This window comes from Herpailurus yagouaroundi, unplaced genomic scaffold, assembly GCF_014898765.1.
Source record: "Herpailurus yagouaroundi ecotype Mexico unplaced genomic scaffold, PumYag 28, whole genome shotgun sequence".
NCBI classification, from domain to species: domain Eukaryota; kingdom Metazoa; phylum Chordata; class Mammalia; order Carnivora; family Felidae; genus Herpailurus; species Herpailurus yagouaroundi.
The window spans coordinates 106,725,354-106,797,442 of record NW_024412376.1 but is presented as its reverse complement, the minus strand read 5'-3'; the positions used below and the strand labels follow the sequence as shown (position 1 = coordinate 106,797,442).

At 41.6% G+C, this 72,089-nt stretch overlaps 1 protein-coding gene across 2 annotated transcripts; it reads right to left on the bottom strand.

Annotated features, from left to right (window-relative positions):
* Window positions 1-39,744: 39,744 nt before the first annotated feature.
* PPEF2 (protein phosphatase with EF-hand domain 2) lies at window positions 39,745-69,837 on the bottom strand. Of its 2 annotated transcripts, none has more exons than XM_040481055.1 (16): window positions 69,625-69,837; window positions 64,534-64,655; window positions 64,320-64,377; window positions 62,949-63,124; window positions 61,533-61,647; window positions 58,536-58,582; window positions 57,135-57,301; window positions 56,618-56,654; window positions 56,376-56,525; window positions 52,449-52,832; window positions 50,513-50,698; window positions 49,265-49,407; window positions 45,298-45,404; window positions 43,791-43,954; window positions 42,979-43,066; window positions 39,745-40,368 (listed from the first exon to the last, which is right to left on the bottom strand). In XM_040481055.1, the coding sequence occupies exons 1-16, from the start codon at window positions 69,677-69,679 to the stop codon at window positions 40,145-40,147; spliced, it is 2,223 nt and encodes a 740-aa protein (XP_040336989.1). In that variant the 5' UTR covers window positions 69,680-69,837; the 3' UTR covers window positions 39,745-40,144. The 2 variants fall into 2 exon arrangements, with proteins under 2 accessions (XP_040336989.1, XP_040336979.1); XM_040481045.1 differs by having other exon boundaries at window positions 64,528-64,655; window positions 69,625-69,834.
* Window positions 69,838-72,089: the final 2,252 nt, after the last annotated feature.

The following is a 72,089-nucleotide window of genomic DNA, read 5'->3' as shown; positions in this document are numbered from 1 at the left end:
TGGCATGGAGTGTGTCAGATAGCCCTGGTGCCTCACTGCATCCTTAGACCCTATGTGGTGTCCCCAAAGCACTTCCTGTTGACTCTTCTGGTATGACTAGAATGAAGTGCCAGGTTCAGCCTTGACAATAACAAGGGTTTAGGGAGTGAATCCATGAAACAGGAAATACCCAGCTATCCGTTCCAACTTTCCCGCTATTTAACTCTTGTATCTTCATGTATCAGAAACAGGAGAGGGATCTGTGTTTTATTATACTATGTACCGTATATATTTTTTTAAAGTTTATTTATTTATTCTGAAAGAGAGAGAATCCATGCGAGCGAGTGGGGGAAGGGCAGAAAGAGAGGGAGAGAGAGAATCCCAAGCAGACCCCATGCTCTCAGTGCAAAGCCTGACTCTGGGGCTCAATCCCATGAACCGGAAATCATGACCTGAGCTGAAATCAAGGGTCAGATTTTTACATGACTGAGCCACTCAGGCACCCCTGTCATATTTCTAAAAAAGAGAATATAATCATGTTTTTTTTTGTACAAACATGGAAGGAACAAGTGTAAAGAATTATATTTAACTCATTAATTAATATGGGAACTGGAAAGATATTACAACAGTTTAAGAAGTCAACACAAAGGACCCAACATCTATACTCAGAAACAGAATGCGGAAATGAATTTACGAATAGTGCAAAACTGGCAAAACTGGTCAATTTCCACCAGGTGATAACCAGTTGCATCTCACCAGACAAGTGGCACTTAAAAAAATTTTTTTATGTTTATTTATTTTGAGAGAGAGAGAGAGAGAGCAAGCAGGGGGAGGCAGAGAGAGAAAGTTAGAGAAATCCCAAGCTCTGACAGTGTGGAGCCCAATGTGGAGCTCAAACCTACGAACCGCGAGATCATGACCTGAGCTGAAACCAAGAGTCAGACACTCAACCGACTGAGCCACCCAGGCACTCCTGCATTTCTGTACATGGGATTTAATTACATTACTATCAGTTTTGTACAAGTCAGCTTCTGTTTCTCCAGAGTGCTCAAATAGTCAAAGACAAAGGTAGAGACAACCACGTCAATGCACTAAGTACCCAGAGAACTCCCAGACTGCAAAGTCTTTCACAATTTTTCTTTATGGTGCCTTTGTTCTTAGGATGTTTTCTTTGAGACGAGCTTTATGTGCTAATGGCTACCAATTCAGTGTGATCTGGGGGCACTGAGAAGACCCTTTTTAATCACCCAATTCTTAGCCTACCTGCATGCAAGGTACCTGAAATTCCACCCTGGGAGCTTTGGTCTTTGAATGGGCCTTGATTTATGCTACTCAGAATCCCCACAGAGAGCAATATTTATCAGGGGCCCTGGAAATGCATTAGAGCACTTTCATGGGTCTTAACATGTTTGACTCTCATAACAACCATTTTATAAGTGATGAGACTTGGAGGCTTATTCAAGGTGACACAGACCTAGTGCATGATGAGTGACACTTGGGGACTTGCACTCAGTTCTTCTGGTTTCAGAAAATGTCCAATCCTGCTGTGATAATGGGCCTTAAATGGCCAGTGCTTCTGGGAGTGGATCTACTGAGGGCAGACAGAGGCACTGGAAGAGGATTCATACTTGCTCACAAAGTCCTTGGACACAACCATTGAAAATGGAAAGTTCAGTCAGCATTCATGCCTCCCATATTTGCTGAGCACCTACCTTGTGTCAGGCACTGGGGTCATAGCACTGAACAAGGCAAATAGAGTCCCTGTGCTTGGGGAATTAAGCTCTAGTAGGGAAGACAAACAACAAACAGCCAAATGCACTACGAATTATTCAGTCAGGGCTTCCACAAAGACCTGCAGGAAGTGGCCTGGGCATATCCGGATGCTGTGACTTTAGGTGAGCTTGGGGAAGGAGGGGCAGGGAAGGATTATTTAAATTCTGATGTCAGGAATGACCAGCAATTAAGGGGGGCGGTCCTCTATGGCGGAGAGGAAAAAAATACTTCAGGCAGAGGGAACAACATGTTGAAGACTCTAAATCGGAGTCTCCCTCTGTGTCTATGGTCTTTCTCCTCTGCATCTTAACACAAAAATTTAAACTTAAATATCTTCCTAGGTAGAATGTACCGTGGAGACATTCTTGAACAGAAGGGCTTTTTTCCCTCATCCAATTTAGACTCCCTCTCTCCCCACCTTAAGAGGAAATCAGTAACTTCAACATCATTTCTGAAAATATACTGATTCCTAAGTTATATTTAGTCACCCTCACTTTACCAAAAACAAATGTAGATCCTTTCTTGAAAGAGGGAATGGATGTTGTCAATGCAAAATGAACAAACCCTTTTAGAATCTCTAAAAGTTAAGAAAGAGACTTTTTTTCAAGTGTGGGGAACACCCCCTTCGCAAGGAAGTGTTCCAGAGAATGAACGTTTTTTACAGAGGTAACTTTTTTACATCTTGTCGAAGCTCAAAAGATTATAGATTAGCATGTAGGCAGGAATCACAAATTTTATCATAAAGGAATGCAGAGATAGGAGCACTGATCAATATCTCAAGGATGAAATGGTTTCCTTTAGGCTACTCATTCACAAAGCAGATGTATAATGCATGTGTGGTGGGCCATCAGTCAGGCTTTTGTTTGAACAACTTGATATACAGTCATGTTGACTTAGAAAGAAATCTAAAATGGCTTCCTTGTATATCAGATCTTCAGAGAGTTTTTCTCTCATCAATATAAAAAGGCATAAGAATGGGGAAAACCATTGCCAAGGTTAATTTTATGTCCAGAATATCAGCATCTGGATGCCATGTAGACCTAGCCATGCATGACTTTGGATTCCTGTCGGTAAATTTAGAAGCCCTGGAAAGGGAAGAAATGGGAAAACCACAGTGGCTACTCACTGTCTGAAATGCAAGCACTCCATGGAGAAAGACCAGAAGACTCACACACTGGGCCATGGTGAGGCGCTGAAACGCAAGAGGAACTTTTACTCATACAGATAAACACGGGTATGTGCCTACATCGATGATGTCTCACCAGTCTTTATTGAACATCAGCTGTGTACCATGGAAGCAGTAAAGCAAACAGGTCACAGAGCAGGCTGAGTTTCAAATCCGACTTTGACATTTGCTAGCTGTGCGACGTAGGCAAATTACTTGACCTCTTGGTACATTTCCCAGAAAATGGGGGTAACGTTAAAAGCTATTTCAAGACTGGTTATGAGGGACACCTGGGTGGCTCAGTCAGTTGAGTGTCCGACTTCCGCTCAGGTCATGATCTCGCTGTCCGTGCATTCAAGCCCTGCGAAAGGCTCTGCTGACAGCTCAGAGCCTGGAGCCTGCTTCGGATTCTGTGTCTCCCTCTCTCTCTCTGCCCCTCCCCCACTCATGCTCTGTCTCGCTGTCAAAATTAAATAAGCATTTAAAAAAATTTAAAAAAAAAGAGTGGTTATGAAAGGTGAATGAGTGTATACGAAGCACTTAAAATAGTTCATGGAATACTGGTGGCCCTCTATGTTTTTAGCTTTTACTGTTACCACCACGCTATGAGCTGGGCACCAAACAGATACAGAGATAGGTAGAATGAAGGCCTGGTTGTCAAGGAATTCATAGTCTATTAAAGAGATTAAATAAAAAGAATAGATTTCTGCTTCCACTGCTTACTGCCTTATTCCTTACTCAGTGGTTACTCATTAAATATTTGCTGAGAGAGGGGTGCCTGAGTGATTAAGTGTCCATCTTTAGCTCAGGTCATGATCTCAGGGTTCATGAGTTTGAGCCCCGCATCGAGGCCTCTGCTGTGAGCACAGAGCCTGCTTCAGATATTCTGTCCCCCTCTCTCTCTGCCCATCCCCTGGCCCTGCCCATGTGCACACTCTTTTTCAAAAATAAATCCCTTAAAAATTATATATATATATATATATATATATGCTGAGAGAATCCATAAACTGGATACAACTCAGAATGAACTTGAACAGTGCCTTGCACAATTGTCTAGGTCAGAAGATGGAACTTTCAAAAGCAAAAATATACCTAAAGCAGAAATACCTAATGTTTGTGTGGGTCCTAGAAAATCAGGTTCTGGTTAACTTAACACCACCAAGATCCTGGCTCCTTCTTGACCTGCACCACCCCAGCCCCACCACAGGCAGGAAGCACATTTCATTTGCCACCCACAGAGGCCCTTCAGGTATTTCCCAGGGATCCTGATTCAGCGGGGCGGTAGGTGACTTTACAGCCTCCCACAGGAACTGCTGGAGACCCACTGAGCCCTGTGAGTCAGCGAGCCTGGTTCCCAGAAGGGGAAGAAAAGGGAGGACAGCTCCCCAGCTGGATTTGTCCTTTTCCTGGGCTTATTTCCTGGTGTGGGGAAGACACTGCGCATCGCTCCTTCGGAAGCGAGAACCATTTGAAGAGCTTTCATGTGCATATTTGCTGACTATTGAAGGGTACCAAAATATGCCACCCCAAAATATGCTTCTATGGCATCTGAATTATTTTGAGCTAAGGCCATTCATTGAGAACGAGCAGATGCAAGAAAAATTCTAAAACAGGGCGTAAGTTTTCCTTCCGTAAAGGAAATTTCCATTGGTGAAAGAGGTCTCCCTCTCCAGGAAAAGGAGAATTCTTAACAACTCTTACTGACTAGAAGGCACTGACTTGAATCTGCATAATAAATCTTACTAAACAATGCTTATTACCATACTTTCCCTGGTCACCTTCCCATAATTTGCCTCCCCTGGCGAAGCCTCAAAACCCTTTTCCTTTGTTTTAGCCTGAGATACTATATGAGCCCAAATTCTAACCACCTCTTAGTTTGACTCATTGCTGGGGACTCCCCTGTGTGCACGCACAATGCACGTTAATAAACTTGTGTTTGTCCTTCTCTCGCTAATCTCTCTTTGTCAGTCTAATTTATAGGACCTCACCCCTGCACTATCTCTTGCCTACCCATCTCTCCAAATCCTTTATTGAGAGGTCTCTATACTCCAGGCCCTGTGTAGAGTGCTCTCTACACATCATTCCATTTGATCCTCACGGTTACTGTACCTGGTGGGTATTTCATGCCTATTTTATAGATGAGGAAATCGAGGGTTAGAAAGGTTAATCACTTCCTCAGGGTCATACCAAGGTAGGTGGTAGAGCCAGGGTTTGAATGTCTGACTCCGTTTGATTCTTTTACAGATATAATTATAATTTTATTTTGCTTATTGATTTTTTTTTAATTTTTTTTTTAACGTTTATTTATTTTTGACACAGAGAGAGACACAGCATGAGCGGGGGAGGGGCAGAGAGAGAGGGAGACACAGAATCGGAAACAGGCTCCAGGCTCTGAGCCATCAGCCCAGAGCCCGACGCGGGGCTCGAACTCGCGGACCGCGAGATCGTGACCTGAGCTGAAGTTGGGCGCTTAACCGACTGAGCCACCCAGGCGCCCCTGATTTTTTTTTTAGAGAGAGCGAGCGAGCACATGAGTGGGAAGGGGGGTAGGGAGAAGGAAAGTGAGAGAATCTTAAGGAGTCTTGGCACCCAGGGCAGAGCCTGATGCAGGGCTCAATCTTCAACCCTGAGATCATGACCTGAGCTGAAATCAAGAGTCAGACACTTAACCAGCTAAGCCACCCAGGCACCCCATCCACTTGCTTCTTTCTGAGTGACACAGGTCTCCCGGCATCTGTTTCTAACTCAGTCCTTTGGAGTCAGAAAAGGTAATGGGTATGTGTAAATATTTTACCATTTACAGGGTGCTTTCTTGAAATAGCCTGAGCAGTGGTTCTCAGGTACAGCCAGGCCAAATTCGACTTTGATTTATTTGGAACTTTCCCAGGAGTTGCCCACCATTTTGGACCATCATATCACCAATGGCCGCACTTCCCATCATTTGCATTTGTGCCTGTTGTATTCATGATCTGCCTGGAAGCACAAGGAGCTGACAAATACTGTGTCTTCTAACAGAGTCATGCCTGAGCGTCTACATATTGAGATGTCTATTATTCCATAATACCTCACCCTCTCTTTTGTTCTGCTTTATGGTATAGTCAGAGCATTAAATTAGTTTTTTGAAGGTAAGCATATGGACAGATGGTTTTTATTTATGCATTTCATTACTGGAGACTCACCTGAGCATTATAAAATATTTGTGCTTAAAAGGAGCATAGGATTTGATAAGCCTGGAAGAAAAAGGGAAACCAAGCTAAAGAGAATCTGGGAGCTAAAAAGACTGCAGTGCTATCTGGACTTTCTGCTCTGGAGGTGGGTCTTTCTCCTAAGCATCTCCTCCTCCAGGGGCATCTCTGCTGATTCCCACTTTAGAGACCGAAGCAGAGGAAGAACCAGGATGGGTATTCGCCCTGTGACAGCAGCGAGTCCTGGGCAAGTGTCCTGAGGAGGGAATATGGCTCTTTGGCCACCAAAGAACGAGAAGGGAGAAAATGAGGAGCAAAGAGACGTGCTGAGAAAAGGCAGCAGTTGAGAGAGGCAGGAAATACCTGGTAGGCCCAGGAGGGCAGAGGAAGCCTAATGCTCTGTACAGGGGACTGGATATAATGGGGGCAGAAACACACATAGGCACCTAGGCTGGTTCCAGGTCATTTGCTGCCAAGTCTGAGGCCACTGGTGAATGTTGTCCTGGTTAAGGTCAGTGTGGATCCAAGTGCAGAGCTTGGCTTCCACGAAATAGAAATAAAGTATCTGTTTGCTCCCACCTCCCTGGTAATAATAGCTACTAAGGGGCACCTGGGTGGCTTAGTCAGTTGAGCGTCAGACTTGGTTTCGGTTCAGGTCATGATCTCACAGTTGTGAGTCTGAGCCCCACATCAGGTTCTGCCCTGACAGTGCAGAGCCTGCTTGGGATTCTCTTTCTCCCTCTCTCTGCCCCTCCCCTGTCCGCTCTTATTCTGTCACTCAAAATAAATAAACTCGAGATAAATAATAAAAGTAGCTAATACTAAAAATAACTTACACTGTATCTCACACTTGCCATGCTGCAGACACTGTTCCAAGTTCTTTAACTGTATTTGTTCCCTCTTCACAGCAGCGCCCGGAGGTAGGAACTATTTCCATTTCTATTTTACAGATGAGGAAACTGAGGCACAGCGAAGTTAAATAATTTGGCCAAAGTCCTAGCTATGAAATGAAGATCAGGATTCCCACCCAAGTTCTTAGGCTTCTATGGACTGTGTTGTGCTCCCCTAAAATTCATATGTTGAAGCCTTACCCCTCCATGTGATAATATTTACAGGTGGGTCTTTGGGAGATCATTTGATTTTGATGAGGCCTTAAGGGTGGGGTCCTCATGATAAGATTAATGCCTTATAAGAAGAGACTGGAGAGCTTGCTTGCTCTTGCTTTCTCTCTGCCATGTGAAGATACAAGGAAGAGGCACCCTGGTCTCAAATTTCCCAGCCTCCAGACCCGTGAGATAAAAGGCTGCTGTTTAATTTTTTTTAATGTTTGTTTTATTTTATTTTTTTGAGAGAGGGCGGGGGGAGCGGCTGCGAGAGAGAGAGAGGGAGACACAGAATCTGAAGCAGGCTCAGGGCTCCGAGCTGTCAGCACAGAGCCGGATGCGGGGCTTGAACTCACAAATGGAGAGATGATGTCCTGAGCCGCAGTCAGGCGCTTAAGGGACTGAACCACCCAGGCGCCCCTAAATGGCTGTTGTTTAATCCACCCAGCCAATGGTATTGTGCTATAGGAGCCCATGCTAAGACACAGGACCTCCATACTGCTCCCAAGGCTCCCTGAAGGCCCCTTGGTTCTGTGTGTGGCACACAGTTCCAGGTGTTGGGACACTTCCACACTTGAGAGTCAGTGTTCTGTCATGGACAATGACATTGACTACTTTCACTTTCCTATGAGGTCAAGGTTCTTCCTCTTGCACACTCCTGACCAGCACTCCCCATATTGGGCCATTCCCCACCCACCATTCAGTCACCTGTATTGAGGAGGGATAGCTGGACTGACTCTTTATAAACAGATTAAACTACCACTCTGTAGTACTGTCTCAGAAATATTAACCTCCAAAGATTACCTCTCCATCTCTCCCTATTATATAGTGTCTGATATTCCACCTTTTCAGAGTCATTCCTTTGGCGTAAATTACTGCCTCTCCTAATCAATTCAATTCAATAACCATTCATTGAGTACGGTGCAAGATGGCCAGGACAAACAGATGAAAAATATTATCTTTTATAGTGAACCCTTATCAGGCCTGACGATTATACTGGTCCCTCTGAAGAAAAAGCAGCCTGGCTGGTATGGCCACATTATAAGGGACCAGCTCAGAATGCTCTGTATCAGGGGAGAATTAAGCACTTGTGTTCGGTCAGGGACAACAGGAAGTGAAACTAGGTCTGCCTGGAGAGACAACAGAGAGAATATATTCCCTGGGTCCCCACATCTAGAGAACTACCAGAATTCTAGAGATTTCCCCCCAGAAATCTAGAGAACCACCTAGTTAGGCTAAGTGAGGAGGTATGTCATGATAATACGATTTTTAAAAAATAATAAAATAATAACAATGAAACAAATCCTTACTAAACTCATTACAGACGAAGCAGTGCACTGTCTCATTTGATCCTGCAACAATGCTACAAAATAGGTTTTAAAAACCAGTAAATGTTTAAATAAGTAACTGGTAAATGTTTAAATTACCTGTCTTAATTTTTTTTAAAAAAGCTTGGCTGGGATGACTTTAGCAACGCTACAGTAAACAATCTAAGATTTCCTTTCCATCCAATAGATCCTAATTTTTAAAACAGATCTTACAGGCATATGACTGTTTTTGTTTTCTTCAGCTCTCCCATTAAACTACACGTTCCTCTCGAGTCCAACAAAGGGAAAAACATACATTATGACTACAGTCTTATCATTTCAAGTTTGAGACAACAAAGAAACCTAGGGAAAAATCTTTCCTAGCTATAAACATTGCTGATTCTGTCTCTGCTTTTTCCCTTCAGCAAAACTGCTTAGGGGTAGACCATGAGGGAGAAAGCACTAGAAGCCTAGCAGGAATTCATTAACAGAGTTGTTTACCTCAGGTCTCTAGTGATTGTTTGTTTGTTTTCCCATACGTATAATGTATTAAAATAAGTTTTGGGGCACCTGGGTGGCTCAGTCGGTTAAGCGTCTGACTTTGGCTCAGGTCATGATCTCGTGGTTTGTGAGTTCAAGCCCCGTGTCCGGCTCTGTGCTGATAGCTAGGAGCCTGGAGCCTGCTTCGGATTCTGTGTCTCCTTCTCTCTCTGCCCTTCCCCAACTTGTGCTCTGTCTCTCTTTGTCCCTCAAAAAATAAATAAGTGCAAAAAAAATTTAAAAAAGTTTTTAGCATGTCCCGTAGATGCATATATAAATAACATTTATTTATCATTTAATTATTTATCATTTGTAAGCATGCTCTGCTGCATTATACTATGGACATTCTAGAACTCACTAAAAACAAGTTTTAAAGTAGTATGGGATTTAAAATGTAAAACTCCTGAAATCTTGTTCTGTTCTAACGGGCTCGTTGTCCACTCCCAGGATGCTAACACCACTTTACCGTAGTGACCATTTCATGCCACAACACCAGCAATAGCTTCAGCTGCATCTAATGCCTGAGGGTTCATGATACCCGGAATGAATCAACAAATCAGAGGGTGGACGCTTCCCTGCAGACCCTTCAGGGCTTACCTGCTGCCACCGGAGTGTTCTAAGACAAGCAGAAGATTCGATCAGGAGGCGATACCTACGAGGCATGCCCTTAACCCCACAGAATGCTCCTGGTAAGGAATTCTGTGGTTATGTGTGCTTTCCGTGCAGGAGGCCTTATAAAACATGTCAGAGAGGGCGCAACAGTCTGTTTTCAGGATGTGTTTGTGAGAGAATCGCTTACCCCTGGCTTTGCAGCCAACCGCATTGCCCTTCGTGGCACGTAATTACACCGAGGCTGGAGGGGAGTGTGTACTTCTGGAGCCGGGCGGGGCCAGGGCCTGTGGCATACATATCGGGGGGTGAATTCCTGACTACCAGAGAACCCCTGAAACAACCAGAACCAATCCTGTAGACGAGACAACATTTGAAACGCTGTGTGTGTCGGCTTTAGTTTTTTCAGTCGACTGATTGAAAACTTGTGATTGTTGTCACAGAAAAATATAAGGCAGACGTCTAGTTCTAATTAAGAACCTAAGTGATGCCACATCTTCTGTGCTGGCCTTTGTCTCAGACACTATTTTGTTATTCCGAGATTTAAAATCTGGATGGTGTTAATTGTAACAATTCTCCCATTTCAGGAAGTAAACAACACTTGCTCCTCACTTCCTATGTTGCTGCCAACAAATGCCAGAAAACACAAAATGTTATGCTTGGTGGGCACCCAGAAATGCACCAGAAAGTGTACACATATCCCTCCTGCAAAGGAAGCTCATACGCCAGAGGCCAGAGCTTTCTAGAGAGCAAATTTGGATCCTGCACGACTATGCAGAAGTACTCTGATTGCTAGCAGAGGAAGCTGGGGAAACTTCTAGCCAGTCTTGCTTTAGCAGATTTTCCAGCACACTCTCACACACCGTCAAGCCACAACAGACTGTGCCAGTCAGGGGGTCCTGCAGTCACTGTCCCCACCTCCCCCTCCCACAGCTGGAGACCCCCTCCACCCAGCTGGAGACCCCCTCCACCCAGCTGTGCTCTGCAGGGTCTGCCGGCTAAGCCAGCCTCTGCAGGAGCAGTGAGAAGAGGCACACAGCTATGCTCCTGAGAACCCACACAGAGCAGTGGTTCTCAAAGCTTGCTGCACGTTAGAGCCATCCCAGGCATTTTTAAAATACTGATATCATGGTTCCTCCCACAACCAAAATGTCCAACTCAGTTGGTCTAGGACAAGATTTTCATATATGTTTCTAAAGGTCCCCAGATAGTTTCGTGTATTTTTTTTTAAAGGTCCCCAGATAATTCTAAGGTGGAGGTGGGGCTGGAAAGTTCTGCGTAGACATTTCCCTCCAGGATCCAGCTGTCGAGATAAATGTAACTGTATCCTTTTTTTATTTTCTTATCAGAGCACTTTTTATTCCAGCATATACTATTACTTTGCCCTTCTATTTTTCTATACTTCACATGAGGAATATTTTCAATTCCTTTAATCCGTGTTGCTTCATTATAAGTCAGTATACGAGTCTAATAGTTTCTTTTTTTTTTTAACGTTTTTTTTTTTTAATTTATTTTTGGGACAGAGAGAGACAGAGCATGAACGGGGGAGGGGCAGAGAGAGAGGGAGACACAGAATCAGAAACAGGCTCCAGGCTCCGAGCCATCAGCCCAGAGCCTGACGCGGGGCTCGAACTCACGGACCGCGAGATCGTGACCTGGCTGAAGTCGGACGCTTAACCGACTGCGCCACCCAGGCGCCCCTTTTTTTTTAATTTAAATCCAAGTTAGTTAACATACAGTGTAATGATTTCAGGAATAGAATTTAGTGACTCATCCCCTACATATAACACCCAGTGCTCATCCCAACAAGTGTCCTCCTTAATGCCCCTTGTCCATTTAGCCCATCCCCCCACCCCAAACCCCTCCAGCATCCCTCAGTTTGTTCTCTGTATTTAAGAGTCTCTTATGGTTTATCTTCCTCTCTGTTTTTATGTCGTTTTTGCTTCCCTTCCCCTATGTTAATCTCTTTTGTATCGTAAATTCCACATATGAGTGAAATCATATGATATTTGTCTTTCTCTGAGTGACTTATCTCGCTTAGCATAATACACTCTAGCTCCATCCATGTCGTTGCATATGACAAGATTTCATTCTTTTTGATTGCTGAGTAATAGTCCATTGTATATATTTTTATATACCACATCATCTTTCTCCATTCATCAAATGTAACTGTATCTTTAATTAGCCATGTTTGTTTTATTAAGTACTTTATTTGTTCTCAGTACTTTGGTCATGAAACTGTAATTCATAGCCTTTAAGGTACCTGCTATACATCCAAATGTATTTTGTTGTTTCTAATAGCACCCTCCTAGGTACAGCAAATACCGCTTCGTCAAAGCAGTGAGATCCCATGAGGACAGAGGCCCAAGCTTCTTCTGTTTCCCCAGGGCCTAGAACCCCAGGAGAAACTCAAAAATTATTTGTTGGAGGGGTAGATGAATGAACAGACAAAGCTGAGACCATATGTTGGACTACTAACGTCAAATATATTGAATGATAGAATCTGGTTGAAACCTATCTTTACGTATGAGATGAGATTCGATGTGAGTCTAATCAGATAAGTGATAACAAAGGTACATGTCAGGTCCCTTTCTTCAGCCCAAGGGCACAGGTATGGAAGACACCAAACATGTTTTCAGAAATGCATGAAAGAAACTTAGTGGTTACTCCAAAAGGTAATTCCAGTCCCAGATCATATTAATAGATGCGGGGTCTAGAATGTTGGAGGCCATCATTCCATTTTTGTCATTTTCCAGATCACATCTGCGGTGTTATGTGCATTTCTGAAATCCAACATCGAGAGTGGGAACAATGTTAAAACTAGAGTATATTTGGAAAAGACTCCTGGGATATGGGGAGAAACTGAACCACGTCATAAGGAGAATGGTTGGAGAACTGGCGACTTTTTGCTTGGAGAAACTTGGGACTATGAGACTTACCTGTTTAAATGAAGAGTTATCGGGGCGCCTGGGTGGCTCAGTCGGTTAAGCGTCCGACTTCAGCCAGGTCACGATCTCGCGGTCCGGGAGTTCGAGCCCCGCGTCGGGCTCTGGGCTGATGGCTCGGAGCCTGGAGCCTGTTTCGGATTCTGTGTCTCCCTCTCTCTCTGCCCCTCCCCCATTCATGCTCTGTCTCTCTCTGTCCCAAAAATAAATAAAAACGTTGAAAAAAAAATTAAAAAAAAAAAAAAAAAGAAACACATTTTCAGGGGCGCCTGGGTGGCGCAGTCGGTTAAGCGTCCGACTTCAGCCAGGTCACGATCTCGCGGTCCGTGAGTTCGAGCCCCGCGTCGGGCTCTGGGCTGATGGCTCAGAGCCTGGAGCCTGCTTCCGATTCTGTGTCTCCCTCTCTCTCTGCCCCTCCCCCGTTCATGCTCTGTCTCAAAAATAAATAAATGGTAAAAAGAAAAAAATACGATTTAAATGAAGAGTTATCACTGGGAAGACAGGCTAGATTTATTGAATGTGACCCCCAAAGAATTGGGCTAGGACCAAATTTTAGCCCCATACAAAGAATAACTTTTCCCAGATCAAAGCTACCCCAAAAAGGATTATGGGGTGGGCTCTCTTTCTCTGTTGCTGGAAGTATTGTGGCACATGTCTCTATGTCAGTGGTGTTGTGGAGGGCTGCTGAGGGTCTTGTTTACATGTGGATACTGGTTCAGTTCACCTGGAGTGGAGACTGCTCTCTTCTGCATTTCTAGCAAGCTCCCAGGTAGTGTTGACTCAATGGCTTTCAAGGTCATTTCTAAGCCTGAGACTCTTGTTTTTGTAAAATAGATACATGTTCTCTCCTACACGAACTCCATTTCCTTTGACTTCTAGGTGTGGTCCTGTTGCAACCACTTGTGAAGAGAGACCTTTGGGAAACCTCCCTAATGAAGCCAAAGTCCGCTGGGAATGCCATATAATGATTTTTTTCCACATGGAGGAACAGAAGGGAATAAAAGTCATTGTTCTTAATTAAGAGCTACAAAGGTTACTGTTCTCTTTCCTGAAAAACGAACTACATGTTTGCACAGATGGAGAATATGAGTAACATCTGTAAAATCTTTCGTGTTCCTTTTTGCTCTGTATATCTTTATAGACAGATCAGGGAGAAACTTGTAACTTTGCCTCCCAAATAAGGCAAAAGGAAATTTTTTTTTTAATTTTTTTTTCAACGTTTATTTATTTTGGGGACAGAGAGAGACAGAGCATGAACGGGGGAGGGGCAGAGAGAGAGGGAGACACAGAATCGGAAACAGGCTCCAGGCTCTGAGCCATCAGCCCAGAGCCCGACGCGGGGCTCGAACTCACGGACCGCGAGATCGTGACCTGGCTGAAGTCGGACGCTTAACCGACTGCGCCACCCAGGCGCCCCTAAATTTTATTTTTTTAACATTTATTTATTTTTGAGACAGAAGAGAGAGCATGAACAGGGGAGGGTCAGAGAAAGAGGGAGACACAGAATCCGAAACAGGCTCCCGGCTCTGAGCTGTCAGCACAGAGCCCGACGCAGGGCTCGAACCCACAGACTGTGAGATCATGACCTGAGCCGAAGTCGGACGCTTAACCGACTGAGCCACCCAGGCGCCCCAAGGCAAAAGGAAATTTTAAATGCATTTCGCCCTGGCTTCATCGATTTCTGTCCTAATTAAAAGGGTCAGAACACACTCTCTTTTTGCTGGAAACATACCAGTAGCCTCTTCAAGGGCTTGGGTAAAAGATGAGGACAGAATCCTTCTGTCACCCACCACCTCCCCACGTCTGGCAGACACAGCAGCCGGCATGCCCCTCCCCAATATTGTTTTTCCTTTTCCCCCTTGTTATAGAGCCTCTGATTCTTAGGTAGGCATGTTACTTCCCAGAGGAAAAAAGATCCTAGTGCCTAAATTCCTTTACTTTTTTTCCTGACCCCTTTTTCAAATGCCAATAATGATAGAAGATAATGTTCCACTTGAGAACTACAGAGTGATATAAACATCTTTAATGAAGTATTGTCATTTTATCCAGGATATTAAAAAGAGTACACTGTGGTACAAGGAACAGCGAGATAGTGCTCTCTGCTCTTCAGCTGTGGTATCAAAGGACTGGGGGAAGAAGAAGCTGTGTTTGCCCCTGGAGTTCCTGCGGAAGTTCGTGATCATGAATCTCCCCGTCTATCAGGGGTATAAGGGTTGGGATTCAAAGGAGTGATTGGTGGAAACGGTATCATGGGGACTGGAGTAGTTTGTCTGCTCATTGGTGGCTTCTTCTGATAAAGCAAAAATCAAGACAAAAATGTATTTGTAAGAACTCAGTATATTAACATAACATAGCTATTACCTGTGTAACAAAAAATATCTTAAAATTTATATAGGTAAGGAGGGAAGAATTTTCAACTAACACCAACGGGTTTTTTCAGTTCCATTAACTTATTACCAACTTTCTTTACTTCTCCGTGTGTGCGGAATTTAAAATGTTTTTCAATCAGTGGAATTTAAAATGTTTTTATTTAACCTTTTTTAAAAAAAATATTTATTTTTGAGAGAATGCAAGCAGGAAAGGGGCAGAGAGAGGGGACAGAGGATCCGCAGTGGGCTTTGCACTGACAGCAGAGAGCCTGATGCGGGGCTCGAACTCACAAACTGTGAGATCATGACCTGAGTTGAAGTTGGGCACTCAAATGACTAAGCCACCCAGGCGCTCCTTTATTTGATCTTTAAAAAGAAAATCAAGTATTCTCTTTCCAACCGGGTTGTTCCAGCTAATCCCCCCAAGGAGAACAGCTAGAAATTGTACTAAGCATTTCTGAAGCTTGCCGATTTCTAAGGAAGGGAGGTTTCATGGACTCAAGATTGGCAAGAATCTCAAGAAGGCATTTACTCTTCTCAAGGCAATCGACAATGCCAAAAGTAGTGATAAAAGGCTGAGAAGCTGAGAACTTTTGACAGGGATGGGTGATAAAGTCCAGGAGCTGCCAGAGAAAAGGCAACTTAGTAAGCAGACAAGTTTGTGGTTGGAACCCCAGGGACCTCACCCTGGGGGTAAAAGTGAACCAGGGGGACTTGATCTAATTATCTTAGTCTCCCATTGGAATGAGCTGGTCTGTGAGGGTCATGCCCATAGCTACATGCCCAAGAGAAACAAAAGTAAATCCTCTCTGGAGAAAGACAACTTTATCCAGAACCTCAAGTTGTCTCTATAACTTTTACAAACAATGTTTACTGCTAAATCAAAAATAACCAGGCTTAAAAAAAAAAAAAAAAAAAAAAAAAAAAAAAAGGATCCAAAGTCAGTGTAGTGGGGGAACAAGACTCAACTGGCAAGGAAAACAAAAAAGTAGATAATAGAAACACCCCCTCAGGAGATCCAAAAAAAGTGAAGTTACTGGACACTGAGCCTGGGTGGCTCAGTGCATTAAGCATCCAACCCTTGATTTTGGCTCAGGTCATGATCTCATGGTTCATGGGTTTGAGTCCCAGGTCCGGCTCTGTGCTGGTAGCACAGAGCTTGCTTAGGATTCTCTCCCTCCCTCTGTCTCTGCCCCTCCCCCATTTGCAATCTCTTTCTGTCTGTCAAAATAAATAAATATTTAAAAAAAATAACTATGACTAAAGTACTCAAGGAATTAAAAGTTAAGATGGAGACTTTAGCATCAAATGGATGCTATCAATCCATTTAGCATCAAATATTTTAGAACTGAAAAATATATAATAGCTGAAATTAAGAATTAAATTGAGGGGCTCCCGGATGGGTCGGTTGATTGAGCATTCCACTCTTGATTTCAGCTCAGGCCATGATGCCAGGGTTGTGGTGTCGAGCCCTGCATCGGGCTTCATGCTGAATATGGAGCCTGCTTAAGATTGTCTCTTTCTCTCCCTCTGCTCCTCTCCCTCACTTGCACTCTCTCTAAAAAATAATAATAATAATAATAATAATAATAATAATAAAATTTTAAAAAAGAATTCAATTAATATTTTAATATCCAATTAAATACAATTGAAGAACAGAATTAGCGAACAGAAGATAGATTAGAAGAAAATATTCACACTGAGCAAAAGAAAGGGATGGAAAATATAGAAAATAGCATAAGAGACATATGAGAGCCAAGGAAAGGTTGGATGTGTATCTGGAGTTTGAGTACAAAGAGAATAGTACAGATGGAAACTTTGATCAGATAATGGCTAATAATTTTGAAAAAACGTTGAAAGATTCAATAAGCACCAAGGAAGATAAGTACAAACAACTACACATTACAGTAAGACTTCTGAAAACCAGAAATGAAAAACAGAGTTTTAGAGACACTTTAAAAATCAAAGCTGTGTGGATTTTAAATGAATGTTTTCTTTCTTAAAACAATTTCTTTCTCAAATATTTTTAGGAGGAAACATGCAATGGTAGGTTGAGAGAACTGTTAGCTTATTATCTTCAACATTTTCGAGAAATTATAACACATTTCAAACAGATTCACAAGTTTTAGTCCTTTCATTAATTAGCAATTCTGTTAGTATTTCTGTAACATTCTTAGTTCCCAAATGATTTAAAGTTTTATTAAAAATAAGATATAAGCGGGAAGTTAGCCAGTAGTGTGACGACAAAACTCTCAAATACATTCACATTTCCTAGTTTTGCCCCTTATTTTCCTGAACCTTCACCTTCAGTCTCCTTTCAAGTCTCGATAATGACACAAAAGTCACGAATGAAAACTTACACAGATATTCAAGAGTTCATATAAGCTCTGAAGGTACTGCAAGAGAAAACAAAGTTACATGGCATTTCACTGTTAGGCAATTTTGTTTTAGTTCAAGTATATTTTTGAAAGTTCTGGGAAAAAAATGAGACACTTCTAAGAAGAAATCACAAAATTGCTTGATGGTCTGTGAATAATAAAGGTCTGTGAATAATAAAGAAGCTTGTTGTAATGTAAACTGGACAATCACACAGAAGAGAAGTCAATTAGGAGTTAGCTGAGATGAATAACGGTACAGAAATGTTCCAGATTTTAACTCTGCTGAAAATACGACCAGAGGCCCTAGAGACACCGTGATTTATCTCTGCCTTTCTAGTCAGACTACAAAGGAAAGGGAGGTTGAAAGCCAAAGTGGGGAGCAGAGAGCTGTGTGCTTTGGCAGTTCTCCCTGAGCAAACAGCTGAGCTTTCAAAGATACTCCATGCATCTTTAGGAAGCAAGCAATATACCAAGAGGCCACAATCTATAGACCCAAACCTATGCTAACGACAATTACTGAAAATAAGTATAAATTTATCTCTGAACTTGCTTGGCCAAAGAAGTAGAAATTTGTCAGTTGAGATAAAGTCCTCTAAAGGGAATTAATACATGTAACTTTTTATGAGGAATTTTGAATATTATAATGATGTATTTAAATTAGTTGACAGAAGGAAGCAGTAATAGTCTATATAGGATAATTCTCGATGGATCCTCTGAGAAGTAAAGACATGATGTTAAGTGGCAAAACAAGATATTCTGGCAATTTCTGGGTTCTAATTGATCCTATTTTAACCGGATTGTGCTAAACTTGAAAACGTTTATCGATTTATGTTATCCCCTAATTTGCAAAAGAATTTAAACACGTCGTATATTGAGAAGGGTGTTCACCTGGACAAGAGATGGCTCTTGGCTCATGCTGCTAACTTCCACAGACCTGGAGAAGGTCTATTTCTCCAGAGATGACTCTCCCAGCTGGTAGGGACTGCCTACAGACTGCCTACTCCCACCTATGACAGTCAGGCTCTTTCCTACGCTTTCCCTTAGGTTTTTAGTTTTTACCTTGGAGAAAAATCTTACAATCATACTTTAAGTTCCTGAAAACATTACTTCTTGAAAATATCAAATATTTTCTCCCTATTCATATCTTTGTGGAGACATCAAACATTCCTAATTCATGTGGTTTTGTTTTGTTCTGTTTTGTTTTTTAAAGAGCAATTACCTTCCAGTTTAAGACATGATGATAGGGAATTCCAGAATGAAATTCTCGTACCTGTGAAAATGGAGAGGCAGAGTGTGGAGACTGAAGAAATAGTTACGAGAGCAACAGTAACACATCAGGACGGTTAGACTCTGAGTTCCCTAAAGGCAGGGACTATGTTCTGTCATTTATGGCATAGTTGCCCTGTCTTGTGGATATTCAGGAAAATTTTGTTTATAGACTGAGTGAATGAATCTTGCATATGTTAACATCAGTCACTGATCCTTTTCAATACCCGGAATATTATCTTAGATCATCCTCTCAGCCGGCTGACGTCTTTGTTTACAGTAACAGCATGAGCTGTAGTCTTGCTTAACGGCTTAACTGGCTCCGGGTGGTCTTAGTTTATCAAGGGCTTCTCCAGAGCAACCACAGCTGGATACTGCCCCCAGCGCACTCCGTTGAACCTTGCTTCCCAAACTTGGCAGCCCTGTGAAATAATCACCTGGGGAGTTTATAATAATCCTGATACCTGGGTCATGCCCCAGGCCAATTAAGTCAGGTTTTGGGGGGTGGGACCCAGATATCAGGACTTTTTAAAGTTTCCCAAGCCATTCCAAAGTGCAGCCACCATTGAGAATGACTGCTCTCCTTTGGGGCCAGGAGAGCTTGCCCATTATGTTTCACTGAAGTCTCTTGCTTTTCTAACAGGGTCTCTTAATAGGTTGGGGGCGCCAGGGTGGCTCAGTCAGTTAAGCGTCCGACTTCGGCTCAGGTCATGATCTCAAGGTTCGTGAGTTTGAGTCCCATGTCGGGCTCCGTGCTGACAGCTCAGAGCCTGCAGACTGGTTCGGATTCTGTGTCCCCCTCTCTCTGCTCCTCCCCTGTTTGTGCTCTCTCTCTCAAAAATAAATAAACATTGAAAAAAAAATTTTTAATAGCTTAAAAGACCTGCTTTCAGCTCGAAAAAAACTTGAAATGGTGATCGTAGCTTTGACTCCACGGATAGGTTTTTGTTTCGTTGTTTGTTTTTGTTTTAGGATTGAATATAACCAAAAGTTCAGGATGCCTAAACCAAGGCTGATTTGCAGAATAGATATTAAAAAGTTACTTACTGGTCTACAGTGAGCTGTGGCCAAAAAGAAAGCGATCAGAAACACCACCTTCATCTTTCAGTTCTATCTACAAGTAAAACAAGAGAATTATTTATTTTCCTTTTTTTAAAGTTTATTTATTTATATTGAGAGAGAACATGCACAGAAGTGCAGGGGAAGGGCAGAGAGAGAGAGAGAGAGAGAGGACAGAATCCCAAGCAGGCTCCGCACTGTCAGCATGGAGCCCGATGTGGGGCTCGAACTCACAGACTGTGAAATTATGACCTGAGCCGAAGTTGGATGCTAAACCAACTGAGCTAACCAGTGCCCTGAGAATTATTTCTTACCTAGAAAATAGGAAGCCCTTTCCTGCTCAGCTAGCGTGACACTGGATCAGGAAAGGATACATAGATTAGAGACTCTGGAGAATATTAAACAATTGGGATACAGATTATGATTTAAGCATCTTAAGAATGGTGTGTGCCCCCATTCAGGATCTATATCAGACACAAACACATATCCACAGACACTCACGCATGCATGCAAGTACAGTATATAACATTTAATGCTTAGTAGGAATATTTTCCCATTAAGTTTAAAATAACATTGGTTTATTCTAATAAGTGCTTATAAAAACAGGGTTTTTTTTTTTTTAATTTTAGTGGTTATTCTAGGTTTTTTTTTTTAAGTTTATTTATTTATTTTGAGAGAGAGAGAGAGAGCACAGGGGAGGGGCAGAGAGAGAGGAAGAGAGAGATCCCAAGCAGGCTTCTCACTGTCAGCACAGAGCCCCATGGGGGCTTGAACTCTAACAGTGAGATCATGACCTGAGTGGATTGCGTAACCAATTCAGCCACGCAGGCTCATTCTTACAATGACATTTCCTTCTTACAATGACTTTGATAAGTAGATATCATTAGTGTGATACCCATTTTGAAGTGGGTATTTGTCCTGTTTACACCCATATATCACGATGTAGATTGTTCACTTGATATGTTAGTAAATTCCCATAGTAAGTTCTGTTTTCTCCTGTATCATGGCAACTTTTATTTCAATCATTTTCATTTTTTATGAAAACAAGAAAAATGCCAAAGTGTTAATAATACACCTTTTGGGGCACCTGGATGGCTCAGTCAGTGGAGCATCCAGCTCTTGATTGCGGCTCAGGTCATGATTCCAGGGTTGTGGGATCAAGCTTCGTGTCAGACTCTATGCTGAGCTTGGAGCCTGCTTAAGATTCTCTCCCTCTGCTCCTCTCCCTTTCCCTCCCCCCCGCCACTCATGCTCTCTCTCTCTCTAAAATGAAAAAAAAAAAAAAGCCAAAAAACCAATAATAGGACTTTCAAAAGCAATACAAAATACCTTCTTTTTATTGTTCTGAGGGAAGAGAAGAGAGATCAGGGATTCAGAAGAGAAATATAATCGCTATATCTCTCCATAAAGCAGAACACTATAATTTTCATCAAGAATATATTAAGCGACGGGGTGCCTGGGTGGCTCAGTCGGTTGAGCGTCCAACTTTGGCTCAGGTCATGATCTCACAGTTTATGAGTTTGAGCCCTGCGTTGGGCTCTGTGCTGACAGCTCAGAGCCTGGAGTCTGCTTCAGATTCTGTGTCTCCCTCTCTCTCTGCCCCTCCCCCGCTCATGCTCTGTCACTCTCTCTCAAAAATAAATAAACATTAAAAAAAGTTAAAAAAAAAAAAAAGAAATGTCATTCTTGGTAAATGCTTATTATAAAAATTTTGTCATTTAAAATTCTTTTTACAAAGAAGGCTATAAATGTAATTTGAAAACAAATCAAGACAGAAAATAACCACACCTACCAATACAGCAAAATATAAGAGAATATACCTTGAACAAAACTGCCAACAGTTGACTAAAAATTCCATCTTCAAGCATTAAACAGTATTTGAAATGGGAACAGAGCCTTCAAGAGGATGATATGAGGACTAAGTTTATGTAAATATTATTGCCTACTAGGAAGACTTGCATCCTTCATGCTCCCCTCTTTTTTTTTTAATTTTTTTTTAACGTTTATTTATTTTTGAGACAGAGAGAGACAGAGCATGAACGGGGGAGGGGCAGAGAGAGAGGGAGACACAAAACCGGAAGCAGGCTCCAGGTTCTGAGCCATCAGCCCAACGCCAGATGCGGTGCTCCAACTCGCGGACCACGAGATCGTGACCTGAGCTGAAGTCGGACGCTTAACCGACTGAGCCACCCAGGCGCCCCAATGCTCCCCTCTTAAAACTGTTCCCATTTTTCCTTATATACATTGCGAAAAATATTGCAAATGCACATTTGCAAAATGACTTTAAAAAGTTCACTTATGCAGAATTTGTGTCACTGTTCTTTTTCTGCAATGTGTTTTCAGTCACTATTTTAAAATCCTAATATAACCCAGAACAAACATCAGAGTAACATATTTCAAGTAAATATACCACGTGATTATATAAGACAATATTTACAGAATCAAATAAAAACATACACCATGACTATAAAAGGGAATTAAAATGTTACTGTCAATACATTAAACTGAATTATTAATTCTCAAATTTTCCAGTCATCTGTAGCTTTTAGAATATAATATAGTTTATAATTAAAAGGGTATTATAGTTTATAATTAAAAGGGTATTACCTTGTACACCAGAAAAAACTGAAATGCCCGATATCACTACGATGACCTTGAAGCCTCGCTTTCACATGATCTGGGTGGGTAATCAGAAGATATTTATATATGTAGATATTAATGACGTGTAATTAATGACGTGAGCATATTAAGAAAGTGAGTTCTGATGATCCTCGTTTACATAGGGATAGGACAGGTATTTCCCTTGGAAACCAATACCTCCTTCTTTATGGGGCTAAGACCCTTGTTTCCAATCATAATATATCCTTGTGGTTATTCATGACACATGAAGAATTCTTTCAGGAGAATCTAGGGTTTTGTTAATGAGCAATCAGGATGAATAATCGCAACGACTAGTAACGTACCATCATGTATTAGTAGTTTGGTTAGGAGATACACCTTGACGATATCTCCTTAAAAGATTTAAAATAAGTCCACTGAAATCCGTATGCATCATGCGTTTGCAGAGGAAGTCTTGTTCCACCATCTCATTCACTGGGGAGACAGAGGCTTTTGACCTGGGTAACCCCTGCGTCATTGATGTGTTTTCTGTCTGTGTTTTCTGAGTGGATCTAGACCGGTATTATAAACCACTGGATGCTTACTGGCTAAGGCTGGCACACAGGGACGTTTTCCTGAGCTTAGGAGACATGACTAAGTCAAGAAGCTGTTTTGTAAAAAATGTTATTAAAAAAAAAAAAGCTGTTCTGCATTGCTAATCTATGTTTCTTCAAAATAAAAAGATAAAGGTGTACTTAGTTTCTGAACAAAATTCATTTCATCTCATAAAACCAATGTAAGCCCCTCCGAAAATTTGGACTACATAGAAAAGAGCTCAAATTCAGCAATTTCACTCCTATGTATATTCAAGAGAATTAAAAATTACACATCTATATAAAAACTGGTAAGCAAAGGTTCACAGCAGCATTATTCATAATAACCAAAAAAGCGGAAACAACCCAAATGCCCATCAACTGATGAATAGGTAACAATTTGTGGTATAGCCCCAAAATGGAATATTATTTGGCAAGAAGAAGGAATGGCACAATATAGTCAAAAGGCTGAAAGAAAAACGCTTCCAACCAAGAATACTCTACCTGGCAAAGTGATTCAGAACTGAAGGAGAGATAAAGAGGTTTTCAGAGAAGCAAAAGCTAAAAGAGTTTATCACCACAAAATGAGCCTTATGAGAAATGTTTATCCCAAGGTGAAGAGAATTTGCTGAGTAATATTCAGGAGACCACTTTAGAGTAAAGATCATTCTGATGCTGATATTCCAAGGATGACTTTGGACCATGAAATATCCTCCTTCTCTCCACTTCCAAGGTGAATGATGCCAAATTACTACATTTTCTGCTCTTCAATTCCAGATCTCTCATTGCTTTATTATTTATTTATTATTATTATTTGTATTATATTATAATTATTTTAATATAAATAATATATTAATATATAATGTAATATATAATATAACATATAATATATAAATATTATTACATTTATATTTATATTATATTATTATTATATATTATATATTTATTATTTATCTTTATAAGAAATCCCCACTCCCAACAGCTTACTTGAGTTAATGAGATAGTCCCTTTCAACCAAAAGACCCCAGGCAAAAAGGCTATTTTAAAAATTTGGTAATTCAATTTATTTAAGTTCTTTTTTAAAAAATGTTTATTTATTAGTTTATTTACTTATTTTGTTAGTTAGTTACAGGTTTAGAGCGTGAGCAGGGGAGGGGCAGAGAGAGAGAGGGAGAGAGAGAATCCCAAGCAGTTTCTGCACTGTCAGTGGCCCAACACAGGGCTCAAACCCACAAACCATGAGATCATGACCTGAGCCAAAATCAAGAGTTGGATGCTTCACCGAGTCACCCAGGTGCCCAGCTTATTTAAATTCTTAAACATCCAGACTACTGATATGTTTTCCAACAGAGACTATAGGGAATAAATATACTATTGTATTAACTAATCCCCAGATGGATTATATCTAAAGAGACATTTATTGATTAGGAAGGGCTCATAACTAAATTATTCTCCAGGTAAAATTGGGAAAGTGAAACAGAGAGACATGCACATTTCTGAGAGAATAAACTCAAATCACCTGGAGGTCTTGGTCTCCACTGAGGTGGAGAGTGGAGGTAGGGATGACAATGCACACAGGGGAAAACCATGAGGATTTCAGTAGGACATTGAGGCTGAGACCGAGATGTGGGATATGGAGAGAGTCTTTGACATCCAACAGTTGTTCCCAAGTGATAGTCCAAGGACCAGCTGTCTCAGATTTATCTGGGAAGCTTTCACTAGCTGTCGAGGGGGGCAGAATTATGGTTCTCCCCAAAGATCTCCAGACCCTTGAACATGGGAATATGTTTCCTTATGTGGCAAAAGGGAGTTTGCAGCTGTGATTTAGTTGAGGACTTGAGATGTTGAGGTTATCCTGCAGTATCCAGATGGGCTAAATGTCATCATAAAGTGGAGGAGGGAGGCAGAAGAGGAGGTCAGAGTGAAGTGGTGTCAGGAGGGCTCCTCCTGCCACTGCTGCCTCTGCAGCTGAGGAAGGGGCTGTGAGCCAAGGAATGTGAACAGCAAAAGGCATGGAAACCAATTCTCCCCTAGAGCCTCTAGAAAGGAAGGCAGCCCAGCGGAGACCTTGATTTTAGCCCCAGCGATACTTAGGTTGGATTTCTGACCTACAGAACGGGAAGGTAATAAATTCGTGTTGTGTTAAGCCACTACTGAGTGTGGTAGTTTGTTACGGCCGCAATAGGAAATGAACACACCATCTACATCCCATCCTCGGTGATTCTGATTCAGCATTTCTTACAAGACTGATACTTGTCCAGGTTTGGAGGATCTTGCCTCTAAGCTTTAAATATGTCTTTAAATCCACTTAGGAGAATGGATTTAGGGAATGCAACTGGTGTGCTTTGACCTCTTATCTTTTGAGATCTCATTTTTCTAAAGCATGTCCAAACAGTCTTCCTGATGGAGGAGAGTTTGAGTGTGGCAAAGGGACCCGGAAATCCAGAAATCAAGTTCTGTGTATTCTCATTTTAAGTGAATTTGCCAAATGCGTTATTGCTTCACGGAGTTCTGTCATGTTTGCTTTCTACTTCATGCTATGGTTAATTACAAACTTACCTCTCATCTAGGGTGAAGAGATTAAGTTTTGAAGTTGTCTTTTCTAGTTAAGACCCTTTTTATTTCACCAGTGTCTGGGTGGCCCAGTCGGTTAAGCGTCCAACTTCAGCTCAGGCCATGATCTCGTGGTTCATGGGTTCAAGTCCCGCATCGGGCTGTCTGCTGTCAGTGGAGAGCCCGCTTCCAAACTTCTCTCTCTCTGCTCTTCCCCTGTTCGTTCACGTGTGTGCTCTCTCTCTCTCAAAAATAAAAATAAACATTAAAAGAACAAAAAACCCTTTTTATTTCAAAATTCGATGTGTGCTGCCAGTATTTGGTAAGCATTTCCTGTGAGCGAGGCCTACCAAACCCTCCTTCCCTCCAGGTCCTTCCCCTCAGGGACAGGTCAGCAATCCAGGGGTTCCCAAGGTGGCAGTTGGCCCTTGATTCTGTGCTCTTACCTCAGAGCAAATCATCCTCACTATGGGGGTAAACACACTTACAACGTAATTAGTGGTTAAACCTGCTGCTTAGCTCAGACACAAGTGCTCATGTTTTATCGTTACAAAATCTTGGAGTCTTATGTTTTGATGATTATAGTTCCAGCCTCTTTGTCTTCAACTACAATCTTTGCTCTGATTAAAGTAAAAATAAAACAGAAACCCTCTAAGGTAGAGGTTGTCAACGTGACCACACATTAGACTTACTTTCTTTTTTAATAATTAAAAAAAATGTTTATTTATTTATGAGAGAGAAAGACAGAGTGCGAACAGAGGAGGTGCAGAGAGAGAGGGAGACTCAGAATCCAAAGAAGGCTCCAGGCTCTGAGCTGTCAGCACAAAGTCTGACGTGGGGCTCGAACCAACGAACCGTGAGATCATGACCTGAGCCAAAGTCAGATGCTCAACCGACTGAGCCACCCAGGCACCCCTAGACTTACTTTTTAAAATAATTATTGATGCCCAGGTTCCACCCCCACACATTCTGATTCAGTTGATCTGGGATGGGGCCCAGGCATCAATATGTTGATTTTTCTTTTGCACTTTTCCCTTCACAGATGATTTTAATGTGGAGAACCTCTGTTTTCTAAGGGACTCGAACCCTGGGGTGCTTGTCCTGCCTCCTTTCTTTTGAGACTTGAACACCCCTGAGAATTCCTGCTGCTGGTGGTTGTAAAGGCATCTTATTATTGGAGGAGCCGGCAGCAGGCCCCTTGGGCTCAGCAACATGGTTCCTTCTAGGATTGAGAAAGCTGACGGGCAGCTTCCTCTTTTAAATGGAGTTGAGGATTGCTCAGTGATCATGTACTTGTTCCCAGCGGCTCAGGAAATGGTTACATTACTGCAGGTTCCTCCAAGGAAAGATGTACAATAATGGCAGCCCAAAGTTTCAATTTGCATGAACTTATGGCACAGGAAACAGCTGTTAGCTCATGCACTCACTAGGGCCGTATTTGTAGCTCTCCCGAGAAGAATCTCCAGCTAGCTTACATCGGACACACTTGGAGACCTGATGTTTTGGGGGTGACACTGATGGTTCAGCTTGCACAGCGTAGCCGGGAGATCCCAGCTCTGGCTTCACTTGCAGACAGGCAGCAGCGACGACTAAACAGAGACAAGAATTCCAGCAAATGCTGTCATGTTCCACACCAACAGATACGACGAAGCTGTTTCCCCTGTGTCCTATCGGTAAAATGGTAAATACAGAGAAAATGTTTGAAATGCTTCCTACCAGACTGGGAGAAAGGCACCCAGTGGGTGGGTGAAGCCGATGTTCCCTATTTGGGCTGCAGGGCCCATCGTTAGTCTGAAGCACAAACAGAAATGGGGAAGACAAGGCCTAAGTTGATGTGGGAAGCGTTTGCTTGGGAGACTTGGCCTAAAAAAGGTGGCAAAGCAGGAAAAAGTGAAGAGGCCCTCCGGTCAGATCCTATCTGCCTGTATAGAGAGAAGCCCTGATATGCTATGGAACTACTACCAAGATCAAGGTGCTGTCTGCAGATGAGGAAGAATTGCATTTGTTCTGCCTATGGTACCATGTGCTGTTGCTGTGGGAATCACAGAGGCAAGTGATATAGAAATGCCTTATGTAAACTGTAAAGTGCAGTATGAATCTGATGGCAGTGGTTTATTACCTAGAGGATGTTTGCTACTCAAAGTGTGGACTTCAAACCAGATCAGCAGCCTAGGAGCTCTCTAGAAATGCCACTGAATGTGTGTGTGTGTGTGTGTGTGTGTGTGTGTGTGTGTTTCTTTTTTTAAGTTCTTAAATACTGTCAATGCCAGTAACAAAATTTGCCATGCTATCCCATGTTTAAACGCACAGTTCAGTGGCATTAGAGACATTCACATGGTTGTGCAACCTTACCACTCCATTCCAGAACTTTTCCAGCTTCCCAGACTGAAACTTTATACCCTGAATGTGCTTTTAAACAAGATCTCCAGGCGATTCATATGCACATAGAAATATAAGAAGCAGTGGTCTAGGGGACTTCTGGTAGTAGATCCTGTGATAAGCTTAAATATAGTTTACTATTCAGTGGACACTATGCTAAGCCTCCTTTATCTCATTTACGTTGCATCCCTAATCTTCCAGCAACCTTATGAAGTATGTAGTATCATAAACCCCACTTTACAGATAGGAAAACATTTAATCATCTTACTCAAGTTTGCACAGCAGGTAAGGGTTGGAGTTGGGATATCACTTAGCATCTATGATTCCAGAGTGTATATTTTTTTTCCCTCTGGGCTTCCTCTGTGCACAGAAAGATCCCTTCTGGGTGCTTGCATTCGAGAATGTGTGTTGAGGAAGAAAGGTGCCTGGACAAGTAGAGAAAAGAAATAAAATAAGATGCCACGCAAGTAAATCTTTATTTCCACGGTTTCACACAATTCCTACATCTACTACAGAGATTTGGAGGATCTGGGACTCTGCTTTTGCAACATTATTTTATCTTGTCTCTCCAGATAGTTTACTTTCTTAACCAAGATTTTCTTCCCTTTCTGAGGCATTTCAACTGATTCTGTTTGTCTCTTCTCAGAACCTTCTAGACGAAACAGGAAGTTGCTGCCGGGATATTCTGTACTGGGTAGAATGGTGTGGCCAGACTCACTGCTCTCCTACCTTAAGCCCCACAGTTTCAGGGCTCAGCATGACTCAGGGGTGTAAACTCTGGAAGGTCTGACCTGGCATGTGACTCAGGAATTCTGATCGGTCTCCCTTGCTCATATCTGAAACTGAGAAGCTTACAAAACCCAAAAGCTTTTATAATCAGAAAAGATAAATTCTCTATAAGGAAGAAAAAGACCATGGAAAATTCCACGGGAAATATCTGAAATTGTCTTACTCTTTGTCAGCAGTAAGGAGGTCAGATGTGGCCAGATAGACCCCATGGCTATATAGCTGGACAAAGCCTGTCCCTCCAGGAAGTGAACACTCAGAGGATGCCTCTGGTCATTAAAAGTTGTTCGAGAACCACATAAACTAAGACCCAGCCTTCTTCTTCTTCTTTTTTTTTTTTTTAGTGTTTATTTATTTCTGAGACAGAGAGAGACAGAGCATGAGTGGGGGAGGGGCAGAGAGAGACGGAGACACAAAATCCGAAGCAGGCTCCAGGTTCTGAGCTGTCAGCACAGAGCCTGATGTGGGGCTTGAACTCACAACCGTGAGATCATGACCTGAGCCAAAGTCGGTCACTCAACTGACTGAGCCACCCAGGTGCCCCAAGACCCAGTCTTCTTAATGATTGTTCATCACTATTCAAATTGATCACAGATCAATTAGACAAGTGGTTCTCAACCCTGGATGCACAGTAGAATCAATCACTTGTGAAGTTCAAAAAAATTAAAAATCTCTACACCAGGACCCACACCTAGAGATTCTGACTCAATTGGCCTGGGATAATGTGTATCTAGGCTTAAGAAACATTGAATTAGACAAAGCAGAGCTAATGTTCTATCATCTTTTTTTTAAGTTTGTTTATTTATTTTGAGAGAGAGTGAGTGGGGGAGAGGCAGAAAGAGAGAGAAGGAGAGAGAGAATCCCAAGAAGGCTTTGTGCTGTCAGTGCAGAGCCCAACTCTGGGCTCGATCCCACGACCCTGGGATCATGACCCGAGCCAAAACCAAGAGTCAGATTCTTAACCAACTGAGGCACTCAGGTGTCCCTGTGCTATCATCTTTGTATCTGTAGTGCCTAACACAGCATCTGGTACCCCATAAATGTTTACAGAACATGTGCATGAATAAAGGAACTAGTGTTATCACATAAGTGACTATTAGTACTTGGTTTAGTATTTTATGGGTTTTAAAACACTCTTTTATATGTGTCTTTTATTTAAGTCTCATGACTCCCTGGAAAATATTGTAGAATGCCCCTTTTATAGATGAGGAAAGTGAGGCTTAATGAGATGAGGTGACTCCCCTTCCCCCAATTCCACAAAACTAATAAATTATGTTTATTTAACTCTTGTCCACTCAGAAGTTTAATGACTATGATGGTTCTTCTCTAGCTCCAATTGTGCCCTAGAAATTCTGCCTGATTGTTTGCTTTGGCAAGTATGTAATCTGTTCCTTCTACCTTAACACTGATGTCTAATTTTAAACAATGCTTCTTAGAGAAAAATTCAAACAAAGTTAAGTAAAGAGAACAGTATAATTAACTCTCATGTAATCATCAACCAGCCTCAATAATGATCAACTCAGGACCGGTGTGATTTCATCCATACTCTCACCCACTGCTTCCTATTTTGAGACATATCCCCGTAAATAGTTCAGAATGTTTCCCTAAGGATTTGAAAACAAAATAATCTCAAAATCATCATCAATCCTAAAAAATTAATAGTAATCCCTTAATATCATCACATATCTGGTCAGTATTCACACATCTCAGAGTGTCTCTTTTTATTTATTTTTTTTACAGTTTCTTTGATTAGAGATCCAAATAAATTCTATTCATTGCAATTGCTTGATATGGCTCTTAATCCTCTTTTAATCTGAGGGTTTCCCTTTCATCTCTTTTTGTTTTGTCTCCTTGTGATTTATTTGTTGAAGAAACCATGTCATTTGTCCTACAGGGTCCCCATCCTGGATTTTGCTTGAATACAAACTCCTGCTGTCATTTAACACATTCCTCTGGGCCATATAGTTCCTGTAATAAAAAAAAAAATTTAATGTTTATTTTTATTTTTGAGAGAGAGACAGACAGACAGACAGATTGTGAGTGGGGGAGGGGCATAGTGCGAGGGAGACACAGAATCTGAAGCAGGTTCCAGACTCTGAGCTGTCAGCACAGAGCCCAATGTGGGGCTTCATCCTATGACCCATGGATCATAATCTGAGCTGAAATCAAGAGTCCAGGGCTCCACCAACTGAGCCACCCAAGTGCCCCTAGGGCTTGGAGCTCCTGTAATTTAGTAGGTACCAGAAGTTTGATCAAATTTAGTAGGTACCAGATTGGATTTTTTGTTTTCTCAAAACTCCTTTCTAGGTTCTGGAAGGGTTTTGCCTGAAAGTAAAACCAACTGTCAAGGCTGGGCAGCCAACACACATAAATTCATGGCTCCGAATTATCTGCAGGATGGCGGCCATGGTGGTGTGGGTCCAGGTTTAGCCCAGTCTCCCCCCACCCCATGTCCTGACTTCACCTATCTGCATTCCTGTCTTTCCCTTCCACTTGGCGCCAGGGGTTCTATGGGAGGCTTCCCTTCCTGGAAGTCAGTGTCTTCCTGAGACCAGATTACAGTGCTATTTCTAGCTGGTTGGAGATGAGGGATCAACATTTTCTAGCAGCGACTCAGAACACTTGCTCAGAGTGACATCTAGTGGCTTTAAAAGTATAATTTATTGAGGTGTAGAGGCTCTTTTTTGAAGGGACATTAAACTGTAGGTTAGTTTTTAAATACTTATTTTTATTGTAGTTTTTCCCGTTCCAAAAGTATCTTATGAGGATAAGAAAACCTCAAAGGATACTGTAATAATAGCCTTGGGATAAGATTTGTTTCCAAAATTTTACTCACAACTTTCCTGGTGCACTATGTGAACAGAAAGTGAAAGTCCCACATGAACACACACCCCAGAAGTGCCACAGCTAATGGTAAATGGTATTCTCTTTAATGGTTGCATTGTATTTAGTAGAACTGGGTGAGGAGGTGCATAATTTATTTATCCCATCTGTCATTAATAGACTTTGGGGTAGATTTAAGGTTTGGGGTTTTTTTTTATTCTTTTTTTTTAATGTTCATTTATTTATTTTTGAGAGAGAGAGTGTGAATGGTGAGAGAGGGCAGAGAGAGGGAGAGAATCCTAAGCAGGCTCCGCACTGTCAGTGCAGAGCCTGATGTGGGTTTGATCCCACATATCATGAGATCGTGACCTAAGCCAAAATCAAGAGTCTGACGGAAGTGACTGAGCCACCCAGGCGCCCCTTTTTTTTCTATTATAAGCAACGTTGCCACCAACATTTCTTCTACTCTTAAGGGTGTTTCTGAAGATAGTCATCTAGAAGTGGAATTATTATGTCAAAGAGAATGAGCGTTTTTTCACCAACTTATACCTTTACCAACAGTGTCTGAAGGTGCCTGTTTTCCTACATGCTCACAACACCACCATGGTATCATTTAAGTAAAATTCTATGTGTAGCTTGTTTCTTAACTCTTTTCGCTTAAAAAAAAAAAGACTTTTTGTTGCCATGACTAGGTTGGGTTCAGTGTGACCCAGGTTTCTCTGATCTTCCTAGGGACATTTGATGCTGAATTTGTAACCTGATGTGGATTCCAACTTCAAAACAAGGATAGTTTTGGCCCTTATTAATACTCACTAACTCAAATGGTATTTATGGAGTGCCTAGTGTGTGCCTGGCTGTTTGCCAGAGACACAATGGGGACTAGGACATGAAATCTGTTTTGTATTATTGAGGAGCCAATGAAGGCTGGCATGTAAGCCAATCACTGCTGTGAGTGCGTGATTCAGACTCTTCTGTAAGGAACCCCGATTTGAGACTTCAGAGGTGGACACAGGCTGGATCATAAAGTTTGGACTGATGTTTCTCAAGGCTGATGTTTCTCAAACTCTGGACACTTTAATTTTTTTAAAAGAAATCATTATCAGGGCACCTGGGTGGCTCAGTCAGTTAAGCATCCGAATTCGACTCAGGTCGTGATCTCACGGTTTGTGAGTTTGAGCCCCACGTCGGGTTCTGTGCTGACAGCTCGGAGCCTGGAGCCTGCTTCAGACCCTGTGTCTCCCTCTCTCTCTGCCCCTCCCCTGCTCATGCTTTGTCTCTCTCTCAAAAGTAAGTAAACATTAAAAAAATAAATAAATAAATAAATAAAATCATTACCTCAGTACTCTACTATAATTGAAAAACCAATATCATTTGCCATGAATATAAGATACCAGAGAAACAAATTTAGTAAAAAGGAAAAAAATCCAAATGAGTAAATTTGAACTGTTGAAATTTAAAAAAATAAAATAAAATACAATAATATAATCTGTTTGCAAAAAAAAAAAATGCATGCCTAAGATTATCTGCTTTGGGGAAAAAAATAAAATGGTTTATAATCAGTAGGTAATAAAAAGATTCAGCTCTGTATCCTTTATTTTAAGACTAAGATGATAGTTATGTGAAGATAATTCTGCTCCTGTTTTTGTGCTAATTCACCACCAAAATCTCAGCACACTCTGTAGGTATTTAGGGCTACTCCCTGTCTCCTAAAGAGCAGGATCATGAGGAGTTCAGATGACCTCCCAGGCCCACAGCCAAGAGCTGAAATCCAAATCTTCTGACTCCAGATTCTCAGACTAGGCTGATGTTTGACGCAAGGGAAAACTTCCTAGCACATACATCTCTCCAAAAACAGAAGCAGACAGCCTCTAGGAGTGAGGACTACCTCCCTGGAACATTCCAGCGGACACCGGCCATGAAGTGTTTTTGAGGTTGTACTCAGCATCTGAAGTCCCTTATAATTCACAAGAGTCTCTGAGTCTATAACTGGGAAACAGTTCAAAACAATAACCCAGAGATTGAGGACTTTAGCCTTCATTTTAATCATTAAAATACAGATAAAAGAAGGTTTTGAATCCTGTGGAAATAAACACTCAAATTTAAAGCAATGATTGTTAAAGATTTATGGAACGTTAATTATACCTGCATGTGTGTTCTATGTCCAGCAGCAGTAGTATTTAAAGAACAACTTATTGTTTTTTAAACAAAAAGACTTAATTTTTGGTTTTTTAAACCAAAAGACTTATTTATGAACTGAAGACACATCGAAAATCTCAAAATAGAAAAAGACTTTCCTGACTATTAGTATATTCTTAGAAAACAATGTTTGAGGGAAGTGTGAGCATTTTCTAAACTTATCCTTCCATATTTTGATTAACATGATGAAATTTTAATTCTTTGGATAGTCAATGTGTTGGGTCATTTGTTGGGTTATTTATTGCAATTATCCCAAAAGTTAGTGGTTTTAAAATACAATAACTATTTATTGTATTTCACAATTCTGGGGATTAACAGTGCTCAGCAGGGTGATTCGTCTGCTCCATCTGTTATCAGCTGGGGCTGCCATTGGCTGGGCTGGAATATCCAGCAAACCTAACTTTGTTGAGTTATGGGTGTGTCCCTAGTGGTCTTTGGCTATGGTATTGACAGCACAAAACGTTTGTGGATTTGGGTTAAATTACTCATTTCTGCTAACGTTTAAGAACTACTATTTGTCAAGGTGTCTGAGTGGCTCAGTCAGTTAAGAGTCTGGCTTCAGTTCAGCTCGTGATCTCGCGGTTTGTGAGTTCAAGCCTCGTATTGGACTCTGTGCTGACAGCTCAGAGCCTGGAGCCTCTTTTGGATTCTGTGTCTCCCTCTCTTTCTGCTCCTCTCCTCCTCATGTTCTCACTCTCAAAAATAAATAAACATTAAAAAAAATTCTTTTTAAAGAACTATCATTTGTTGAATTTTGGTGCAGTATCAAAGAAGATTGTTTGATTACACACAATTATCTGAAAGGGCTATTAAAATACTCCATCCTTTTTCAGTTACATATCTATAGGAGGCTAGATTTTTCTTGTATACTTCAACCAACAAAACACATCATAGCAGATTGCAGAAGCAGGTATGATAATCCAACTGTCTTCTATTAAGCATACATTGAAAAGATTCTCAAATATGTAAAACAATGCTACTCTTCTCACTATTTTTTTGTTTTGTGATAATCTTCTTTAAAATGTTATTTCTGATCAATTTATTGGTTTTGATAATTCAGTATAGTTAAGTAAGATTAGAAAGCTGGATGATAGGAACATAGGATCTCTCTGCATTATTTAACTTCTTATAGTTTATAATTAGTTCAAAATAAAAAGTTTAAAAATATGTTACTTAACATTTAATAGATATATTGTTATTTTTAATAAGTATCTTATTTTTCAGTTTCAGTTTTTAATACAGTAAATGTCAACAGATATAACCCACATAAGGAAAATCTCTTTGGGATCTTCAATAATTTTTAACAGTGTAAAAGGACCCTGTGATCAAAAACTTTGATAATCACTGCAATATAGGTAACGGAGAAGGTGAGGAGACTGGCAAGAAATAATATCGCTTAGACTAGGGAGATAGCCATGGAGGAGTAATAGACGGTTCAATTCTGGATGTGTTTTGAAGGTGGAGTCAACAAGATTTGCTGATGGACTGGATGTGGGAAATAAGAAAAAGAAATCAAGTTTTTGTTTTTGTTGCTTTTTGTGTAAGGAAATTGGTAGGATGAAACTGACACGTAATCAGATTGCAAAGATCATATAAGAGGAACAGATTTTGGGGGTAATACAAAGAGCTTGTTTTGTAAATGTTAAGTGTTGAATGCCCATTAAGCCTCCAAGTGAATTATCTGTTTGGTCTGTCTCCATCTGTCTGTGAATACTACGTGGGGATATTTGCAATTTCCTCATCTTAGATCTAAATTGTTAGGTTTCTGAATTGGCCTCTCATACTTACAGTTAATGTAAAAAGCAGGTAAAGTCTTACCAAGTAATCACCCTTCACTATTGCAGGATAAACCAGTTAGTTCAGCAGGACTCAAGCCTGGCTGCAGGTAGAATCACCTGGGGGAACATTTATAACATACCCATAGCATGGCCTCTTAACCCAGAGATTTTGATTTAAACCATCTGGAGCAGGGCCACAGGAATCCTATGTTTTAAAAGCTCCCTAAATGATTTTAATTAGCAGTTAAGGCCACATCACTGGATAAGAGGCATGATTTTGCTATTTCTTCCTAGCACAATTTAAAAATTCCTTTTAAATTGAAACTCCCTTGAAACCAACTCCCTATTAATCCACTATGCTAATCAAGAAAGGAAATTTTTAGCAGCACTATCAACAATAGCCAAAGTATGGAAAGAGCCCAAATGTCCATTGATGGATGAATGGGTAAAGAAGATGTGGTATATATATATACAATGGAGTATTACTCAGCAATCAAAAAGAATGAAATCTTGCCATTTGCAACTAGGTGGATGGAACTGGAGGGTATTATGCTAAGTGAAATTAGAGAAAGACAAAAATCATATGACTTCACTCATATGAGGACTTTAAGAGACAAAACAGATGAACATAAGGGAAGGGAAACAAAAATAATATAAAAACAGGGAGGGGGACAAAACATAAGAGACTCTTAAATATGGAGAACAAACAGAGGGTTGCTGGAGGGGTTGGGGGAGGATGGGCTAAATGGGTAAGGGGCATTAAGGAATCTACTCCTAAGATCGTTGTTGCACTGTATGCTAACTTGGATGTAAATTAAAAAAAAAACAAAAAACAGTCGCATCTTAAACTCACCAAGTTGTGCACATTAAATATGTACAGCTTTTTGTATGTCAATCATTCGTCAATAAAGTGGTTTAAAAAAAAAAAAGGAAATTTTTTTCTGAGCCTTGAGTGTGTGCATAAGACTTGCCCACTGAGCGCACCAGAAGGGTGTAAGGCAGCAAATAGTTAGCACCCCTGAAGAAGGAGCCAGGGCAACTGCTTCCCAGAAAACTGGTTAGAATGAGAATAGCCTGATAGGACTCTGTAACTGCTATCTATACTCAAGAAAGGACTTTCGGGTTTAGCAATCAACCCATTTTGGATCAACAAGCCAAGGACTTGTCTAAACTGACCCATCACTTGTGAAACTTTTTGGCTTTTGCCTTCATAAGCCCCTTTGTTTGGAGAGTGATCATCTCCACGGGCCATTCTCTGGCATATATCCCTATATATGAGCAAATCCCCAAAGCTCTATTTCGTTGTCGCTGAGTTAGTCTTTGCTTCTTTTCTGAGTTATTCTCTTGAAGCCTCAGAATATTTGAAGTGGGGGATGTCATGAAATGACACGAAGATAGCAAACCTTTGATTTGTTGATTTGAACTGTTTGCACAAACGTGTCAGATATAAACATGAATTCACTAGTATGCTGGATCTCTTAGTTACTAATTCACACAAGATAAATGAATGGGTCATATGTATTCACTAAACTATGTTAACTTTTCTCTGGACTGGACTCACTAATGGAAATGCAGACTTTTCTAGAGTAGTGGAATAAGAAAATACAAAGTTTTCCAAGAAGCAAGTTATGTTAATTTTCTATGGTGTGCAGCAAATGACCATAAACTTCATGGCTTAAAACAACACACACGTATTATATAATGGTTTTCGTGGGCCAGGAGTCTGGGCGTGGCCTCACTGCATCCTTAGCTCAAGGTCTCACATGCGTGCCACCAAGGTGTTGGCCAGCTGCATTTCCATCTGGAGGGTCAATTACATTTGGAAGAATCTCCTCCCAAGCTAAAATTTGTTTCCTTAGAGCTCCATGTTTGAATACCCTGGCTTTTTGTAGTCACTGGTTGGAAGCCACCTGTAGGTCCTATAAGCCACGAGTAGTTCCTCACCATGCGGGTTCCTTCAATATAGCCAGTTACTTCATCAGGCCAGCAAGGAGAATCTTTTGTTCCAGTCTACTGACAAAAAATTTTATAGAATGTACTGTAATCACAGGATTAACTCTCATCATATTTGCCATATTCTCTTGGTTAGAAGCAAGTCACAGGTCCTGCCTGCATTCACTGGGAAGCATTACACAAAGGCATGAACACTAGGAGGCAGGAAATCATTGAGGGCAGGGATCACTGTAGACAGTTTGCTACACACAAAAAAGGACAGGAGAACCAGGACTTGCTTACAGTCAAACCAAACAGACGATATGGTCCTGGGAAAACTGGAAAGAACGCTGGATGGAGCAGGGATCATGGGTTCTAGTCCTGGCTGTGTCATTAACTAGATCATTTATCCAGCTAATCTTTTGGACTCAGTTTCCTTACTTTAAAAATAAAATGAGGTGGGGGAGATACTATATAAGAAATGTAGATTAAAATAGCACTGAAATACCATCATTCGCCTTTAGCAAAAATTACAAATGATCACACTCAAAGCTCGTGAGTTTATGGGTATGCTCAGTCCTAAAAAGCAAGATGCCATTAAAATGTTCACATCTGGGGACACCTGGGTGGCTCAACCAGTTAAGCATCTGACTCTTGATTTTGGCTCAGGTCAAGGATCTCACAGTTTGTGATCCAAGCTGAGCCTGCTCAGGATTCTCGCTCTCCCTCTCTCTCTGCCCCTTCCCTGCTCTCACTTGCTCTCAAAATAAATAAATAAAACTTAAAAAAAAATGTTCAAACCTGTGTCAGCATGGGGCAACCAGCTATTTGTTTAAACGTTATTTCTCAGTACACCTGATAAGGTTAACATCTGAATTGGTAGACTGAGTAAAGCAGATTGCCCCCCCTAATGTGGGTGGACCTCATCTTACTCATTGTAGGCCTGGATAGAATAAAAGGCTGAATAAAAGAGAATTCTCTCTCTCTCTGCTTGACTTTTTTTTTTTTTTTCATTTTTTTTTTCAACGTTTATTTATTTTTGGGACAGAGAGAGACAGAGCATGAACGGGCAAGGGGCAGAGAGAGAGGGAGACACAGAATCGGAAACAGGCTCCAGGCTCTGAGCCATCAGCCCAGAGCCCGACGCGGGGCTCGAACTCACGGAGTGCGAGATCGTGACCTGGCTGAAGTCGGACGCTTAACCGACTGCGCCACCCAGGCGCCCCTCTGCTTGACTTTTTTTTAAGCTGAGACATCTTTCCTCTCCTGCCTTTGGATTCAGACTCAGACTGTTACTTAAATCATTGGCCCTCCTGGTACTGAGGCTGTTGGACTTGGGCTGGAACCACACCATCAGCTCCCCTGCATCTCCAGCTTGCCGTCTGCAGGTCTTGGGATTTGTCAGCCTCCATAATCAAGTGAGCCAACTCCTTAGGGTAAATCTAAGACTAATACAATGCCCTTTGACAAAGTAATCCATTCCTGGGATTTTATCTTAAGAAAATGTAGAATTCAAAAGACTTTTGTAAAACAAGCTACACGCGGAAAGTTATTAACCATGGTGTTATTTATAATAATGGAAAACTAAAAACAATGCACATGATTAACAATTGGAAAATGGCTATAGTTCACCCATCTGGAAGAAAATTATGCAGCCATTAAACTAATAATCATGAGTACTATGTAGCAACACAGGTAAGTATTTACAATTACGTATGAATTTATTTTTAAAAAAAGCAAAACATTAAATTATATAAAAACTATAGTTACAACAAGAAAAAGTAATAATGAAAACAGTCCATATGTTTCAGTCATGGGATTGCATAAACAATTTTTCATAATTTTCCTTTATCAATGAGACATTTTTCGGTGGCCTGAGTGGCTCAATCAGTTAAGCGTCCAACTCTTGGCTCAGGTAGTGATCATGGTCCCCAGGTTCAGGCCCCACATAGGGTTTCGTGCTGACAGTGCAGAGCTGCTTAGGATTCTCTCTCCCTTTCTCTCTGCCCCTCTCCCATTTATACTCACTCTCTTTCTCAAAATAAATAAATAAGCATTTAATTAAAAAAAATAAGGGGTACCTGGGTGGCTCAGTCAGTTAAGCATCTGACTTCAGCTCAGGTCATGATTTCCTGGTTCATGAGTTCAGCCCTGCATCAGGCTCTCTGCTGTCAGCATGGAGCCTACTTGGGGTCCTCTGTCCCCATCACTCCCTGCCCCTCCCCCACTCTCCCTCTCTCAAAAATAAATAAACATTAAAAAAAAAGAGACTTCTTCTTCTTCTTCTTCTTCTTCTCCTCCTCCTCCTCCTCCTCCTCCTCCTCCTCTTCCTCCTCTTCCTCCTCTTCCTCCTCCTTCTTCTTTAAAGTAGGCTTCATGCCCAGCGCATTGCCCAATATGGGACTTGAACTCATGACCCTGAGTTGCTTAACTAACTGAGCCACCTGGGTGTCCCTCAATACAACATTTTAAAAACAATAAGCTAAAGGTATAAAATGAAAACAATGAGGGAGTTGAATTATCGGTGGTTCTTAACTGGGGTAGACTTCAGAATTTAAAAATATTTATACATGGGTCTTACCTTGTGAAACTTCTGAGACGAGGATGGGTTACCTATATATTTAAACACACACACACACACCCCACACACACCCAAATAGGTGACTCTGATGCACACTGGTAGGCAAATTCTCAGCATAAAATTCCACATATCTATGGAGAATAAAGGAGCTATTCCAGCAACAAGTGCAGTATTGGTTATGAGGCACCGTGGGCGATGAACACCAGGCTGCTCTTAGTGTGTGCCTGGTTTGCTGCAGCCATTGTCATTAATTAGTGTTTGTGGTTTGTGGGCAATCTGAGGCATTGCCTTCTGAGCAGGATTGCTCCACAAGGCGGAAGGCCTCCAGGAATTCATTGATGTCGATGTGGCCATCCTTGTTGAAGTCAATGCTCCGTGCAAGGTCACAGATGCAGTCATCTGTGATGCTGATGTTCATATGAGAGCTGAACAGCTTCCAAGTATGCCTGAATTCGTCCAGTGAGATGAACCCTTACCAAAGAGAGGAAGTCACTTCAGTGAGTCAGTCTAGTTTTCTTCTTTTTTGCCTATTTTTTTTAAAGTTTACTTATTTTGGGGAGACAGAGACAGAGCGTGGGTGGGGGAGCGGCAGAGAGAGAGGGAGACACAGAATCCAAAGCAGGCTCCAGGCTCTGAGCTGTTAGTGCAGAGCGCGATGCGGGGCTCGAACTCACAAATCATGAGATCATGACCTGAGCTGAAGTCAGAAGTTTAATTGACTGAGCCACTCAGGTGCCTTGCATGAGTCAATTTAGTTTTCAATGTTCATTGCCTCTGACATTCTTACAAGGAAACCTGCTCCTTACTGTTAAACAGGCAAAGATACCCAAGGCCTTGTATCTAGTTTAAATTCCCAAGGGAGTGGCATAAAAATCAGTTGATCACCCCTGGGAGCAATTTTGTTTCCCTTCCTCTGGAAACATTTTTGATTGTCATGACTGGGGTGGGGGTGAGTGTTACTGGTATCTAGTAGGTAAATGCCAGGGATGCTGGTAAATATCCTACAGTAGTCAGGATGGACCCCAAAACAAAGAATTACTCAGGTTAACATGTCAGTAGTGCCATTGCTGAGAAACCATGCATTAAATCATCCCAAACATAATTTATTTTGCTTATAAAAAGCTTTTGGATCCATACACCTATGGTCAATTGACTTTTTTTTACAAGGGTTCCAAGATCATTCAGTGGAGAAAGAATTGTTTTTTCAATATCCTCATGTAAAGGAATGAAGCTAGACCTCCTATCTTGCACTACCAGCGAGAATTAACTCAAAAAAGGGGCGGCTGGGTGGCTCAGTTGGTTAAACGTCTCAAACGTTAACGTTGGTTAAGCAGATTCTGTGTCTCCCTCTCTCTGCCCCCGCCCCCCCCACTCATACTCTGTCTCTCTCTTAAAAATAAATGAACAATAAAAAAAATTTTCTTTAACTCAAAATGGATAAAAGACTTAACTGGAAGAGCTAAAACTTTAAAAGTCTTAGAAAAAACCATAGGTGTAAATCTTTGTGACCTTGGATTACATAATGGTTTCTTAGATATGACACCGAAAGCACAAACAACAACAAATAAATTTGACTTTTTTTAAATTAAAAAAATTTTTGCATCAAAGGGAACTACCAAAAAAGTGAAAGGACAACCTATAAAGCTGGAGAAAATATTTGCAAACCATAGATCTGATAATGGTGTGTGTGTGTGTGTGTGTGTGTGTGTGTGTGTGTGTGTGTATCAACAACAAAAAGGTGAATAATTAAAAAAAAATAGGCAAAGGATTTGAGCAGACATTTCTCCAGAGAATATATACAATTTTCCAATAAGCACATGAAAAGATGCTCAATGTCATGGGTAATTGAGGAAATGCAGATCAAAACCATGAGATACTGCACACTCAGTAGTATGGCTATAAAAAAGGGTGGGAAGTAACAAGTCCTGGTGAGGATGTGGGGAAATTGGAACCCTCAAACATTAGCAGGAATGTAAAATGCTTTAGTCACTGTAGAAAACAGTTTGGCAGTTCCCCAAAAAGTAAAACATAGTTTTATGATATGATTCAGCAATTGTACTCTTAGGAACATATTCAAGGGAGTATAAAACCGTATGTTCACATAAAAAGTTGTACATAAATGTTCACAGTACCATCATGCATAACAGCCCAAAAGTGGAAACAATCTAAATGTCTATCAACTGTTAAATGGATAAACAAAATGTGGAATATCCATACAATGGAATATGGTCCAGCTATAAAGAAGAACGAAGATCTTATATATGCTACAACATGGATGAACGTTGAAAACATTATGCAAAGTGAAAGAAGCCAGACACCAAAGGCCACATATACTGTGTCATTCCATTTATACAAAATGTCCAGACGAGGCAAATCCTTAGAGACAAAAAGTGGATTAATGGTTGCCAGGGGCTGGTATAGAAGGGACAGGGATGGAGAGTGACTGCTAATGGGTATGGGTTTCTTTTTAAGGTGATGAAAGGCTTTATAGTTAGATAGTGATGATGGTTACACAACCTTATAAACATACCAAGAATCAGTGAACTGAATATTTTAAATGGGCACATTATATGGTTTGTGAATTACATCAAAAAACAGGTGGAGAAAGAGTAATGACAATGAAAAAAGCCTTTGGACCACTGGGGGGGAAAGGTGAGGGTATATAAGACCTTCCTATACATTTTTTCATAATTTCTTGTGAATCTGTAATTACCAAAATCAGAAATTTAAAAAGAATACGTTGGGAGTGAGATTGTAAAAAGCCTTTCTGCTCTAGACACTTTTCATTACTTCATGACTATCTTTGATGTGACCAATGGGATATTACATCTTCTAACCACTCTTTTTCCTGAGAAGTTCTCATTCAGTTTGTCTTCATTCTTTTCTGCCCTACCCCTCTTCTATATGGATTGCTCGTATTGTTCAAACACTTTACTAGTTTCTGCCATTTATAAGCATAATAATTATTTACTTTGTTCCCAAAGTGCTTGAGGAGAGAGGTAAATAGCCAGAAAGGAGACTGAGGCTGGGAGGTAAAGATTTGCTATGGGTCAGAAGTGATAGGATAATACATGCCTTTACCTGAATGATCACGGTCTATGATCCTAAAAATGGTCTCCAGGTTGAATCGGTTTCGATACAGTGTTTCCAGCAAACTTGACTTAATGTTCTACAAAAGAAAAGACATTTTTCTTTCTATATCTTATTGTTTAGGCTTGTCCTAATATATAAGGAACACAGAATCAACCCTGACAATAAGATATGGTTGAAAAAACTGAAGATATTTTATCCCCAACCCTTTCAGACTACCAAATAGCCCAAGGGTTTAAGAAGTACCTAGACCATGATGAAACTGTTCTAATATTGACCATGGGGATGGTTGCACATACCAGTGAATATACAAAAAACAAACAAACAATGAATTATATACTTTGAATGGATGAATTATATGGTATGTGACTTATACTGAAATAAAGCCATTTAAAAAAGTACTTAGCTCAAGGCCTCACGTACATTAAACATTCAATATGTATTTATTGAATAAATCCTTCTCTTTATTTTAGTGGGAGAAGCAGCATAATGCCAAGGAAGTCAGCAGACCTGGGTCTGAGTCCCAGTTCTACAATTTAGAAGCTTCGTGAGAGGTGTTCTCATAGGTATAATGGTACTGATAACACTAGCCTCACCGGGTAGGTATTTTGAGGATAAACTGAGGCAGCATATGTAAGTTGCTTAACACAAAACCTGACATATAGAAACCCAACAAATAGTTCCTTTTTCTCATCCATCTTCTTTTTTGGGCTCTCAATATTTGACTATTTCTGATTCAAAGCTCTCCATAAGGAGATTCATGGCCCGCAGTGTGCCTTCATCCACCATTTTCACACCATTACCTCACGGTTCAGTTGTTCTTTGGCCAAATCCTCCAGCCAGGACTTGTACTCCAATGTGTTATCCGTTGAGCTGTTCACCAGCTGTGGCCTCAGCATCCGCCATGGCAGTCCTAGATGCAACACAGACTCCACGGCTTCTGCCCAGTCACTAAGGGTGATTAAACCTACAGGAAAGAGCTAATTTGTTGACTTGTCACTTATAAGTCTAGTGTCCTGCCCAGAGTGCATGCCTTTCTATCCTGACATACTTCTTGCTGTCTGTAGGTAATAGAAATAATGGGCACTCTCACTATTTTTGTTGGTCAAGGTCGAGTACACTGGAAACTAGGGTTGCAAGATAAAATACAGAATGCTCAATTAAATATGAATTTCAGACAGACCACAAAGTATACGGCCCAAATATTGCACGGGACATTATTAGACCTTAAAATTGTTTGTTGCCTATCTATAATTTAAATTTAATTAGTTACCCTGTTTTTATTTGCTAACCCTGGGAAAACAATTGAAAAGTCACAAACACTCCCATAAATAATATCCTAAACTTTACACACAGGCACACACAGCATTGGTTTTTGTTATGTATATGAATAGATATTATACATATATACGTATATATGTATACACATATACAGATATTATACATGATTATATATATGAACAGATATATACATTATATATACACATATATATGTGTGTGTGTGTATATATATATATATATACACACAGCATTGGTTGTTGATATGAATATGAACACATATTGCTATGTATTTATGACTGTTACTAATTTTCTAATAAGGCTATGTGTGGTCAACGTATATTAGACATTCCATTAAGTTGAGCAAAGACAAAATTTCTAGCTTTAATAACAGAGCACAGAACAGATACGTACACACTAAATAACAAGAAGCCAAATCACTAACCTTTTGCAAATCTTGGATATGTTCTTCTAACCTTCCAAACCTGTTGCTTTTTGCTTAGTTCTGGACTTGTCACCCTCCCCTTGACTCCATTTATTTTTACCATCTCCATCTATATTTAGCTACATTCACATTCTGTTAAAAGCTTGGAATTATAAAATTTAGAAAAGATAACTGGAACATTAAGTTGAATAAAATGAAGAAAGTAGTCAAAGAATGTCCTTTGGTTATCTTAGTTCATTATTATTTAATTTTTTCAATGTTTATTTGTTTCTTAGAGAGAGAAGGACAGAGTATGAGTGGAGGAAGGGCAGAGACAGAGAGGGAAACACAGAATCCAAAGCAGGCTCCGGCTGTGAGCTCTCAGCACAGAGCCTGATGAGGGGCTCGAACTCACAAATCAAGAGATCATGACCTAAGCCAAAATCAGGGCTTAACCAACTAAGCCACCCAGGTGCCCCAATTAGTTACCACTAATTCAACAAATATTGATTTGATAACTTCTGCAAGACAGATTTGTTGTTGTTGTTGTTGTTGTTGTTGTTGTTGAGCTTCCTTCTTCTATGAATATTTTATTTTCTGAGTCTTACCAGTTTTATCTGCATCATGCTTCTTAAATTCACCAAGAAGATCTGAGGAATGAGCAAATAACTTTTCCCGCAGAGCTCTCAGAGCTGACTCCTCTACTCTGCTAATCCTGGGACAGGAGAACAAAAGAAACATTTTAAAAAGTTAACATAGAGGAAATAGTGAGGGGTTTTGTTTTGTTTTTACCACATTCCTCCTCTCTCTTTCTTAATGTCTCAACCTCCCTAGAACTCAGTTTTGGGGAGAAGAGCTCAGTTTTTGAACAAAGAGTTTCATCACTTATTTCTCCCCACTGCCCTCCCACTCCTCCCTGCCATGGACAAATAGGACCTACTGTGTCCTACCCAGTGCAGAAGAGTGGTTACAGCAAAAGTTCTGGAAAAAGACCACCTTTGTGGTAAAGTTAGCTACCTGCACTGCACCTCAGTTTCCTCAAGGGAAAAATAGGGATTAAAATGGTACCTACCTCGGGCCACCTGGGTGGCTCAGTTGGTTAAGCGTCCAACTCTTGATTTCTGCTCAGGTCATGATCTCACTGTTTGTGAGTTTGAGCCCCGCATCAGGCTCTGTGCTGACAGCATGGAGCCTGCTTGGGATTCTCTCTCTCCTTCTCTCTCTGCCCCTTCCCTGCTCTCTCTTTCTCTCTCTCAAAATAAATAAATAAATAAATAAATAAATAAACATTTCTTAAAAATGTACCTACCTCACAGGATTATTGTGAAGATTAAAAAAGTAAATTCATATAAAGCACTTAGAAGAAAGCCCAGCACATTGAAAGCACTCAGTAAATGGTATCTTCTAATATAATCATATGCTTTCCTTATAATTTATTATTATGTTAAATAGGCACAAGGCCAGATTTTGAATAACAAAATAACATTAATTTAGTTTTCTCATTCTTATTGGATCAAAAGGGTAATTCTGGGCATAGCACTTTGCCCAAGTAAGTGTTCAATAAATATCTGTAGTTGAATCAATAAAAAGATACAAAGAGATAAAGGTAAATATATACTTTGTCATGCCTCATTTATAGCCATTCTATAAATTATGACCGGATATCCTGTCTTTTCAACGGCTAAAAGTTACACACACACACATGTGAGCACATACACGTGCACACACACACAGAGTTTTAATCATGCTTGATGAAAATTTTCCTTGTAGTTTAAGGTGGTTAGTATAATAGACCTTAAGTGGACTCCACCAGACCCCTAGTAGAGCGTGAAGTGCCCAAAACTCATCCCAAATCGTATGGGTACGTGAATTTATTTGTTTTTTTCTGGAGGGAGTTCACTGTTTCATCAAAGGTTAAATGAGGTATAGGACTCCCTTCTCTCCAAAAGTTAACAAACCACTGGTCTGGCAAAGCATTTGCACTATCTTCTACTAACTTGCAGTCATCAATCATTATCATGCAGGGATGTAGTATAGTGATGCTCTCAGGAGCTGTCTAGATGTATAAGGCTCTCGGTTTCTACATCAAGCCAGAAACATTGAACACTAACTAAGTGCAGAGCTCTGCATGGTTATCTCAATCCTCCAACACCCACTGAGGTAGGTCTGATTATTATGCCCATTACAAAGTCAGTAATCCAAGGTCACATAGCTGATACAGGGTAGGACCAGGAATCAATCTTGACCTATTATTGTGAGACATGGGTGTAAACCCAAAGTAAATGGATTCTGAATGAGGGCTCTTCTAAGAAAAAGACATGATCTTGAGTTTATGGACATTGAGATATCAATCATAGATGGTCAGAGACATCTAACGTGTCCACTGCACTCCAGGGAGTTGAAGTTGTCGGACAAGTGACTTCTGGGTAAATTGGATGATGTTTACTTGCTTTAATATAATCAATGAATATTTATTTCAAAGAGCTCTTTTTTTAAATATTTTTAATTAAAATGTTTATTTTAAACATTTTAAAACGTTTAAACATTTTAATGTTTAAACATTTTAAAACAGGGGCGCCTGGGTGGCGCAGTCGGTTAAGCGTCCGACTTCAGCCAGCTCACCATCTCGCGGTCCGTGAGTTCGAGCCCCGCGTCGGGCTCTGGGCTGATGGCTCGGAGCCTGGAGCCTGTTTCCGATTCTGTGTCTCCCTCTCTCTCTGCCCCTCCCCCGTTCATGCTCTGTCTCTCTCTGTCCCAAAAATAAATAAACGTTGAAAAAAAAACTAAAAAAAAAAAAATAAATAAAAGCCTTTTTTAAAAAAATAAAAAAATAAAAAAAATAATAAACATTTTAAAACATTTAAACATTTTAATGTTTAAACATTTTAAACATTTAAACATCTGTCTCTGAGAGAGACAGAGCACAAGCAGGTGAGAGGCAGAGAGAGAGGGAGACACAGAATCCAAAGCAGGCTCCAGGCTCTGAGCTGTCAGCACAGAGCCCAACACGGCTTGAACCCACAACCATGAGATCATGACTTGAGTTGAAGCTGGATGCTTAAATGACAGACACTCAGGTGCCCCTCAAAGAGCTCTTTGATTATATTACTAAAACATACTCTCTATAGGATTCCCTACAGTGACTTCATTTGTAGTGATTCCATATGTACCTAAACCATATGGAATTGTGGTATTCCAGTTGCCTGGGGCCCACCCCTGGAGATTCCAATTTGGTGGGGCTGCGGAGGCTAGGGCGGCTGATTTTTTTGTAAAGCTCCACAGATGATTCTGCTGCACAGGGGGTTTGACTATCACTTAATGAGTTTAAATTTTCATATAAAACTTCTTGAGTGAGGCTGGCCTTGATTTTTTTTAATAACTTAAGTGTTTAATAACTCTTCATATTCAGTAACTCAAGAGTGATTTAAAATAATGCACTTTTATAGCACTCACACAAGGCAGATGGTAAATATTAGTATGTTCTTTTTCCAGGGTTTATGTCAAATTTGTTCTGATTTCGAATTAGTTCCTCTGATAATTACAGAAGCTTGCTCAGTAGCACTAAAACTGTATCTGTTGGCAGCTTATATACTCTGGGGCCATCTTCCTGGTAGGAGGCAATCCTGCGTGTCTGTTAAGTATGTGATTTCTGAAATAAGACTGCCTGTATCAAGGCTTGCCTTCACTGTGTTATTAGCTGTGTGACCATGGGCTAGCTGATTTCATCTGTGTTCTTTAACGATCTCTTCTATAAAACTGAAATTAGTATGAATTTCTTAAGTCCATTGTTAAATTTTTTTTTTCAACGTTTATTTATTTTTGGGACAGAGAGAGACAGAGCATGAACAGGGGAGGGGCAGAGAGAGAGGGAGACGCAGAATCGGAAACAGGCTCCAGGCTCCGAGCCATCAGCCCAGAGCCTGACGCGGGGCTCGAACTCACAGACCGTGAGATCGTGACCTGGCTGAAGTCGGACGCTTAACCGACTGCGCCACCCAGGCGCCCCATTAAGTCCATTGTTAGATACTACATATAACTTCTTTATAATAGCACTTAGTGTGTGGTAAGCTCACAACTAAGGTTAGAATTCAGAAGCATCTCAACAGAAGCCATTTAAGTAATATTATATGCTTCCTTCCCAGGGAGAAAAGGGCATTGCTAACAAATGTGTGAACTGAAACCCATCTGTCAAACCCCTTGAAAGCAAAGAACCTTCAGCTCTGGCTTAGGGAGTAACACAAACCCTTTAAAGATGAGAGAAAACAGAAGAGTGGCCCTGGAAAGACTTAGTGGCCTGGTACATGGACTTTACCCAAGATGTGCCCATTGAGAATAACTCCTGCAGGAAACAAATTTGTTACTCCCATTCATGACGGGTCGGTACAGATCTTCAAGTGTATGGAGGAGAAGGAAGAGGCCCCTGCTAGAATGTCTATTGTAGACCTTACTGCTAACAGGGCTACATTTTGAATTTTCACTTAGAATGTGGATAAATGTAATGATGTTTGACATTTCAAAGGCTCCACAAACACCGTCATTCTGGTTTTCGGAAAATCATTCATTAAAAAGTCTTGCCTTTGCCTCATGGTCAGCATGTGGGTCACCTTGTTAGCTTGATACTGCACGATGTACGGGGTCAGGGCTGGCCCCAGTTTGACATAGGCCCCTCTGTTGCTGCCACCTTCATAGTAGTTGGAGGCAGAAAAGATTGTTAACACCTAAATCAAAACAGAGAGAGAAAGGCGTTCAGCTTCGCTGAAGAACTCTTGACTCTCAATCTGATAGGGCCCAACCCAATTTCAGGAGCTGCTCTTCTTTCTTGACCTCGCCTACAGATCTTTTAAATTTTTTTTTAAAGTCATCAATGCTGGTAGGGCAGGAGTGGTGGCTCCAGTAATAACAACTTGGATTCTGATAGGACATCCACAACATGTTTTCTTCACATTTTTATCCCAAGTACAATAGCAGGGGTAACAGAAAACACTTCATTTGGTTCAACTTAGAGGCAAGCTGGAACCGATAAATTAGGAAGGGTCGTTACAATTGGCAAGCCAGTTATCAAAGCTGGTGTGAGGCCTCAAAGTAGAGTTTCCTACAGAGTACTGTGCCTCCTGAGATGCTCTGTGGAAAAAGTTTCCATTGTCAATACATTGGGAAATAGTAGACAGTGTATCTCTTCTTGGAGATTTACAAGGAATATAGGAAACTAATGGTTCTCAGAAGTCCTACAGTAGAGAAACTTGTATAACTGTTTAACCAAACATTTCTCAGATTAGTTGATCTTTTTTTTCCCCCACATGGAAAGCTGTTATTCTCCTGGAGAGTTAGTTTTTGTGGGAATACTCTCATCCTAGTGGCATTGGGCTAGGCTAACATTGTAGGATTAAGATGTCCAAAGATCAGACAGGACATTAAGTACACTCCTGAGAAGACAAACAATCCTGAATCCCTGCCTGGGGCACAGTGCAGAAATCCTGTTACCCTGTACTGTTGTTTGAAATATGTGCCAGTGAGCAACGTGACTTACAGAATAGAGATGTGCCTGGGAAAGCACCAGGCCATATTTCTAGCCACAAGATGGGACAATATCTGCCCCTTTTTCTCCTCTCAGGGTATTGGTGAGTGGTGGTAGCAATCGAATTTTGAGGTTTAAAGAGGCGATGAGAGCCAAGGATAAATAACAGTAAAGGACCTAGTCGCTTTGAGCAAGTGGCTAACAAATACAAGACACAGTGGATTGTGGGAAAGCAGGAGCCTGAGCTCATCCAGGCCTGGGAGGAGCAATATGGACCACTCGTGGGCTTCTGCAGATGGCCCACCCACCTTGCGGCTGTGGCAGAACTCATAGCCTTCAGGTTTGCACTCGTGTGAGCGGATCAGGAATTGCAGGTTGTATTTCTGTAGCAACCGTTCTGTCACATTGGGTCCAAAATAACAGCCTCCTCCTCGAACAGTGTTGGCCTTACAGCCCTCCTGAGCCATGGGATCACTCCACAGTATATCTACCACCTGGAGAGACCAAGAGATGGTTTCTTTCCTAAAATCTAGACAGAGATTCAGAGTCATTCCTATGAGAAGAAGAGGAGGAAGAGGAAGAGAAGGAAAAGGAATAACAGGAAGAGGAGGAAAGGAAGAGGATACAGATATTTGAATAAAAATAAGGGAATAATTTTTTGCATAATCAATGTTTGACATATGCTTATATTTTGAATCCCTGAGGTTTCAGAATCTTTTTATTATTCATGGAATGAGCGTGGGTATGTGCATATTGTTTGACAAGCTTGTACCCACTTTCTTGGAAGTTAAGTCTCACATGAAAGCTCAACACGTAAAACAGATTAAAAGGGAACTGCTCTGGTAGATGCTTTGATCAGAGTCAGTTGTCTTCAGTGAGCCCCAGTGCTCCAGGCTCCTGGACATTTGCCCCCAAAAGAAGGCAGACATCTGGGCCTGGCAATACAATCTCTCCTCCAGCATCAGGTGTGGTCCTGAGAATGTGCAATCAAATGCTTCATTTCTTAAAGTAATGTCAGCATTAAAAAAAAATTTTGTTTGATGTTTATTTTTGAGAGAAAGAGAGCACAAGTGGGGGAGAGGCAGAGAGAGAGGGAGACACAGAATCCGAAGCAGGCTCCAGCCTCTGAGCTGTCAGCACAGGGCCCGATGCGGGGCTCGAACTCACGGACCAGGAGATCATGGCCTGAGCGGAATTCGCATGCTCAACCAACTGAACCACCCAGGCGCCCCTCAGCATTTGCAAATAAAAAATAAAAAATAAAAAAAAAATATATATATATATTTAAATTTCCATTCTAAGTTGATGTTGAAGCCCAGATCGATAGTGCAGGGAGAACGTAGCCTAAACTCACCATCTCTCTCTCTGAGGTTTCCAGCCTCAGAGTCAGCTGTGACTCCTCTTTCTCGCCACCCTCCATCTGGTCAATCAGCCCGTTCTGCTAATTTTAGCTCTAAAATAATTCTGAATTCCTTTTCTTTACTGGATGAACCATTAAAAAAAAAAAAACTGCCATTTTTATAGGTCAAAAATGGTCGAACACCAGCAAGTTCACATCGTTCTACTAACACTACTACACAAACTCACCACATGGATTACAAGCTTCCCTGCCACAGTCTTGCCCCAGTGAAATGTGCCATGCATTTGGCTGCCAGAGTCATAGTTAGGCAAACACCATGAGTGCCTACTCTGTATTTGTTTTCCTTCTTCTTCCTTGCTAACAGAACTCTGATGAGGTGTTTGAGGTGGCACTGTGCCTAGCAAAATATGTGCTTTCCCAGCGTCCCTTGCAGCGAGGGGTGGCCATAGGACACATCTCTGGAGATCTTGGAAAAGTCTTTATTTGCCTGATAACAGAAAGACAGAAGTTGCTGACCTAACCCTTTTGGCCTTGAGCTGCAATGGCCATCTTTCTGACGCACGCAACACAAAACATCATATAATAGCACCCAGTGAATCATGGCTTACCTTCCTACCCCAACGATGCTAGGTCACTAAACCAAATTTGCTCAGGCAATAGAGCCCATAGGCCACATCACCCTGTGCTCTCTCAAACTCTAAAACGTATGAGCCATTAAGCAAATACTAATGTTCTTCTGGGGGTGTTCTAACCCCAGGGGGAGAGTGAAGGGGGTGGGAAAAAATACCCCGAATTTACATGGAGGGAAGAGGCTTGTTCTGTTTTTTAAAAGCCCCTCCGGAAGACGGCCTCATTCCAGGGGGCAGCACCCGGTCACAACCCACCTGCCTCCACTCCTCCTGCGTGGGCTCCAGCGGCTCCTCTGCTCCTGAATCCGCTTCTGGCGTACACAGCGAGGCCTCCTCCTTCCCCCGGGTCACCGGGAAGCCTGCTTGCTGCCGGCACCTGTCCAGCTCCAGGTCCACGGAGCGCCGCACCTGCCGGGCTAGCTCCTTCGCGTCCTGGGGGGCGCCGCAGGGAATGCTGGATGAGCGGCCGGCTCTGTGAGCCTGGAGGGAGCCCAGGCGAAGGGGCGAAGCGGGGAGAGAGCGGCTCTGGGGGAGAAACCACGGGGTGGGTCTCCCTGCGGAGCTCTTCTGGTTGGCTTCCTCCTTCTTCACCTGTTTCCCGTTCTCCTTTCTCGTTTTGTGCCTCATGGTGGAAACAATCTAAAAATGTCCAGAGAAGACAAAGATGTTGAGTTGTTCTTGGGGCAAGAACAGGGAAGGACACTCAGAGAGGGTCAGCAGGACCTGAATGATATTTCGAGAGGCATCCAGATTGAGTAGAACGGAACAGAGGTGTTCTCTAACTTTGGACAAGCACTGGATGACTTCCCAGGCAGCCCCAGCCCCTGGCCATAGAGAGTGAAAGGCCACCAAATGTAAACAGAGCCATAATCCCCTCTCCTTCTCATCGTGTTGCAACTCATAGTGAGGGCCAGACCGTCAGTCCCCTTTTGACCCCAGATAACTTTATTTCAAGGAAGTTATTAATCTATCCCCCAGAGGCATCCCTAACTTTGTTTATTAAGGAGAGTAATCGTGTTACTATGTATCGGGCCCTTGGTAAATAGGTGCTATCCTGGGTACTTATCATGAATTCACTGATTAGCTCTCAGGTCGCCACCATGAGATTGCATCCTCATTTTTAGTTTTACGTGAATTAACCGATTAGCCCTCACACTCCTGTAAGATAGCATCCTCATTTATAATACAGATAAGAAAACTGAGGTGCAGAGATACTAAAACATTACCAGGACTGAACCCAGAAATCTGACTCCAGAGCTCCTACTTTGTGTCTTCCTCCCAAGTGGTTCCCGGACTTGGTACAAATGGCTACGTCACCCCTCCCCAGAGCTTTGCAAACTACTGGGAAGTCAGCTTTTTGCTAAGCTCCAGAAGGCAAACTGTTCATTAGCATTCTTTCCCCAAAGTTCCTACTTCTCCTGTTTACATCATTAAATGTGATTCTTCCCATGAGATCATCTGCTTTATTGTGACTTGCTGTCTCTACCTCCATACATAGACATAGATGCAGCAGAACAGAATATTTGAATTAAAAAAAAAATAATAAGGTGCCAGACATCACGCAGATTAAGAGCTGGTTTTAGGTCCCTTGGGCACCTTCTCTTCCACAAAGAACACGAAAGGGTTGAGATTATGGAGAAGCAGAAAGGGGATTTATAATGAAGGTTTTGGAGGAAGCTGTTGAAAACGTTGCAGGCGTCCCCTCCCCCACCTCTTCCAAGGAGTTATCCTATCCCCCTTCCAACACTGAGTTTTTGGGAGCAGGGACACAGAAATCATCTTTTAGTCACCAGACCCCAAAGGGCCATAGGCAGACCTTGACAAATAGGACTTGAATCCAGAAACCTTGGGCTTTGAACTGGATGCAATCATTGGATGAGACCTGAGTGTAGACTCCATTGGGGAGGGGATGAGCGGGGTGTGCATGAAAATGTGGGGAGCAACAGGGGCAGACTAAGGTAGTGTGTGGCTACCCTACCATCTGTCTACTCTTCTTCCTTAGCAATAGAAACCCGGATTCTTACAGATACCACCTAGAATGAGGACTACACTTGCCAACCTGCCTTTCAGCTAGATGTTAACATATGACAAAATTCTGAACAGAAATATGAACAAAAATTCTGTATACAACTGAATGTCCTTAAAGGGAAGAAACATGCCTTTCTTCTACTTTCTAAGTTATGCTGCTAGAATATGGTTGTGATGGCTGGAGTTCAAGTAGCCACGTTGGGCCATGATGTAGCATGGTAGAGCAACAAGAGAGCAGAACACTGGGCCTCTAGTGACTTTGTGGTATTACTACCAGCCCTGGACTGCTTGCTTCCAGTGTTTATTTACAGAAGGAAGAAATAATCACAAGGCATTGTTGTCTGAAGTTTTCTGTCACTTCAGCCAAATGTAGTTAATACTATTTCCACTTATTGAGTACAAATTTTGTAAGGCACATGCACATATATTTTCATTTAATCCTCACAACATCTATGATACAATCATTCACTCTCCTATTGTATAGATTCAGAAACTGAGGTTACAGTAAGTTAAATAACTTTTTCAAGGTATTATAACTATAAGTAGCAGGAAAAGAATTTTTATCCATTTCTAGCCTATCCAACCACTCACCATACCTACTCAAGGGAAAAAGAACACAGTTCCATACTTCAGTATCTGTGTGTCAGAGACTACCATTCTCCCCCATCTCTTTTCCCCTTCTTTGTCATAGGAATGGAAACCCTAACTTTTGTGCTAGGCATGTGGCCAGCCAGACAGAAGACTGCATTTCCAGCCTCCCTTCCAGCAAGGAGTAGTCATGTAACTACTTTCTGAACAATGGGATGAGAGCAGAAGAGATGTATACAACTTCTTTCCTGTGTCTTTAAAGGGCAGGGATATTCTTCCCCTCTTCCTCCCCCTATCCTATTGCTTGGAATACAGATGTGGTGGCAGGCTATCTTGGCCTATAAGATGAGGGCTCGGGAAAGACACGCTAAGGACAGCAGAATAACAAGACATAAGAAGGCTTGGTTCTTGGATAACCTGGTAAAACACAGCTGCCATATCAGCCAAGTGCTGCATGTCCCCAGATTCAAATCCAGTCTGTCTGATTCCAAAGCCATGCTCTTTCATTTATGTTCTCATTTCACAAAGACTTGTATATTAATTAGAGTTGCCCAGAGCACACTAGCTTGTGTAGTAATTGCTTAGGCAAATGTTGTCAAAGATGTCGTAGTAGGGATTCCTGTGTTTTGGAAAGGGCAGCTGGGAGTTCAGAAGCCATAAGACACCATTCAAGTGTTAAAAGTCTATGATTAAAAGAAAATAGAATTCTTGTTTTCTAAATTTTTACTTCCAAAGTGAAACAGAAAATAGAGACGTATTAATATGGGAGTATAATGCATTCTGTCTCTCACTCCCTCCTCCTGCTGATTATTGTAAATTTCTTTAGGGCAGGCACCATCTCTGGTTATCTTTGTATCACCCCTACCACTTCCTTTGCACATAGTAAGCACTTTAACCATAGTTGTTGAGTTTAATTCGAAATTGATCATCATTTTTCTGTCTGCCAATAGCATCCTCCCTGAATGAAGTACTCACTTAAAACATTTGTTGAGTTTAACTGAGTTATTTGAGAGGTAGAGGCTCTTCAGGTACATTGAATGGGGGTGTTTATTAGAATTGTCTAGGTCAGGGATAGCAAACAGATGGCTCTAGCTGCCACTCCCCACTATCATGTCCATAGAAACATCACTAATGGATCATAGCACACTTGCTCCTTGAGCCCAGATGTATATTCCTTGTTTGTTTGTTTGTTTAATCTTTTAATGTTTATTGATTTTTTAGAGAGAAAGAGAGAGAGACAGAGTGCAAGTGGGAGAGGGGCAGAGAGAGAGGGAGAACAGAATTTGAAGCTGGCTTCAGGCTCTGAGCTGTCAGCACAGAGCTCGAACCCACGAACCTTGAGATCATGACCAGAGCTGAAGTCAGACACTTAACCAACTGAGCCACTGAGGCGCCCCTCATGGCTTCCTTAACAGCCCTTATTAAGTCACCTGGAGTCAGCATGCAAAATGACATTGACTTTATGTAGGCAGTGACTGGGTTAAATTATTATGAACTGGGTTGTTATTATTATGAACTGGGTTAAATTATGGTGAAATATGCACTATTTCATTACTTGGCCAATACCTTGTGCCTGTCTAGTTTAGCCAAGAGTTCCAGGTCGGTCATGTCTGACACTCCGCCATGAAGAATCAGGACCTTCTCATCAACCAGAGTGGCCAGAGGAAGCCAACAGAAAACATCTTTCAGTATTTTTAGTATTTTCTTGCCATATGTCTGAAAAATGATATTAAGAAGATAATAATTTTCAAGTGATACACTTAACTTATCTGAACTAAGAAAAACTTTTGCTTTTAAAGGCAGCATACCTTATATTTATGCATCACTTCCTTGGTAAAGCCGTATCTAGATTTAGAAGCAAAACTAGATATTAAATTTAATGACAACACTTATGGTATAATTGAATTTTTATAAGAATTCATATACTATATACATATACTCAAATATATAGAAAAGAGACTCAAATATATAGAAAAGAGGAATAATTGCTAAATGTTTACAATTATAGCATTAACTCTGGGTCAAGAAATTAGGGGATATTTTAACGTTCTTCCTTCTGTTTATCTGTATTTCTTAGTTTTTCTACAGTGAGTTTTATCGTTCATATGATAAAGAGTATGGATATGTGGAAAAACGTTTAATGGTTTTATTAAAAGTAGGATAATATGTAGGTTTGTAAGAAATATTTTAATGTTACATATTGTGTATTCCTTTAAAAAATTGGAAAACTACTTGAAAAGGTATCTAACAAATAAGAAGTTCTGACAAAGTAACTTTTCAATCACAAGTAAACATCAAATACCCAAGTGTGTTTGAGTTTGTTACCGTAAGTTCACCAAATGGTCCTCATGGTTTCCTCGATTAAGATGGAACTCTTTTGGGTAAACCAACATGAAGGCAAAAAGAACCATCAGGATCTCTACTGAATCCTTGCCTCGATCAACGAAGTCACCATTGAAGACGTAGGCCCTCTCTGGTGACGGGAGGCCATTCTTCCCAAAAAGAAGACAAGTCCAAGAAGTGACAACAAAGGAAGGGAATAGAAAATCAGGTCAAGCCAATGGGCGTTTGACAGTTATGTCAGATCGAACACCAATTCTGTGCTTTCTGGCTCTTCTCCAAATGTGAATTGTCAATAAAAGATGGAAGTATTTTTTTATTGGTCTTATATTTTCTTTCTAGCGTGCTCATCAAAATAAGTGCTTTATACAAAGCCAGAGTGTTGCCATATGGTATTGTGCAAAGGACACCAAGCTTGTGATGCAAAAGCCAGTTTTAAATTCTGGCCACAATATCTTCAGTAATAATAACAATAGCTGTCAGTTTCCTCAGGATTAAAGGATACAATAAGTGGGAAAATGCTTTGGGAAGCACAGTATATATGTAAAGTAATATTACATTAATAGGACATTCATGTATGCTGTTACATGTTCTACATTTTATAACTAAAAATGGATAGGAAAATAGCTTTCAGTTGCTTTGATAATCAACAATTTTCTTTATTTGGAAAAAAAATCAATCACTAAGTAAGGATTCTTTCTCTTTGTTAACCTCAGACTTTTAAAACAGTTTACAAAAATATACTAAAATATAATATAGTACTGACTTTTATATTATATATTTGCTCCTATGTATTATTTTTTAATGACTTAAAGTAGTATTTTTGAGCACCTGGGTGGCTCAGTCAGTTAAGCATCCGACTTCGGCTCAGGTCATGATCTCATGGTTCGTGGGTTTGAGCCCCACATCGGGCTCTGTGCTAACAGCTCAGAGCCTGGAGCCTACTTCAGATTCTGCATCTCCCTCTCTCTCTGCCTCTCCTCTACTCACACTGTCTCTCTCTCTCTCAAAAATAAATAAAAATAAAAGAAAATTTTTTAAAAATAAAAAGATAAAGTAATATTTAAAAAATCCAAGCAGGGGCGCCTGGGTGGCGCAGTCGGTTAAGCGTCCGACTTCAGCCAGGTCACCATCTCGCGGTCCGTGAGTTCGAGCCCCGTGTCAGGCTCTGGGCTGATGGCTCAGAGCCTGGAGCCTGTTTCCGATTCTGTGCCTCCCTCTCTCTCTGCCCCTCCCCCGTTCATGCTCTGTCTCTCTCTGTCCCAAAAATAAATAAACGTTGAAAAAAAAATAAAAAATAAAAAATCCAAGCAATACTTAAGCATTTTGTTAATAGATACTTCCAAAATAAGCCTCAGAGCAAGACAGGATCTTAAACATTCATACCTTATGAAATATAAATATTAAGTCATCCAACTGGCCATGTAAATCTCCTAACAAAGACAGAAAAAGAATATCAGTTTTTACTGGTCCTTACCACTGTGTCTCATTTTTACTATAAAAAGGAAAATACCCAGAAAAATCTGACAAAGTTATGGTTACTTTTTTCCATATGTAAGACAGGAATAAATATTAACTTCCCTTGTTGTAGGGATAGCTAATATTGAAAGAAGAAAACACAGTATATTTTCTCTACATGATTATCATAAATAAACAGTAAATGAAGCAAAAATAGGACAGAACAGTGCAGGGATGCAAACTCAAGTGAGAACTGAAGAGATTTTGTCCCATCTGAAGTAGGAAGCCGCTATTTATGGGCCAGTGTTAGGAGATTTTTCAAGAGGTGTTGGAAATCTCAATTTTAATATGAATTCTCCAATTTTCAAATGTTGGAAATTTATTTAAAAAATATTTTTCTGGGGCACCTGGGTGGCTCAGTTGTTTAAGCATCCAACTTCAGCTCAGGTCATGATCTCATGGTTCATGGGTTCGAGCCCCACATCAGGCTCTGTGCTAACAGCTCAGAGCCTAGAGCCTGCTTCAGATTCTGTGTCTCCCTCTGTCTCTATCCCTCCCCTGCTTGTGCACACATGTGCTCTCTCTCTCTCTCTCTCCCTCTCAAAAATAAAATAAAAACATTAAAAAATTTTTTTTAAATTTTTTTCTGTCAGAATGGCTAGAATTAACAACTCAAGAAAACAACAGATGTTGGTGAGGATGCGGAAAAAGAGGAACCCTCTTTTGCACTGCTGGTGGGAATGCAAACTGGTGCAACCACTCTGGAAAACAGTATGGAAGTTCCTCAAAAAATTAAAAATAGAACTACCCTACGAGCCAGCAATTGCACTACTAGGCATCTATCCAAAGAATACAAAAATACTGTTTTGAAGGGGCACATGCACCCCAATGTTTATAGCAGCACTATCAACAATAGCCAAATTATGGAAAGAGCCCAAATGTCTACTGACTGATGAACGGATAAAGAAGAGGTGGTATACACACACACACACACACACACACACACACACACACACACACACACGCACACACACGCATACAATGAAATACTACCTGGTGATGAAAAAGAATGAAATCTTGCCATTTGCAACAATGTGGATAGAACTAGAGTGTATAATGCTAAGCAAAATAAGTCAGTCAGAGTAAGACAGATAGCATATGATTTAAATCGTATGTGTAATTTGAGAAACACAACAGATGAACATAGGAGAACAGAAGCAAAAATAAGATAAAAACAGGGAGGGAGGCAAATCATAAGAGACTCTTAAATACAAAGAACAAACTGAGGGTTGTTGGAGGGGGGTGGGGCGATGGGCTGAATGGGTGATGGGCATTAAGGAGGGCACTTTTTGGGATGACCACTGGGTGTCATAGGTAAGAGATAAATCACTGGGTTCTACTCCTGAAGCCAAGACTACACTGTATGTTAACTGACTTGAATTTTTAAAAAAAGATTTTAATAAAAAAATAATAATAATTTAAAAAATTTAAGGGGCACCTTGGTGGCTCAGTTGGTTAAGCATCTGACTCTTAATTTTGCCTCAGGTCGTGATCTCATGGTTTGTGAGATTGAGCCCCATGTCGGGGTCTGCGCTGATGGCTTGGAGCCTGCTTGGAATTCTCTCTCTCTCTCTCTCTCTCTCTCTCTATATATCTCTCTCTCTAAATCACCACAAAGGGTTCCTGTTAAGTTTCTCAGGATCCACATAAGAGTGAAACCATATGGTATCTGTCTTTCTCTGTATGGCTTATATCACTTAGCATCACACTCTCCAGTTCCATCCACGTTGCTACAAAAGGCCATATTTCATTTTTTCTCATTGCCACGTAGTATTCCATAGTGTATATAAACCACAATTTCTTTATCCATTCATCAGTTGATGGACATTTAGGCTCTTTCCACAATTTGGCTATTGTTGAGAGTGCTGCTATAAACATTGGGGTACAAGTGCCCCTATGCATCAGTACTCCTGTGTCCCTTGGATAAATTCCTAGCAGTGCTATTGCTGGGTCATAGGGTAGGTCTATTTTTAATTTTCTGAGGAACCTCCACACTGCTTTCCAGAGTGGCTGCACCAGTAAATAAACTTTCAAAAATAATTAAAAAATAAAATAAATAAAAATTTAAGAATATTTCAGGGCAAACAAGACCTAGCTGCAGCTTGCACGTGGCCCTCGAGGTGCCAGTTTACAATCCCGGCTGTGCGACAGTCTGCACCCCCTAAGTGAAGATGTGGGACCTCAGTCTGTAACAGAGGTCTATTTTTTTTTAATTAAATTTAATTAATTTATTTTGACAGAGAGAGAGCAGGGGAGGGGCAGAGAGAGAGAGAGAGAGAGAGACAGAGAGAGAAAGAGAGAGACAATCCCAAGCAGGCTCCACGCTGTCAGCACAGAGCCTGATGCAAGGCTCGAATTCACAAACCATGAGATCATGACATGAGCTGAACTCAGGAGTCAGACGCTTAACTGACTGAGCCACCCAGGTACCCCTGTAACAGGTGTTTAAACTTTACCGAAAACATAAGGATATGGAAAGAATCATCATGGACAGTATTTCTCTCTGGAAGAAGAATACATGTGGATGGAAGGAATAATTTGCTAGGCATTAGGGCCTGCTGCTCAAGGCACAAGAAATAAACTGTCTTCTGACAAGGGAGGATCTGGCTATTTGCAGGGATTGTGTTCTGAGTGAAAGCAGGAGTTTGGAGTCAAATCTGAATTGTTTGGGGAAATAAAGCAGAGTCTGGGCCCTCTTGCCCCATAATCCTTCACTGCACTGCCTCTACTCCAGTAAGCATGGAGCGAATAAGCAAGCTCTCAGCGAGAATCACATCTCCCGCCAGCCCCACCCTCCCTCTTCCCCATCACAAGCGTTTTCTTGTTTGTGTCTAGCGTGGGAAGCCATTTCTGACTGACTCTCACCGCACACTGTGATCTCCTTGCTGTAACAGGTGGAGACCCGGTTGATGTTTGGCAGTTGTATCAGGTGTTTCCTGGTTTCATGCAAAAGATTCAAGACATAGCGAGCATGGAGCTGCTACTAGGAGGAAGAGGGGAGAGGGAACAAAACAACACTGATATTCATGCAGCAAAATGGGCCTCACCTTTACTGCCTAATGATCCCAATCACCCAAGACCCCAAGACCCTGGTAAAGTGCCCCTGCGACCCTATGCATGGATCCTTTCTTTTTCACCTATCTTCTGCCCTTGTTTCTGCTTTTCAACATCCCCCAATATTGAACTAATTGCCTCTTTCCTTCCTTGCCTTCTGCTTGGGAGAAATGCTTGCTTGTCTCAGAGAGGTGTGAAGAAGTGCACGCATGTCAATGGTACTAAGTGATCCTGACATCCTGGGGGAAACCATCCCAACGTCTCCTGCGGTGAATTATCTTCTTATGAAAGAGACGAAGAGCTGGAGTCTGGCAGAGAACCAGAATGTGACCCCTTCTTACCACCTCTGCCTCTACCACCAGGGTTTCGAGCCACTCTCATGTTTTGCCTGGACTGTTGCAGGACCTTAACTGATCATCCTGCTTCAGCCCTTGCTCCCTATGTTCCATTCAGAAAACGGAAGGATTATTTTAAAAAGCAAGCCTATGCCCAACGTCTCCCCATCTCTTTGAGAAGATTAAAAGTCCACCCACCCTCCCCTCTGCCTCCATCCCCTAACACTCTTCCCTGACCTCCTCCTCACCAGCCACAATGGCCTTCCTGAGGTCCCTGAGCCATCCAGGCAAGGTCCTGCCTCCTGGCCTTTCCATTTGTTCCCTCTGCCTGGAACATTTTTCTGGAGGCATCCACATGGTGCGTTTCTTCACCATCTTCAACCTTTGCTCAGAAATCACCTTACCCATTGTGCTTTCCAAGACTACTCCATAAATTGCCATCTCTCCTACCCAGAACTTAGTTTATTCTCTTACATAGCTCTTATCTCCTTCTAATATACTGCAGAATCTGCTTATTTGTTGTTATTTATTATCTACTGTCTGTCTCTCCTTTAGAATGTTAGCCCTGTGAGAGCAGGAATTGGTGTCTGTCTTGCTCATTGCTATATCCCCAGTGCCCAGAACAGTGTCTGTACATAGCAGTGCTCAGTAATTATCAGTGAGATGAATGAACAAAGAAATATTACATGATGAGGAGGAGAAGTTTTCAGTGCATAAAAACTGGCTTATTGACTACAAGGTCCTGGCTAAGCAAAGGGGGCATGGAATCTCTCTGGTGGATCCATGACACTAACACCCTAAATCCAGGGCTATTCCTTCTGTGTTGGGTCTGGTCTCCCTCTCCATATTCCACAAAGTTGGTCGTGACCCAGGTTTCCCAGGGTGAGCTTACCTGTTTCAGTCTGAAAGCTTCCACCAGGGCAGTTGCGTGGTCAGGAAGGAGTGGGAAGGAGAGGCGTGGTCCCGTGTAATTGTCAGGGACTTCTATAGATTCATAGTCACCGAATTTCTCCATCTCAGAGTCCTGGGGGAATCTGTCCTCGGTGAACATGCAGTCCAGGAAGTCCCCTGGTTAGGACAGAAAGGGTAGGACAGCTTATGTTCAGATGTGCAGTCCATGGGCAATACAAAACAGCCTTTCTCTGGACCATACTTTTTTGAGAGAGAGAGAGAGAGAGAGAAAGAGAGAATTCTAAGCAGGCTCCACCCTGTCAGCACAGAGCCTGATTCAGGGCTTGAACTCATGAATTGTGAGATCAAGACCTGAGCTGAGATCAAGAGTCAGATGCTTAACTGACTGAGCCACCCAGGTGCCCCAATTTTACTTTTATTTTAAAAGACTGAGATTTGGGGTGCCTGGGTGGCTCAGTCTGTTAAGCGACTGACTTCGGCTCAGGTCATGATCTCACAGTCCGTGAGTTCGAGCCCCGCGTCGGGCTCTGTGCTGACAGCTCAGAGCCTGGAGCCTGCTTCGGATTCTGCGTCTCCCTCTCTCTCTGCCCCTCCCCTGCTCGTGCTCTCTCCCTCTGTCTCTCAAAAAATAAATAAATGTTAAAAAAATTTTAAAAGGCTGAGATTTGTCAGACTTAGAACAGAAATTTAGCAGCTGAGGCTTGTAAGCAGAAGGAAAGGGGAAAACCTTGGTGAAACAAAAAAGCTCACAGGCATTTCTGGTGCTGTCAGTCAGTGTGCCAGAAGCCATCAGACCTTTCAAGGTCCTTCAGGCAAGGGCCAACCATCAGCCTCTGCATCTCTGGCCTGGGAGCTTTCTTCCTGGGTCCACAGAGGGCCCTGCTTGGCAGGCCAGAAATGCTGTGGAATTAACGATGCTTCCTATCATCCCTCCCAGCAGCCTTCAACTAATGAGTCTCAGGAGTTGACACAGGAAGACTCTAGTTCTCTCTGCCTTCAGGTGGGATCATTCCAAGGCAAGTGTTCTGCACTATATCCCAGGCACCTTTTGTTGCTGGCTTAGTAGCCCCCACCCCTGCCTCTGCCTCTTTATAAGCTGCCTTCCCTTCCCTGAATTCCTTCCCCAGTCCCTCCCCACCGCCCGACTGTTTTCCCGTATTTAACAAACAAACTCCTTGCACTCAAATTCTTGTCTCCAGGTGTGATTCTGGGTGAACCCAGAAGCTGCCATTTATCTGTCAGCCTCCTCACTCATTCCCTGGCTGTCACGGGATCTATGCCCCCTGTGTCTCCCCCGCTCAGTCTGATATCTACAACCCTGAGGCCCTCCTGTATGGCAGCTCATACTCACTCTCACGGTTGCTGCTGGGGGTGAAGTGATCCACAAGGTAGCTGAAGAAATCATGGAGCTGCAGAAGAGTCGAAGACTTGGCTTTAGAGATGGGCGCAAAGAGAACCAGGAGGGGTCCGGGTCAGCTGCACCCTCTGGGCACCTGGCCCTTGCTGCCCATGTTCTGGAAGGCAGAGCACGAGTGACTGGGGCCCACATCCCACCGCACCTTGACCTGATCTTGCTGTCCCGCGTACTCTATAGACTGGAAGATGCGCCAGGTGCAGTGCCGCCTCATCTCCAGGCGCGCCATGTAGCGTCGGTACCATCTCTGGATTAGGGCTGCTGCCTTGAAGGCTGGGACACAGATGGAGAAGACAGCCTGTGAGCTGGGACTCCCTGGGCCAGGGCGGAGGTGAAGGGCACCGCTCCTGTTGTAATCTGGGGACAGGATGGTGGGGAAAGCACTACCCATTGCCCCTGGGAGGAAGGATTTGCCTCACCGCTGGCTGGGGTGCTCTCTTCCCCACTCCCTCCCCCACCCCACCTTCATTCTCACCTAGTGGTTATACTAATATCACTGTAGGTTTACTGGAACTCCTACTGTCTGCTGAAAACTCTTATGTGTGAGAGGTGGAAAGGTTGGATTGCCAGGATCATCGAGAGATCTAAACTGGACAGGTTGCAAGCATGAGGCATACTTGAAGGGTGGGATAACACAGGGGTAGAGGGTGGGGAGGACATTTTGACATTCTAACAACAGACTGGATATCAAAAGATGTGGGTTCTAGGCCTGGAAATGCCCTGACCAGCTATGTGGCCTCAGGAGAATTACCTTCCTGGGACTCAATGTCCTCATCTGAAAAGGGAATGGGCTCTCTATGACTGGGGAAAACAAACAATGGGCAAACACACAAATTACTACATACAATGTCAAGTGGCAGTAAGTGCTTGCTGGGTTCTATGCTTGTGATCTCACCCCCCTCACCCACTATCAAATCTGCAGGCCGCCTTTGGGCTTCTCTTTTTGCCAGGGCCCGTGCTAGGTGACCGTGTTCCACAGGGTGGCATGAGTAGGTTTACTTCCTCCTAAGAGCTTTAGGACCCACGGTCAAGTCCTACTGCCAGAGAACAGCTGTTCACATAAATAACTAGATTCTTCTTAAGCTCCTGGGCCTGAATGTGCCACTGGTGATGAATGGAGTATTCATGGATAAAGCAGGATTAAAAAGGAAACCCTGCAGGTTAATTCAGGTCAACCTCGTGAACAGTAGACAGGTTGATTTAATATATTTAGCTTGCATTAGAGAGCTAGTAGAATTCTGGCTGATTTCCTTACAAGGAAGGTTGATGGTAGAGTGAGAAAAGAGAACCAGGGGGAAACTTAAGCAAAGCTGAATTTGATTTCCTCTGATAAAAAATGTCAAACTGTAGCTACTTCTCAAAGGCCCTTACCAAATGCTAAGGCTGAAGCTCTACCTATTGAATTCTGTAAATACATGCTCAGAACCGTGAATGAAATGTCTGGAGTAAGAGCTACAGACCCTCCAGGAACTAATGGGAAGCACAGATACATGGGCCTCGCTCACCCTAAACCTACAGCATTAGAATTTCTACAGGGATCTTCAGGTTTAACCAGCCCCACATGTGGTTCTTACATGCAGTGAAATGTAAGCAATACTGAGGGGTATCGTGGCCACCAAGGTTCTGTGAAAATGTTGTTTGCTAACACGTTGCTTCAACATTTAAAGGCAAAGGCTGCCAACTAGATTTTTCTCCCTCTCAGTCCTGGCAGGGATCTGGGTTAACTGAGATAGGGGCTGAGAGGTGCAGGATAGTCTAAGTCTCTCTGCCCTCTCCTTTCCAACAGCACAATACAACATGCTTGGGCTCCTCTTACTCCAGCTTTGTGTAGACTAGATCTGAGGGTACAAGACACCTACCTGTTAAAACCCCCTATTAACAACAAGGCAACTACATGAAGAGAGACAGAGGTCAAAGGTCACCAAGGCACCAGTGAGTGAATCAAAAGCTGACTTAGAAGTAGAACCTCCTTGGGGCACCTGGGTGGCTTAGTCAGTTAAGCATCTGGATCTTGATCTCAGCTCAGGTCACCATCTCGTGGTTTGTGAGCTAGAGCCCTGCATCAGTCCCTGTACTGAACGTGTGGAGCCTGCTTGGGATCCTCTCTCTCCCTCTTTCTCTGCCCCTCCACTGCTCTCTCTCTCTCTCTCTCTTCCCAAATAAATACGTTGATGAAGAAAGAAAGAAAGAAAGAAAGAAAGAAAGAAAGAAAGAAAGGGAGGGAGGGAGGGAGGGAGGAAGGAAGGAAGGAAGGAAGGAAGGAAGGAAGGAAGGAAAGAAAGAAAGAAAGAAAGAAAGAAAGAAAGAAAAGGAAAGATAGAACCATCGGGTGTTTGGCTGGCTCAGTCAGTACAGCATGCACAGTACAGCATGCAACTTTTGATCTTGGGGTTGTGAGTTCAAGCCCTACAATGGGTGTAGTGACTACTTTAAAAATAAAATTTTGAAAAAAATTCAAAAAGAAGTAGAGCCTCCAGCTCCAGCTGCCCACAGAATCATGGGCAAACCACCCAACTGGGCCCTCTGCAAATTCCTGACCCACAAAATTATGAGCAGATAAAATGATTGTCTCCAGCCACCAAGTTCTCCGATAGTTTGTTATGCTGCAAGAGATAATTGGGACAGGAATTTTATAAATGCTTTACAAAGTTATAAAACAAATTTAAAACAAAATGAAAACAAAATGAAAAAAGAAGAAAAAAAAAAATAAAAAAAAATAAAAAAATAAAATAAATAAATAAAAAAAAAATGAAAAAAAATGAAACAAAATGAAAAAAAAGAAAAAAATGAAAAAAATAAATACATAAAATAAAACAAAATGAAAAACAAATCAATCTCCAAAGATTAAAAGCAAAAGTTAAACAAGTGAATCTAACCTTATATAAGTTAGAAACACAGAAAGGAGTTACTTCAAATGACTTAAGAATTCAGTAATTTGTATGTCCCTAGTGGATATATATCCAAAGGACAAAATGAACTACAAAGAAATCTTACGAAATTTTCAGGGGCACCTGGGTGGATCAGTCATTTGAGCATCTGACTTCGGCTCAGCTCATGACCTCACGGTTCACGAGTTCCAGCCCCACACTGGGCCTGCTGCTGTCAGCACAGAGTGGAAGATCCTCTGTCTCCCTCCTCTCTGACCCACCCCTGCTCACACTCTCTCTCAAAAATAGATAAATATTGGGGCGCCTGGGTGGCACAGTCGGTTAAGCGTCCGACTTCAGCCAGGTCACGATCTCACCGTCTGTGAGTTCGAGCCCCGCGTCAGGCTCTGGGCTGATGGCTCAGAGCCTGGAGCCTGTTTCTGATTCTGTGTCTCCCTCTCTCTCTGCCGCTCCCCCGTTCATGCTCTGTCTCTCTCTGTCCCAAAAATAAATAAACGTTGAAAAAAAAATAGATAAATATTAAAAAAAAGAATTTTTAGTAATCATATTGTTTATACTAGTATTGTTATTATTCGGAAACTATTATTTATACATGGTAGGATAAAGTAAATAATACTATTTTAATGCTGTTAGGGAAAAAAGATTAAAAAAATTTTTTTTTAATGTTTATTTTGAGAGAGAGAGGCGGGGGGTGGGGTGAGGAGGGGCAGAGAAAGAGGGAGACACAGAACCTGAAGCAGGCTCCAGGCTCTGGACTCTCAGCACAGAGCCCAATGCGGGGATCAAACTCAGAAACCATGAGATCATGACCTGAGCCGAAGTCGGACTTAGTCAGTCTTAACTGACTGAGCTACCCGGACACCCCATGGACAAAAGATTTTTAATAAAGAGCTATATATAAATATAACATCAAGGTTGTTAAGTAAAAATACTGTGTTCCTAAATATAAATTAGTCATGCTGGGGTTTTTTCTAAATAATACATATTTCTGTATCTGTTCATTGAAAAATTATAGAAAGATATAGGCCAACTGGAAGCAAGGGGACACCCCACACCCTAAAGAAGAAGTTACTCCAGGGCCAAAAATGTGCAAGATGAGCCTGGGACATACTGCCAAACTAGAAAGTAAGGAAGCCACGAGCTTACAGACATGCGTCATCCCATATAAACAAAGTGTTGTCATGATTTCCTTTGCTTTCCTCCTACGTCTTTGGCTGCCTGTCTTCAGTCTCCTTTCTGACTTATCCTCTTCCACCTGGTGGTTAGGCCCTGGAGTCCTTCATGGCTCTGTCCTAGGCCCAGGTCTCTGATCCATCTTTACTCTCCCTCTAGGCTACTTCAGAGACCCCCACGGCCTCAACCACCATGTAACACTCTGAATGTTTTCCAACGTTTATCTCTCCAGCCGAACCTCACCTCCAAAATCCAGATGTGAATACGCAACTGCCTACTCAGTCCTTCCACCTGCATATCTCACGGCCACCTCAACCCCAGCATAAACTCACCATCTTCTCTCTAGTCAAAGTTGCTTCTCCTCCACTATCTTTACGCCAGTAATTGGCAGTATTGACTGCCCAGTTTTGCTGGCCGGAAAACTGGAAGTCATTGTTGATCCACCCTTCTCCCTCACTCCATACATCTACTCAGTTGGGTCCTGTCAGTTCCACCTCCTAACTATTGTTAGAATTCACCTTCTCTCCATCTCTGCTGCCAATAACTCGGGACTAAGGCAGCAGCATCTCTTGCTTAGATGACTTTAGTAGCTTTCAGACTGTTCCTTCTTCTACTTTTACTCTCTCCCTTCTTTCTTCACAGAAGCCAGAGGTCTTTTAATACATAAATCTTAATATGAACTCCCTATTTTGAATTCATCAATGGTTCTTCATGCCCTTAAGATAAGATTTAAAATCCTATAGACCCTGAGTGATCTGGGCTTTGCCTACCTCGGCAGCCTCATGTTATGCTGTTCTCCATCTTGTTCACTTCAGACAATTCAGTTCCTCAAACATGCCTCACTTCTTTCTAGCTCATGATCTTTGTACATACTGAACCCTCTACCTGAAATGCTCTTTCATCTACTTTTTGCCCAACTTTATTTCAATCACTTGTACATGTATAATTTGGGATAAACCCTTGTGGACAACACTGATTCCTTCAGGTCAAATATAGTTCACCAACTCCTAAGATATTCAGCTGACATTCTGGTGATCTTGTCACAAGGAGGAGAAGCTGATTTTCAAGGGTTGCCTGAGGAGAAATAAAATGGTTTCCTTATTCTATTCTGAGAAACCCCTCCCCATGCAATGTAGATTTGGGGATACTCACAGCTAGTTTGGAAGATGGGAAACACATACCTTTCTCTGCATTCTGGAAAGCAAAATGATGTTGGGTTGAGGTACCACTTCCCATAGTGTATGTACAAGGTTTCTGCAGGACACAGACAGCAGGTCTGAGGGAGAGTCAATTGTTTGCTGACAAAAGGAAGAGGGAATCTGAAATAAGGAAATTCAGGCAGAGTATTAGTTCAGATAGACCAAGTCATCTATGGACCTCATCTCCCACATCATAAAAAATGTGGGACTATCATATGACAGCACCCTCCCCACCTCTGTGATGTCAGTGCATGAGACGTTCCCCCCTGCAAATTCCCTCCATGTGTCATCTCACGTCTGTCCCATGTTCCCAGCCTTTCTACTAGCTTTTTCCTTTTCAATTTAGAAGCGTACTGAAGTCTCTTTTCTTATAATCTCAAAGCGCTTCACCACCACAACCACCACCACCGTCATTATCATCATCATCATTATCCTTTGACTCCTATATCCCTCTAGCTATAAGCCAGCCTCCCTTTTCTTCTCATTCAGATTTCTGTTAAGTAGACTACACATTTTCTGCCTAATCCCTCTTGAAACCACTTTTTACATCTTCTCTATTGATCAAAACCTTTCATGCTGGTGCCTCTAATTCCTTTGTCTTTTTAGTCCTTACCTTGCCCAAATAGCAAAGCCATGTGTCTCCACAAGTCCCACCTTGATCAAAATTCTACTCCTTGAGTTGCCACGATGCCAGATTCCCTCGAGTTTGCTCCTTCCTCTCTGACTACTCTTCCTCCTTCTTGAGCTGACTTTCCACTGTCAATCCTTTAAATGTCAATTTTTATTTGTATTCTAGTCTCAAACGTCAGGTCTCCTCACTTGGAACATACTTCCTGGATGATTGAATGAATATTCACACATTCAACTATTACTTCCTACTGCTCAAATCTATATCTCCATCATGGATCATCCATATACATCAGCCCCATATACTCAGCTTCCTGCTAACCTTTCACTGGGGTGCCTCAGACTCCATGTACCACAAACAGAACACATCTTCCCAAAAGCCTACTCCTCAAGCCTCATCTCTCTTCTCTACTTTCCTCAAACTGCTCTTTGACCACCATGACCTATGTGTTTTTGTTCTGACCTGGAATGTTCTTCCTCTCCCATCCCTCTTGGCTAACTTGGCTAACTTTACTCATTCCTTAAGGCTCACTTTGGGCATCACTTTAGGGAAGCCAGTTTGACAGGCCCCTCCTGTGAGTTCTTGAATAACTTATTCACATCTCCATTACTGTGGTAAGATATTATACTTCCCTATTTTGTGTCTCTCTACCATTAAACTACCAGTTGCTTGAGAGCAAAGGCTGTGTGTGAGCAAATTCATCATTATATATCTACAAATTAGCATGGACTTGGCATGTGGCAGAGATTCAATAAATATTAATTGAATAAATTTATTTATTTATTTTTACCATTTATTTATTTATTGACACATTCATTTTTACACAATAAAGATCAATCTTTTCCTAGCTCTTCTTCAGGAAACAATCTGAGATGTACTGACTTAATGTTGAGAGTGGATTCCACTTTTTTTTTTTTTACTGTTTATTTATTTTTGAGAGAGATAGAATGAGTGGGGGAGAGGCAGAGAGAGAGGGACATAGAGAATCCCACACAGGCTCTACACTACCAGCTCAGAGCCGAACACAGGGCTCAAACTCACAAACCATGAGATGATGACCTGAGCCAAAGTCAGACGCTTAACTGACTGAGCCACCCAGATGCCTATGGATTCCATTTCTATATTTTTCCCCCTAACCTCACATCTACCCTACTCTACTTCCTCTATTTTTAAAGGTTATTGTCTTGGGGATTGTCAAAAAGTTGTTATCTTTTCCCTTGCAAATCAAAGAAAAGTCTCACCTTGCTTGTGTCGGTTAGCTTACTTTGACTAAATGATCAAAGACAAAAAGCCTATGATCTCTTTTGTGTGTGTGTGCAAAATGATTCCCAGATGTAAAAGATACCATAAAACCAGAACCTGAGTATGGGTCAAAGCGAATAGCCATCATGACCAAATCAACCCAACTTTCTCCAGATAACTTGCACAGTTTTAGAGCTAAAAGGGGTATCAGTAATGACTGAGTCCACCAGTGACTCACTTACAACTTGTTTTGATCATTGGTAACTTGCCTGTAGAGCCATGTTGTGTCCTAAAGTGTTTTGGTTTTGGAAGCATACAGGTGCAGGTGAGAATTTAAGATCAGCTTCTCACTAGACCTTGGTCACTTAACCTCTCATAGACTCAGTTTTCTCCTCTGTATATATGAGAGTAATAAATAATGTATTTAAAGTGTTCTCAGTATATGGTAGAATCTCAATACATGTTGATAGATTGGATCTGATATATTTATTTTACAATATCAATAACCAAAAACATGTCCCTGGCTCAGATTTAGGAAGCAGAAAAAGACATACTATCTCAATACAGCATTGTTATA

What these genes read in the sequence shown, in the direction of transcription:
- PPEF2 (XM_040481045.1), bottom strand. Translation starts at nt 69,679, where the DNA reads ATGGGAAGTGGTACCTCAACCCAACATCATTTTGCTTTCCAGAATGCA. An exon ending in CCCCAGCAGCAACCGTGAGA is followed by an intron (nt 63,125 to 64,319) that starts GTGAGTATGAGC and finishes TGTCCTAACCAG; the next exon opens with GGGACTTCCTGGACTGCATG. An exon ending in AAGTGATGCATAAATATAAG is followed by an intron (nt 56,526 to 56,617) that starts GTATGCTGCCTT and finishes ATCATTTTTCAG; the next exon opens with ACATATGGCAAGAAAATACT.